The sequence below is a fragment of the Patiria miniata genome, unplaced genomic scaffold (assembly GCF_015706575.1).
Source record: "Patiria miniata isolate m_02_andy unplaced genomic scaffold, ASM1570657v1 HiC_scaffold_9, whole genome shotgun sequence".
Taxonomy (NCBI): domain Eukaryota; kingdom Metazoa; phylum Echinodermata; class Asteroidea; order Valvatida; family Asterinidae; genus Patiria; species Patiria miniata.
In genome coordinates this window covers 11,112,013-11,183,175 of record NW_024037076.1, presented here as the reverse complement: position 1 = coordinate 11,183,175, position 71,163 = coordinate 11,112,013, and the positions used below count along the sequence as shown (strand labels likewise).

The 71,163-nt window shown below is 40.3% G+C and overlaps 4 protein-coding genes and 2 long non-coding RNA genes across 6 annotated transcripts; all 6 read left to right on the top strand.

Moving 5' to 3' along the window:
• Positions 1 to 19,899: 19,899 nt before the first annotated feature.
• Positions 19,900 to 20,397, top strand: LOC119721039. Its single transcript, XR_005270138.1, has 2 exons — positions 19,900 to 20,050; positions 20,327 to 20,397. It is a non-coding gene; the product is annotated as an uncharacterized LOC119721039 (long non-coding RNA).
• Positions 20,398 to 22,295: 1,898 nt separating this feature from the next.
• Positions 22,296 to 23,201, top strand: LOC119720858. Its single transcript, XM_038190723.1, has one exon. The coding sequence runs from the start codon at positions 22,296 to 22,298 to the stop codon at positions 23,199 to 23,201; it is 906 nt and encodes a 301-aa protein (XP_038046651.1).
• A 1,720-nt stretch (positions 23,202 to 24,921) lies between these two features.
• LOC119720475 lies at positions 24,922 to 25,359 on the top strand. The gene has a single exon (XM_038190147.1). The coding sequence runs from the start codon at positions 24,922 to 24,924 to the stop codon at positions 25,357 to 25,359; it is 438 nt and encodes a 145-aa protein (XP_038046075.1).
• A 280-nt stretch (positions 25,360 to 25,639) lies between these two features.
• On the top strand, positions 25,640 to 27,247 carry LOC119720474. Its single transcript, XM_038190146.1, has one exon. It carries the CDS (start codon positions 25,640 to 25,642, stop codon positions 27,245 to 27,247), a length of 1,608 nt encoding a protein of 535 aa, XP_038046074.1.
• A 779-nt stretch (positions 27,248 to 28,026) lies between these two features.
• Positions 28,027 to 28,404, top strand: LOC119719887. Its single transcript, XR_005270012.1, has 2 exons — positions 28,027 to 28,057; positions 28,334 to 28,404. It is a non-coding gene; the product is annotated as an uncharacterized LOC119719887 (long non-coding RNA).
• Positions 28,405 to 43,107: 14,703 nt separating this feature from the next.
• On the top strand, positions 43,108 to 70,877 carry LOC119720473 (mucin-like protein). Its single transcript, XM_038190145.1, has 33 exons — positions 43,108 to 43,174; positions 44,242 to 44,388; positions 45,235 to 45,363; positions 46,357 to 46,632; positions 47,285 to 47,392; positions 47,804 to 47,908; positions 48,795 to 49,037; positions 49,914 to 50,168; positions 51,607 to 51,671; positions 52,119 to 52,205; positions 53,032 to 53,199; positions 53,539 to 53,682; positions 53,901 to 54,345; positions 55,100 to 55,279; positions 56,373 to 56,483; positions 57,088 to 57,308; positions 58,073 to 58,151; positions 58,933 to 59,097; positions 59,701 to 59,817; positions 59,950 to 60,210; positions 60,732 to 60,884; positions 61,600 to 61,778; positions 62,072 to 62,252; positions 62,781 to 62,927; positions 63,578 to 63,691; positions 64,184 to 64,318; positions 64,598 to 64,707; positions 65,397 to 65,613; positions 66,274 to 66,364; positions 66,869 to 66,927; positions 67,134 to 67,339; positions 68,128 to 68,202; positions 70,833 to 70,877. The coding sequence occupies exons 1-33, from the start codon at positions 43,108 to 43,110 to the stop codon at positions 70,875 to 70,877; spliced, it is 5,085 nt and encodes a 1,694-aa protein (XP_038046073.1).
• The last annotated feature ends 286 nt before the right edge of the window (positions 70,878 to 71,163 follow it).

The following is a 71,163-nucleotide window of genomic DNA, read 5'->3' as shown; positions in this document are numbered from 1 at the left end:
AATAATGTGCAATTTAAGTCCATTTCATTTTTTTTCTTTATTGAAATATATTTCAAGTAAGGCCGAGACTCTATCCTCGTACAAAATGCAGAGGAGGCTTTTTTTTTAAAGTTCAAAGTCTAAATACTTTTAATATCTATTCGTGCTTTTATGATTGTTTTTTGTGTGTAATATTGCAAATGTCATGCAATTCAGTTTCTAACTGCTATATGTCATGTTTTTAAATAAACCATAAACCATAAACCGACTCGTGCTATGGAGCTTCCGCAATATCGGCATTTAATTGAAGCTAAAGTCCGAGTTCACAAATACGGCAAAAGCTGTGTCGCGTATCTCACTAAATTACTGAACAAACATACTTAAAAATTGGCCTTTGACAACGTCTGGGTTATTTATCGAGACAAACAAGGTTGTATCTCATTGGCTTGTCCGTTTAAAAGCAGAAAAGTTGTTGTTTTTGTTCTGATTTTCCCCCTTTTTCCCCGCTTCTTTTTGTGCACCCCCAAATCCCATAGATTTTTAGGCTACGCGCCAACACCCCCCCCCCAACCCAAGGGCAACAGAAACAGGAGAATAATGCAGCCTAAGTGGTGAAGGGAAGATTTTTACACGAAAATGTATAGGACTGGTGTTCCTTTTAAGAAAATGTTCCACTAAAAAAAATTGTTAACTGTCGAAAAATTCAAGATGGTAGCCAAAAATCAAGAAGGTGGCTATTTTATAGTTAAGAATTATCAAAATCAAATTTTTAAAGAAATTATAAAGAACAAACAAAGCCAATGGATCTCAATATCCTTATTTGACAATACTGAAAAATCACGTGATTATCACATGTTTGTGTCCAGCAGGATATTAAATTTCTTTAACTTGACTTATGGATACTGATACACTGGCATGTTAAATTTGCATCCTTTAAACCCCCTTGAAACTGTGAAAATAAAACTTTGTAATGGAACTAACCCCCTCCCGACCCCTCCCCCAGCTTTCACATGTAGTGTATGCAGGTTGTGTGAAACGAGGGTAATTTGTTTAATACGAGCGTGTTAAATGCAGAGGAAGACTCCTGTCAGCAATACATGTTAGCACTTTAAGGGCCGGGCTAATTTTGACCATCTCTCAGCCGATAGCTTGAGTGACGAAAAAGTATGAATTTCGGTACATGCCTAGAACAACTATTTATACCCACGACATTTCATGACTAGAGGTCCAAGGTTTTTGGAATTATGGCAAATTAATTATTCATATGTACGAATATGCTCTGTGTACGTCTGCTGAAAAAAGTGAAACCGGAAGTACTAGCTCCAAGGTCACGATGGGGAAGGGCGCCTCGCGCGGTATAGGTAGTAGGTAAAAAGCAGACTTGCCCCATGCACTCAACGTAATAACCGAGTTATGCAAAGCCGCTAAACTAATTTTTTTTTTTGGGGGGGGGGGTTAAAATCATGCAGATATGTACCAGTTTATTCTCTGATAAGTATCACCAATCAGTTGCTTCATGGGGAAATGCCTAAAAGTGATTTTTGTTTTGTCAGTATCATGCTAATGAGCTAATTGTACACGAACATCTGAGAGGTAAAAAAAAAGGGGTCGGCATTGTGAACAATATTGACCCCTATTATTTGCATGCACTTTGCATCATGTAAATGGCTCAGTAGGATTGTTAAGTAAGCAACACATGTTTACCGAATAAGCCGCAGTTTATGACGGTAGCGTTTCATGACGGCGAAAATTTAGACCAACTGCCTTCATCACAGCATATATTACGTTTGCATTTTCTGAGGAAACTATGTGTTGTAAACTAAAGCATTGTTTATTCAGAATCCAACTAAAGCATTATTTATACAGATCCCAAAAACTCCTTTTAACCCTAAAAGGGCCGAGGGGCGGAATCCGCCCCCTCGACTCTTTCCACGATAGCCATGAATTTGTTTTTCGCGACCTGAGCTGTCATGACTTTTTTTCCGGCGCTACGCATCATGAAAACTGAATATTCCCATATAGGCCTACGTCGTGTACACAGAGTAGCATTACCATTCATACATAGGAATAGATAATTTACTTTAGTTCCAAAACCCTTTCCCCTATAGATCATAAAAGTTCTTGGGTATGTTTATGATGAGTTGCTCTATGCATGTACCGAGTTTCAAATGTTTTCGTCGCTCAATGGCCGAGATCTTGGGATCGGGGCATCCCCCCCCCCCCCGGCTGAGAGATGGTCAAAATATCCCGGCCCTTTTAGTGTTAAGCATGACACACCTCAAAAACATAGCTTTATTACTTGCAAGTGGTATTCAAAGTTTAAAGCCTGCAAACAGAAACAAGTGGAATGACACAATATTGTTTAAAAACAACAATAAATTGGTCCAAAACCACCTGGGGTTATTGTGAGCCAAAATAAACTAAAGAACACTTGTAATTGGCCGTACATCCATTTGTGGCATTGATCCAACACTTGGGGTGAGGTTCTATTTCTTTTGCAGTGGTCCAAATAAGAAAAGAGGTAGGATTATTTACTATGAATTAATGTAGATGGTTCAGAAATATTATTTAATTTCGTTTCAGGTGATTACCTAGGTACACTTATACCTTAAAAAAATATGGAATGAAAAACTAAATAACACTGGCCTCACTCGTGTCACTGGTATTGCATCTTGCTGATTAGTTAGTTGTGGAGCATGTGCAAGCATTTACAATTCCTTTCAATTTCGCTACATAAGCTGATCTTTTGCGCTTATCTTACAGATCTTGTGTACCAATGTTAAGGTCATGGCAAACTGTTTTCAACATTTTTATGCTGAGATTGTGTAGTTTGCCTGATCTGAAGAGTTCACAAATATTATATCTGTTCGACGTGATTGCATGTTCTAGCCCAACTGTCTCAACAACCAAAAACAGAAGTTGCTTATGATCTCTCTCTCTCTCTGTCTTCCTCTACTGTTGGTACCAACTTCCCGAACCTTTGAAGTGAGTCGACTGAAGTAACGTGAGATCTGTTGTGCTGTCTAAAGCTCTGAAGCACTGATCTGTAATGTTGCAAATGTCATGCAATTCAGTTTCTGACTGCTATATGTCATGTTTTTAAATAAACCATAAACCATAAACCAACTCGTGCTGTGGAGCTTCCGCCAAATCGGCATTTAATTGAAGCTAAAGTCCGAGTTGACAGATACGGCAAAAGCTGTGTCGCGTATCTCACTAAATTACTGAACAAACATACTTAATAATTGGCCTTTGGCAACGTTTGGTTATTCATCGAGACAAACAAGGTTGTATCTCATTGGCTTGTCCGTTTAAAAGCAGAAAAGTCGTTGTTTTGTTCTGATTTTCCCCTTTTTCCCCGCCTGTTTTTGTGCAATCCCAAATCCCATAGATTTTTAGGCTACGCGCCAACACCCCCCCCCCCCCAAGGGCAACAGAAACAGGAGAATAATGCAGCCTAAGTGGTAAAGGGAAGATCTTTACACGAAAATGTATAGGATTGGTGTTCCTTTTAAGAAAATGTTCCACTAAAAAAAATCGTTAACTGTCGAAAAATCCAAGATGGTAGCCAAAAATCAAGATGATGGCTATTTTATAGTTTAGAATTATCAAAATCAAATTTATTAAGAAATTATATAGTACAAACAAACCCAATGGATCTCAATATCCTTATTTGACAATACTGAGAAATAACGTGATTATCACATGTTTGTGTCCAACAGGATATTAAATTTCTTTAACTTGACTTATGGAGACTGATACACTGGCATGTTAAATTTGCATCCTTAAAACCCCCTTGAAACTGTGAATATAAAACTCTGTAATGGAACTAACCCCCTCCCGACCCCTCCCCCAGCTTTCACATGTAGTGTATGCAAATTGTGTGAAACGAGGGTAATTTGTTTAATACGAGTGTGTTAAATGCAGAGGAAGACTCCTGTCAGTAATACATGTTAGCAGTTTAAGGGCCGGGCTATTTTGACCATCTCTCAGCCGAGAGCTTGAGTGACGAAAAAGTATGAATTTCGGTACATGCATAGAACAACTATTTATACCCACGAAATTTCATGACTAGAGGTCCAAGGGTTTTGGAATTATGGCAAATTTATTATTCATATGTACGAATATGCTCTGTGTACGTCCGCTGAAAAAAAGTGAAACCGGAAGTACTAGCTCCCAGGTCACGATGGGGAAGGGCGCCTCGCGCGGTATAGGTAGTAGGTAAAAAGCAGACTTGCCCCATGCTCTCAACGTAATAACCGAGTTATGCAAAGCCGCTAAACTAATTTTTTTTGTTGGGGGGGGGGGGGGGCATTAAAATCATATGCACCATTTTTAAGTAGTTTATTCTCTGATAAGTATCACCAATCAGTTGCTTCATGGGGAAATGCCTAAAATTGATTTTTGTTTTGTCAGTATCATGCTAATGAGCTAATTGTACACGACCATCTGAGAAGTCAGAGATAGGGGAGGCATTGTGAACATTATTTACCCCTATTATCTACATGCACTTTGCATCATGTTTATGGCTCAGCAGGATTGTTTTTAAGTAAACAATGCATGTTTACCGAATAAGCCGCAGCTTATAACGGCGGCATTTCATGACTGTGAAAATCCAGACTAACCGCCTCCACACCTTATATTACATTGTATTTTCTGATAACACTTTATTAGTGGCATAAAAAAGAGGAAACAGTACGTGTTGTAAACTAAAGCATTGTTTATTCAGAATCCAACTAAAGTATTATTTACACAGAACCCCCAAACACCCTTCAACCCTAGGTAGGAGATAGGAGTATTTACTATGAATTACATGTAGATAATTCAGAAATATTACTTAATTTGTTTAGGTGATAACTTAGGTACACTTACACCTTAGTAAAATATGGTATGAAAAACTAAAACAAAACAAGCCTCACTCTTGTCAATGTATTGCATTTTGCTGATTTGTTAGCTACTGAGCAGGTGCAAGCATTCACAACTTCTTTCAATTTCGCTACGTCAGCTGTTCTTTTGCGCTTATCTAACAGATCTTGTGTACCAATGTTAAGGTCATGGCAAACTGTTTTCAACATTTTTATGCTGAGATTGTGTAGTTTGCCTGATCTGAAGAGTTCACAAATATTATATCTGTTCGACGTGATTGGATGCTCTAGCCCAACTGTCTCAAGAACAGAAACCAGACGTTGCCTATGATCTCTCTCTCTCTCTCTGGCCTCCTCTTATACTGTTGGTGACAACTTCTCTAACCTTTAAAGCGAGTCGACTAAAGTAACGTGAGATCTGTTGTGCTGTCTTAAGCTCTGAAGCACTGCTCTGAAGACACGGCTGTGCCTGTTTTTGCTTTATTATGATAATTCTATGTTAACGTTGCATTTTGTTTTCTATTTGTACAATGAAAATGTCATTTTTTTGTCTCCGTTTTGAAACTAGAGTACCAGAGCGATTTTTTTTTTGAGTTACTCTTTCCATAAATGGTACAGAGAAGTCTGACACGCACGAGAAATAAAGAAAACCAAGCCCCAAAAAACCCACATAATACACAGGCTTTTGATTTGCCCTTTTTTTTGAATTTTTTTTTCTCCAAAACGACATTCACATATGGGTGTACGCTATGGCGTTTTGGATTAAACGTATTGGACTTTATAAAAAAAAAAATGAGAAGAAAATATAGAATTTGATAAAAAAGTGAATTTGAAAGTTATGAAATTCGGACTTTATTTCCCTTTAAAAACAAATTCTCCAAAGCCTCAGATTAGAAAAGGAAAAAAAAAATATTCGGGTGCAAAACCGAAATTCGAACCTGCAACCTCGCGGTGCAAAACATACCCACTTTCGACTGAGCTGTCGCACTGCTCGCCAAAAAATGCGGAAACAAATAGTCATATATCTGCGTGCGTTTCAGGGCGCTGAACAACCAAGTGTGCGGATGTCGTTTGGGAGAGGAAAAAAAATAGCCACCGTCCCGACATCAAATGCTGAAAAGCAGGTGACTAAGTACATATCGATGGCTGGGGAAATTGAGGAGGTAAGGAGATTTGAACTGCAACAGCAGCAGTTTGCGGAAACGAGTGTTCGTTGAGGTCATCAATGGGGTCATCCTGAGCAAGCTGGTTAACGTGGCGATCTTTGTGATGACCAAAATGCTCGTTACTGCTTCACCCTCTTCTTGCATGACGACCAGCATAGCGTCAAGCCGTGCACGTTCCACCTTCATCTCGATCAGACGTCTGGTTCTTCTTGCGTGTGATCTCCCTAGCTGGGAAAGGTGGCTGTCTTGAGCCAGGTCTTTGCTAGGGGGTGAGATTGTTGAGGGAGTCCGAACCTCCTGTAGTAATGAATCGGCAGTGAATGATGAGGTGGTCAGCTGTCAGACCATTACAAGTCATCTGTTAGATTGATAATCCTTTCAGGATAGCAGTAATGTGTGGTGCAAGAAGCCTGAGGACTAATACAAGTGTACCTCAATTGGTTAAAACTGAATACCCATAAGCCACATAACCAGCTTCAATCCAAATCTAGGAAATGTAACAGAGAACAATATTTCCTCTATAAATTCATAGAAAATTGTCCCACACGTGGATAATGTACATGCAGTTCCCCATTATTCACATCCACTGAACCAGATACAGTGGGAAAGCAATGTCTAAAAGGGGGCCGCAATAGTAGAGACAGGAACTTGTAGTTTCTACCCAAGAAACCATGCAATGATGTGCCCAACAACCAAGTAATAACACTAAACTTGCGTATACAATGCAGGGATGCTTATATGTTAGCATGCAAATGGGGTCAAGAAAAAAAATACATGACGGACACTAATTTTGACAATACTATCCTTCAGGCCAAAAAAAAGAAGTCTCTGGTTTCTGGTATGCGCGCGCGTCGCCGTAGCCATGCGCGTCGGGAAAATGAAAACGTTTTTTTTTCAATAAATGTCTCAAAACCGCCAAACTCCCTGGTTTGACTGGAATTCTGCTGCTGCACAATTTTAACGTGTTTTTAGATGGGGTTATGATCGAGAATAAGCTTTATATGGCCTCTCTGGACTCTTATATAATTTGCACTAAGTTTAGTCGGGCACCATTTGCAGTCATCAGCCGACATTTGAAGCAAAAAAAAAAAAAAAAAAAAAAAAGGTAAACAAAAAAAGCCGCGTCGCCGCATGTAGTAAAAGAGTTAGTGAATGCTTCATATTATAAAATGCAGTACAATGAGAGGAAACGTACGGATCGTATTTAGTAAAGGGCATAATACAAATGATATATAAGCTGCGAACTACACTACTCGAGCAAGGCTTTCTCATGTGAATCACATGGATTGCAAAAACGTTGGGTACGTATACAAATCAATAACATCAGAGGGCGCTAAACAAGTGGCCCGACAGTCTCGAGGTCAGAGCAGCTTGTTAATATATTAAAACAAATTTTTTTTTATCATTTCGATTTTCACTATTTGTGGAAATAGCAGCTTAACTTTTATCTTTACATATCAGTGTGTGGAATTTCAAGCTCATGTTAGTGATATTCTCGATATTAAAGTTCAAACGGAGTCAAACTAGCACACTTTATGGTGTTATCATCTACAATGAATGCCGAGCAGGTTATATTGTACTTGTGAAAACGACCTGCCTAACACAATCGTAGACCCCTGGATCAAAAAGTCACCATTTTTTGATAGGTCACCAGTAATTTGACTTGTACGGACGTTTTGGTTCTCTACTAGGCCTATATTGTATTCGGCACGGGTGGCTAGCGGTAAAATGCTTGCCTCTCACTAATGTGCTCCTGGTTCGATTACGGCTGGGACCAAATGTGAGTAGTGGTGTCGTTGATTCTCTCCTGCGCCACGAGGTTTTCTCCAATTTCCCTCCTTCCGCCGTAACTCAACTTGTTCGATCATTGGTCAGACCTCATGTTCAGTGGTCAGCTATGAATCATATGAAATATCAGCTCGACCACGTTTTTAGCCACCCTTCCCTAATAATGACCTATAATTATGTACGTAAATGAAAATCAATTGAGTTTTCAACGTCTTTTCAACAATATGGCAATGCGAGGTGAAACGTGTTGTTATTCTTTTTGTGTACTACATGCATCCTTTTTTAGTCGGGCAGTTAATTTGTGAAATCTATCGGCTCATTTGCCATTTTCATCACACAACAAATGAAACTGCATCACGTGAAAATTGCTTTCTTACTGCAAAGGCATGTGTATAACTCGCTGTATTTTACTTCTATTTGCAGAAATCCAAAATGTAACCATCGCAGGAAATGCATCAACCCGAATTATTTCACCCAACTTCCCGTTCGCCTATCCAAACAATGCCGACAAGACGTGGATCATCAGCACTGAGGAGAATTACAAGATTGCCATCACCTTCTTCGAATTCAGGGTCGAAACGCGGTATGACGGCGACTTCCTCCAGATTGGCGACGGTACGAACGTCACTGAGAACCAGTTCTTCGAGGAGAATGGGTTTACGCTCCCGCCCAACCCGCTGTCCAATGGGAATGAGATGTGGCTGCGATTCATTACCGATCACCGGTACACTAGCAATGGGTTTGTGCTGGGGGCTGCCAGTGTTCCCTCGACAGGTATGCAATGTAACAGACACTTTCTGTTGATCACGCTACTCCTCTTTGTGTGGAGTACATTGATGTTGAAGTTTAATTGTGTTCCGGGGCTTAAATGCATTTCTAAACACTTGTACTAACTATTACCCCACGTTAGAGCCGAACAATGTTTTTAGATTTGCGGATGATTGTGGCATGTTGAGCATGTTACAAAGCATATAAATTATAATTTGGACACATTTAAACGTCATTAAGATGAAAAAAAAAGTGGTTACAAAAAGTGTTTAAAGGGACACTACGTCCTGGAATGAGCGCAATTGGGCTACAAAACGCGCTTTGAAAGAAATGCTGATAATCGGAAAGAACATTTAAAAGTAGGATATAACCACCCACACAACTATCCTTAAAAAAAACCCCGGGCGTTTTTGTTGTATTCTTGTGTTATGCGTGCGAGAACGTCTTTCGGGGTCCACTTAGGCGACCCCAAAAAGTCGGGCTGCTTATGCTAGTTGTGATTCCAGCTATGAAGTGACCGCCTTTTGCGGACTTGCAAGAAACCACATTTGTGCATTGGTGCTGTGTGTAATTTGAAGTGACATACACAACGTGTTGACTGAAACGACAGAAAGAACGTATTTGTACTCCGATGTAAACAAGCGGTTTTTCGTCCTTTTTCGGGAACGGTTAGGATGGTTTCCTTTCAACCAAATGTTGGAAAAAGGATAATTAAACAATCCAAAACATGAACATTTCGTGGATTTCAGGACGCAATGCCCCTTTAAAATAAAAAGCATATAATTGATAATCATTGTTATAGCGAAATTGTGCTAAAAACATGTCTGTGGAAACAACAATTCGGAGGAAAATTCAATTTGTTAACACAAGTTTTCCAAGCAACATTATTCATATTGTATGATGCATCTTTTTTTTTTTTATCCCCGTTTGGTCTGTGCACTCTTTTTGACAAGAGTCCATTTCTAATTGTAACCTAATCGCACAAACTCAAACTATAAATTTGCAATACAGAAATACTTGAAATGATTTATTAATGATTTTTTGTATTGTATTTGCAGGTTTACTACTTTTTCAAAAGTCATAAAGCCAAATTATTATGTTAGGCAACTTCCACCTGTGAAGAAAAAAATGTCTGGCAACTTTATTGGTGTTCTAAAACTGTAAAAAAAAAAAAATAATATGCTTCTGTGAAAACCCGGCTGTGCTTTTCAAAATAGTTTTATGAATGCAGCTGCCCCTGTCATTGACCTTCCCACGTTTTCAGGTTTTCTTTCTCGCTCTGTTTTTCAGAAATGTTGACCTGTTCTCGTACTGAAATTGACTGTGGACATTACTGCATCCGTGGCACCCTGCAGTGTGACCGTGTAAATGACTGCTTTGTAGGAACGGATGAACTAAATTGCGGTAATCAAGAGTCAGATAATGTTAACGTAAAGAGTTCATGACATCAATTTTCCACTTAAACAATAGTTTGTGCAAATTTATCATTCCTGTGATATGAAAACTGTTTTGAAATCACTTCTTGTTCAACTTTTTGCTCTTTAAAATGTTCCATACGTTTCTTTTGTACCGAGAACGCTACTGATGTGACGTCATTTCCGGCACATACTCTTCGGTTTAGGGGTTTTCTGTTCAAATTGTGAACCCAAAAATACTCATTGCAAACATTGTGTGCGTACATTTTTCTCATTGACTTAGTGAAACAAAATAAATTCACCTTTTACAGCAAATTTACAACGGTAACCAATTTAAACTTTGTGCACCAAAATCGCACAACAAGCAATAGCATAAAGATTAAATATTTCGTTATCCAAATGTGACTTTATAATGTACAGGGTGAATGAACAAAATCCGAAATTACTTGATAACATGGGCGTCGCGGGGGGACAAGGGGCGCTGCCCCTCCCCCCCCCCCCGACAAGCAAAAAAAAGGGGGACAGGGAAAAATACAAAAAAAAAGAGGCGCAAAGTCAAATGGTTTATTTAATGGGTGGAGGGAGGGGGGGGGCAAATGTCCCTGCCCACCATCAAAAACATGATCAATCGGGGAAATGCATGCGGGAAAATGAAGGGATTTTGGGGAAACAAATCTGCTTTGCCCTCCTCTAGAAAAATATCCTGGCGACACCCACGCTGGATAACAGACTATGCATACAAATATTATTTGGACGTTGTCATTGTACTGACATCTAAAAGATTGATTTATCGGTTTTCTATGAATAGCTTACCTGCATCCTTCAGTCAAAGGTGATTTAAAACATTGAGGTGAAACAAACTTTCTCCTAGTTGGGCTGACTTATAGTGGTGGCTTTCATAATTGAGCTCACACTGTAAACACTCTGACAATATTTAAGTTAAGAAGTTTTACTGGCTAAAATGCATTACTTTTGGATTAACTGTTTTGTTGTCCTGTAGGTTTTGTATATTGTTTACAAAAGAAGAGGTTTGCTATAAATAATTGGGGAAAAAAGAGATTTTTCTGTGCAATATTTTGACTTTTTCTTGTCTGCCAAAAGGAGAAAAGCGAAAATTGCGCTCAAACAAATGTGCACCCAAGATCTTATAAGCGAGCTACTACTCATATTTTTGAATTTTGATACACAGACGAGGACCGTCTCGTTTACATTCGAGCATCGGAAACAGCTGAGCTTGCCTCGACTAGATACCCGGACCATTACGTCAACGACATCCAGATAACTTGGATCATCCAAACCGAAGAAGCTCGCAAGATCCGCATTTCCTTTACCTTGTTTTATACCGAGTATTGGTATGACGTCTTCCAGGCCGGTGATGGCAACAGTAGCGCCCACAATGTGTTCTTCCAGTGGAGTTGGAGTGGGTGGTACAGAAACCCGCCCGATCTGCTGTCAGCTGGAAATACCATGTGGCTTCGGTTCACTGCTGACGAAAGTTACCAATATCCAGGGTTTCTGCTTACAGCACGCAGCGTACCTGCCTCTGGTAAACCATAATGCACTCTTTTTTGTAAAACAAATCAATAAAGATGTATGATCTGACCTTTTTCAGGCAGATCTTTGCATGGTATTGCTCGTTGGAAAAAAATAGAGTTGTGCAAATGAAATGCTTTTTCGTAGGAACACATTTTGTTCAACTTGTTGGTATGCAAAAGTGCACTTCTTAAACATTTAATATTGTCCTTGCTTTTCCGGACAACTGAGGGCGCTGTTGCTGTGATGTTATTTCAGGAAGAATCTGTTCTAGACGTTTTCTGATAAAATGTGAACCAAAACATTTGCTCATTGGCCAATTGCCGTGTACTAATACCGAATCACCAAAAAAAACACCATTAATTTTACAACAGCAAAATATCTAAAATCCTGGTAACCTTTTGTGAAGGAGAAGCTGGAAACATGGAGGTTTCTGAAATAACATCTGTTTATGCTCATACATATAGCAATTTACATTAGCAAAAATTAAAGGCACCAAAATTAAGGTTCAATGGGACACAAAGGTGCATGGGTTGAATTTTCCTTTTTAAAGCCTAGGTACAAGGGGAGGGGGGGGGGTTGGTTGGTATGTGAACCGAGTGTATATGATGGCCTGTGTGCCCACAATTATGTGCACAGTCCCACAATTCAGCCAGATCTAACGTGATTTGGTCAAGTGAATTGTTTTCTGTCGGTGGTGGGCATTCATCCAATAATAGACTGCCCAAAGGAGATTAAAACTTGAGATAGAGAGAGAGAGAGAGAGAGGGGGGGGGGGGAGGAGAGAGCTAAAAGCAGCACGTTTGAAGGCAACGATAAGAGTCCTCTTAAGTGCAGTAAAACCAGACGGTGGGGGCATTTTGCAAAGTTTCATATGAGCCCAGCATTTTGAAATGTGTACACGACAATTCTGTCACTAAATTGTATCCTTTCATTTAACCCATTTGTCCTAGACAATTTGACATGTTCCCCTAACCAGATTGACTGTGGCCATTCTGTGTGTATCGCCACTTCCTGGCAGTGTGATGATGTACCGGACTGTTTTGATGGACGCGATGAACTAGGCTGTGGTAAAACCCATCAATATTTTAATGGAATTCATCAATTAGCAGGATTGGTATAAACTGGTTAACTAGAAGCCTCATCAGTGTGGCTAAAAACCGAGCCTTTTCCTTATCGAGCTATACAGTGGTGACAGTAACATGTGAGGGAAAAGTTCTGCGGAAATCAAATTCGAGACCGTTTTTCAAGTTTCACTTGATTTGTACTCTGTATTCTGGGAGATATATACTAATGACCAGGACAAATCAACAGATTAATGTAAATGACGCCGAGAAAAATACTGCAATCATATTTGGACGAACCTCTGTAAATTGTGTCTGAACTGAAAATTCACAGGGATAACTAGACATGCATCAGGAACAGAATTAAATTGGTGCTGGTTATTAAAAGGTTACTATCTTCCGTAGTAAAAATCAAGTGAAAAAAAAACAGTCCCGATTTCGATTCCTTAAACCAACTTGTTTTCACATGTTGCTGTCTCCACTGTGTGCGTCACAATACGGAGGAAGTCCAGTATTTGAGCCACTTTAAAAGTTTTTTTTTCTAACGTCACAAACCTAATTCGCCGGTAGTTGCTCAGACAGGAGTACACCTATACTTAGACCTAATTACTTGGTGAAGAATGGTCTATTTGTAATGGGAGCGCAAACGTAAAGGAAATTTGTGACAGAAACTACAAATGGCAAAAGTTGACTGTAATTCAACTACCTTGAATTTTCATTGCACGATTTGTGACACCAACTTCACTTTCCCTATTTTACACGAGGTATGGATGGGCATTCACGTTAATCGGACTAGGGGATCATACGTCAGCTGCAACAATGTTCAATTTATACAAAGCCATTCGGAAATTGTTCACCTATTTATATTCCTCATTTTTTGTTCTGACAGGTACTCATGAAATATTCCTCAGTGCCAATGAAAGAGCCACCATACAAATTTCATCCGTTCACATTAACTCCGTGTGGCTCATTCAGACTCTGGAAGACCGGAAAATTCTCATCACTTATCCCACCGGTTATTTCTATTGGGATGGATCCTTCGTATTGCGAGTCGGTGATGGTGACGATAGTACCAACAACACAAATGTCTTTTTTGAATGGAGAAGGTCTAGCTATGAACATATGCCCCCAGACCTGCTGTCAGACGGGAATGAGTTGTGGATAACCTTTGAGCGCGGAAAGTCGTTTGACTCATACAACTTCGGCATACAGGCTACGAGCGTTCCGTTATCAGGTAGGCATATAATTTTTATGTGTGGATCATTCTCTGAAATTCTCTGGTGTCCACATTTTCCCGTTTCTGTTGCATCTGGCATCTATAATCTTGTAATTCCAGGTGCGCTCTTGAATGTAGCGGTACTGTTCCTCCAAAACTGGTTAAGTGAAGAAACAAAATCATCCTCAACGATTAAAAATAAATCTAGTCAACATGAACTTGACACTTGAATGGCAAATTACACATTGGACTCCAAATTCATAGAATGGCCCACATGCACGAATTTTGTATTGAAAACACATGACTTGTAAGAAAAGAAAAAAACATCTTTTTGCGTGGATTACTTGAAAATAAGTATTGAAATCCTTTCCAGTGTAAAACTTTAGTATTTTTTGTGTGAAAACTTGTTTGTTTCCCGCATGGTTATGATGATACCATAATGCATACATTCATTTTCCATATTTCACTTGGAAATCATCAGTTATTAGTTTACACGAATACAGCATGGTTTGAGGGAAGTAGTGGGAACTACTGGTCCCGAGGTGTAGGTCAGCTTGACTACCTCCCGACGCGCATCGGAGAGAGGTAGTCAAGCTGAGCTACACCGATGGACCAGTTATTCCTTCCATTTTCCAGAAATATACCATGCTGTTTTTGTGTTTTACTATACCTCATCAATATTAAGTAGCCTCACTGCCTTTTTAGTAGCTTTATACTGCCTTGTCGATAACGGCCGTCGTAGATTTGGCATCTTTATTCAGCACTAGATATTCAAGTTCTTCGTCAGTCAATGAAATCGTCTGGTGCCAACATTCTTTAACGTGTTTTTATTGTAGTAGTTACAAGGCCCACAACAACATACTGGTTCCGTAAAGATTACATGCCACAGACTAGGCCTACATGTCTTCGAGGCGGGTTCCAGAGGGAACTTTTTGGTGCTATCATTTTTACTTCCCAGACGCGCGGCTGAATCGGCAAATGACGTGCTCCAATTTGTCCATGAATATTTATGAGGTGTAGTACACTCTGAGTGTTCAGTCTCAGGCCATAAGGCTGTAGCGGAAAATGGGGACGATATATGTGAAGAATTACAAATTCTTCTTCTTGATTTTCTTCGCTTTGACTTTCAGAAGCTCTGACCTGTTCCTTGGGTGACGTGGACTGCGAGCATTCGGTCTGCCTTAGCAACGCCTTGCAGTGTGATACCATCTCAGACTGTCTAGATGGCACTGATGAGCTGGACTGCGGTAATGATAAAATTATAAACGTTGTTTTGGTGAATCACCTTCTTTTTTCTAAGAGAAAAAAAATTATCAGGAGGTTCCAGTACTCCTGTGACAGCTGATACTACACAGGTATACTCTAGATCCATACCTTTGGCAGTCTGTCCGATTACCAGACCTGACAGTTGAGTAAACAAGTTCAAACTTGCTCATCAAAGGTTCTTTTTACCACCTACGACCCGGGTATGGAACTCTCTTCCTGCCCACATACCCACTATCAGAAAACAAACCAGCTTCAGTAGGCAGGTAAATCGCTGGGCGACAAGCCGTCAGTAGTCTCTTTTAGTCAATAATGTTTCTTGCTGTTAAGGCCCAGATATGCGTTTCATAAAAAAATAATAATAAATCAGATTTATTCATGATGTTCTCTACAAAGGAGAGAAAGTCAGTTTTTGTTTCGGCTTTCTTTTCAGATAAAGACCGTTTGCTGTTTATTCCGGCCAATGAGACAGCACACATTAGCTCGACGTCATATCCAGACAACTACCCCAGCAACCTCAATATCACTTGGATCGTCCAAACCGAAGTGGGTTGGAAGATTCGCATTAAATTCTCCAGCTTTTCAATCTCTACTTACATGTACTACGGTGGTGATGTTCTCCATGCAGGAGATGGTAGCATTGCAGCCAACACTCAGTTTTTTAAGTGGCATGGGTACAGAACGCCTCCCGATCTTCTATCCACTGGCAGTGACATGTGGCTTCGATTTATCTCTGACAATTATTACAGCGGCTCTGGATTTTCTTTAGTGGCTTCTTCTGTACCTTCTTCAGGTAAGCAAATCTACCAAGGGTACATGTTTTTGATGTAAATTCCTATAGCAAGGTGTCGAAGACAACCTCTTGGGTAATATTAAAAATAAAAACAACTCTGTGAATTAACTGTTAGCCTTTTCGGTCCGTCAGTGCATGAAAAAAAAATCTGCGTGACTTGTAATTATTCACGTTGGTTTGTAAATCAACGCTGATACACACAACAAATATTCTGAGTAAAGAGACGCATGAATTCTGAGTAAAGTTGACTCACAGATGACACACTTAACCAATGCGTTATTAATTGTTATATAACCGACATACAGATCCTTGTCATTTGATTGGTGGAACTCACATCACGTGGCATTCGTTATTGCTCCCATTCATGCCGCGGCTCAAAAAGTACTATCCACCCATGGGGAATGGGAAATACTATTCAACAGTTAGGATAATTTGTGTGCAAATGCATGCTGGTGTGCGCGTTCAGCGTTACGTGTAGCGCGTATTGTTCCAAGAGCCAGCGCTACAGCGTTGGGTTCAAACATTTTCGTGAAAGGGTGGTTTGGAAGAGAGAATCACGTTTTCCTCCAGTTTTGTATTGAAAAAAAAAAAATTCAAATATATCAAATGACAAGGATCTATATGTCAGTTATATAAAACACATATTGAGTGGCTTTAAATTGTGAAATGGGAGAAATCTTATCGCTCGGTAAAATCTGGACTTTTCCAGTTCACTCGGCTTCGCCTCGTGAAATGGAAAAGTCCAGATTTTACCTTGCTATAATATTCCTACCATTCCACGCTAAGCCACTCAATATTTGTATGCTATACTCATTAAAACTCTTAAAATTACTCGCGTCTAATGATGCACCAAATAGGTATTATGTTGGAACACCCATAGTGACTAGTACAACGATTTGACTTCAGAACGCCACACCAAATGAGTAATCTGCAGAGATACTCGCTGGAAATTTACTCATCCAGCGAATCAAAATATTTGGGACGCACTTGGTGAGTAATTTAAAAATGACACACAGATGAGTAATTAGCATTAAATTAAAAAAAAACTTAAAGAAAACGTGTAAACCTGACACCAGAATGACACACAAATGAGTCAAGGTCATTTTACATCAGCCAAGCTTGACACACTTCTAGTGTGTCCATTTATTCGGCCTTTCAAATGCATAACAGACTTAAGATGTATCCTTGCCAACTGCAAGAAAGTAAGAGTGTGTCTGATACATTTGGATATGACATGTCATAAATGAAGTAGCTAGCCAACAACAGTGCATCATTTGTCCCCATTACTTGGAAGCGGTCCTGTTGTTCTGCATGAAACATGTAGTACTCCTCATTTGAAAGAAGGTCCTTCTCTTCCCCTAAGTACAGGACATTTGGCTGCACAGTAGGCTCATTCTATAAAAGAAATGGAAAGGAAAAACAGAATTCTGTCAACATAAATCAAACGACTATATTTGTCACCGTCACAATCATAAACACAATATCAAATTCCTGGTGCATTTGAAAACAGAAATTTTGCTGTCAATGAGAAAAAGGAAGGTGGGGACAATTTTTTTCAAAGTACAGTTTTATGGGGTGCATTCTCAGTTTTTGAAACTGTCATGAATTTATTCATCAGTCTTACATCAGCTCTTAGGGCCTATTTGAGGGTAAGCAAAAAAAAAAAAAAAAAAAAAAAAAAAAAAAAAACCCTACCTTCTGGTCAATAATAGGCCTTCAGAGACTTCTGGATTCTCCTACGAAGAACAAAAGCAAATCAATGTTGCACCATGAAGCAATCTTAAAATCTGCAGGGAAAACAATTATAATTGGTTCCTTAGTATAATTTATGATAAACAATTTCAAGTTTGGGGAATCACATTGATTATACATGGTGCAAAATTGTTGGACCACTCTCCACAACACATTCAAGTATTACGAACACCCAAAGAGTAGATTGCAAATCACCAGCTGCTTCGAACATAATAATAGTGCACTTTGGATTGAACTCTAAAGCACGAGTTACATGAGTAGCCAACTGAATCAGTAAAGGTCATTACAACGACCAACGTCATACTTCATCATGAGATCAAAACAAACCTACGTACTGTGGTGGTGGTGGTGGGGGGGGGGGGGGGGGTCAGAGGTCACAGCTCCCAAATGGCATGGGGATTGCATGCACAAAGGAAAACTGGCCCACGACACTCTTGGGTTCGGCTTGACTGAGTATTTTATTCTCTGTGAAGTGGCGGTCGAAGAGCACCGACCGATGACGGAGGCGGGAGATTAGCATCATGAGAAAGGAAGGAATAAAAATAAAGGGATCATAAGTACAATGTAAGGTGATCTAATGCTGGCACCGGAAAACAATACATCTAATTAAAGGGAGCAATGGACAGGTTATGACGAAAACCCAGCGATGAATTGGAAAATAGTTGGAGCTAAAAGAAACAGTTTTTTCTTCAAAGTCACCCATGTTAACCTACATAATTTCTCTAGTACGAGGGGAGTTCAATAAAGTGCATGTCGAGCGAGAAAATACATGTGTTACTAGTGTCATATTCATAGCACACCAGAAAGGGGCAGATAAAAACACATTACTGACAGAACAAAATCAATATATTTTGTACATTTTTGTAATTAGCACAAAGGACAATTTGGTCACACAATGCAAATTCAGAAAGTACAAAATTCTCTAAGGCAAAAATAAGAAAGGCACAAATATACTTGAGTCTCATATTCATCACAAATAAGGGTGTCTCAGTGCTACACTTCATCTCTTCAGGCATAATTACATGCATAAAGTACATCCAACTCATGGTTAGCGACTTCACTTAATAATGGGGGCGCTATTTAGTAAACACGACCGAGCAATGAATTACAAAAAATCTCGGAAGAGGGCGCTTTTTACCGAGCAAAACCGAGCGATGAATTATCATAAAAACCTCGGAATTTGCTTTAAAAGACTCCAATGTTCCGGTCTGACATATCACCACAATACAGGCCCATCAAAGAATAAATGCAAGACTATCATGTCAGCTTTAGATTCCTGACAAAAATAATAACTAGGAAAGTTACGGCACTTTTTATCACCGAGAGGTCTATATAGCAAGACTACTGGGTCGCCATCTTGGCCAAAGTTCGTAAAATGAAAACTCCCCAATGGCAGGGAAAATGCAACAGTTCGCCCCATCTGCAATATCACAAATATTCCCTGGTCTTTCCGGTTTAAGGACATATGACATATTTAATTCAAAAGAAAAGAAAACTGCAAAAAATGTTACCTGTGAAGTGGCGGTCGAAGAGCACCGACCGATGACGGAGGCGGGAGATTAGCATGACCCGCCTCCGCCCTGCGGTGGCGCCCTTCAAACTCACCGTAAAAGTTCAGGCTATACCTCGGGCGATGCCACCAACGGCTGAGCAACGGTCTACATAGAGGTGACGTTTCTTTATACACAGAAAAAATGGAGAACTAATGCAAGATTGATAATGATGAGGGATCGTCCATGCAATAATTTCAAATCTCAAATATCAGCTCCTTACAGTATGGTAACGTTTCCAATTGAGCAGCAGCAAAACATGGGCGCAAAATTACAAAACAAGTTTAAATTGGAGCTAGTGCTAAAAAGGAGTGAGATAAACAAATAAACCCTTACCTCCAACTGTAACAGAATCTGACAAAAGTTCCCATTTTTATTGACGCTTTTCCCCTCTAATTACTTGCATTTACTTGTTATAGAGCCTAGAATCATGCTACTACAATATACTGTTGAAGGAAGTTTCATTCCATTGTACATGTAGATAAGACATTGTATGTGTTTGGTGAACTGGCCTAGGTACTTGCTGCACACACTGGGTTGTTTATGTGCACAGCCATCTTTGTTATTGTTCAGTACATGTGCATTCTCAAGGAGGCAGCCATGTTTGTTTGGTCATGTGATCAAAGTTACTACATGTAAAACAGTCCAAACATTAAGTGAGAGGTCCTTTTTGATATTGTGATACTTTAGTTTGATTGTAATTTAGTTTTGTTGTTGACTATAGCGACTTTGAGGAAAATTGTGCAACTTTTACTTTTTTCCATAATGCATTGCTTCTTGCACATGGCCTGATTCTCCAACAATGTGCTCAGCAGTTTGCTGCGCTGAGGATGATTTAATCCGCTTTTTTCTGCAACCATCCTAAGATTATTTAGCACACCCACTACTGGCCCACGAGGTAAATATCCTACTTAGTAATATTGGATCAGTTTTACTCTCTTAAATGTAGGATTAAGTTAGAAAATAATGGTTTATTAAGTCATTAAGTAATTGTGTCTTTCATGCATGCATGCTATTTACTAGTATAGTAATGTAAATGTCCATTGTCATTTCTTTAGGTCATATGATATTATGAGTCTCATTGAATAATTCCTTGTGAAGACTAAATTTACCACATTAACCTTCAAATTGTTGGGATCTATACTTATAATTATCATTGTTATTTGCTTGTCAGATCTCACGGTGTTCATCTTTGGAGACAGTTCATTGTCAACATTAAAGTCAGACATGACAGAGACATCAGTACAGATCGTGTCTGCCTTCATTTTGCTTTGGTAGTTGGGTGCAGCTGCAGTGAGATCTCCACGCCACCTAGTCTAGATGTAGAGATTTCTCTAGTGAAGCGTGGAACGGAATCCAGAGAGCTGTCGGCTTGCTTACAGCTAGCCCATGACGAACAGAACGAGGCTAGGCGAGGGACGAGTAGCACAGACGGAATGCAGCAGATTCGAAATTCGAGCACGGGAACAGCATGCAGTACGTGAACCACCGGATCAGCGGATACCCGGTAAGACAGCGACGGAACCAGTCAAGGAGACGAGAGAGCTGATCCACATCGTCATGATTGTCCACAAGAAATGTCAGCCATGTCACCAGGACTAAACGCTAAACGAACTGTACAAGGAACTGTGAGCGGAATCCTTTAAAGAACAGTTGGTCATTGACGATTTCATAACCAAATAATGTTGTGAATGTATTTTATCTGGAACAAACGAATGTAAAGAGTGTACTTTATATTGTTTGGATCAGAGTTTCTAGATAATCTACCCTTGTTCAGCCTTGCATGAAGTCAGCTGTGTAAACATTAATTTCTGCTCTGTGTGATATATTGCTATAGTGTGCGAAAATCATTTGCATTTTGTTGTTCACTGTTGGACATCATTGTTTGCTAATCGATTTCTCCTCATTGCTCAATTTCACCCAATGGTGTAGTGTTGAATGCGTGTGTTGACAAGCTATTATTTTGTATGCATTGCAATTCACTTGAAGCTTGTTACACACAAAACCAATGCCATGTCATTTCATGAAATTGTTGTATGTTCATTTTGCATCAATCATGTGGCATTTGTAATGTAAGCCACATGCTCTTGTCATTTGCGAATTCTATTTCTGCCAAGTACTATTCCTAAGGTCCCAACATGTCGAGTAATGAAGTGGAGGATCAAGCTAAGGAGTTAGAAGAAGGAATAGAAGAATATTCTGCAGCTCTAGAGTCAGTAGATGATCCTGTAGAAAGAGAGAAAATTTTGAAAGATGTCAGCAGCAAGCAGGAAGAACTCTTCAAACTAAGCAAGCCTTCCGAGAGTGAAACCCGGAAAAGCAGCAGAACGAGACACCAAGATGGTGGAGCTTCAAGAAGCAGATAAAGTCAAAAGAGAAGGAAAACTAAAGAAAGTCTTCGCCCAAAATTACGAGTCGTGGAAGGAATGCTGTAAAAATGCAAGACAGAAGTTGAAGGGTTACTGCACAGGCTTTACACTGAATGACATGTCTTCATCGTTACACATCGCACGAGATGAGCTGATCGATGCATATGATGCTTGTCGACAACTTGGGCCCCCTGAACAGGAAATGCGACGCCGGGTCGACACATGCTCGGCTATAACACAACAGCTACTGACGGTTGTCGTCGCCAAAGAAGATGCAGCCACAACTCACATTTTCAGTGAGTTGAGACGGCTTCTGCACACTGATGACAACGCATTAATTTCTCCTCGAAAGCGTCAAGCCAAGTGTCATCTCACTGGTCTGAAAGTTCATCTGCCAGGCGGGCTAAGGCTGCTGCCGAATAAGCAGCCAGAAAGGCAGAAATCAAAGTGCTGGAAGTCAAACAGCAAAAGCAAGCAGAGCTAGATGAACTACAACGGCAACAAGAAGAAATGCAACGACTGCATGACAAGAAAAGGAGAGAAATAGAACGATTGGAAAAGGAAAAGGAGTTGGAGACGGCCCGTGCCCAATTTGAAGTATATGACCAGGAGTGCAAAGGCAGTCGAGAGAAGAGTCACAGCGGTGACTCTCCTGATGAGCCATCCCCTTGGCCAACCGAAGTGAAACACGAAACTCAAAAGAAACAACCAAGTCCAGTCCAAGCATCAGAAGGCGGTGAAGTAGCAGCTCTAGCCCGCAGTCTCTGAGATTGTATGACAATCCATAAGTTGCCTCCCCCAGAACCCAGCGTTTTTACGGGAGATCCCATCCGCTATGTTGAGTGGAAGGCGAGCTTCAAGACACTTATCGAGTCAAAGGCGATCTCCACACCAGAAAGAGTGTATTACCTTAAACGATACCTGGGTGGAGATGCACAGAAGGCTGTGGAAGGTTTCTTCTACAGCACATCAGACGAGAGCTATGAAGGTGCATGGCGTCTACTTGAGGAACGTTACGGACATCCTTTCAAAGTTCAGAAGGCCTTCCGTGATAAATTATCAAGGTGGCAAAAGATTGGCACAAAGGATGCCAACAGTTTGCAGCAGTTTGCAGACTTTCTTAAAGCATGCAAGGACGCCATCCCCCATGTCCCTGCTTTGAAGATACTTGATGATTATGAGGAGAACAGGCGTCTGCTCTCCAAATTGCCAGACTGGGCTGCAGCTCGATGGAATAGACAAGTTACAAAGAAACTTGATGAAACACTCAACTACCCTGGTTTCGAAGAGTTTGTCGAGTTTGTACGCAAGGAGGCCCGGGTAGCATGCAATCTAATCTCATCATTGCATGCAATGAAGGCAACAGACCAATCAGAGACAGAGCAGACACAAGGCAGCAGTAGAAGAGCCAACCGAAGCGGGGGTACAGCACTAACAGTTGGATCAAATGAGGTCAACAAGATGCCCAAGGAAGGCCAGACATCAACCAAGAGCAAGTTCCAATCAAAACCATGCCAGAATTGCAGGAAGACAGATCACCACATCGATAAATGCCCTGGCTTTGGCACTAAATCTTTTACTGAAAGAAGAAAATTCATCCAAGAAAACAGATTGTGCTTTGTGCTGCCTCAAGAAAGGTCACATGTCCAAGGAATGCCGACGAAAACTGACTTGCGATAAGTGCAAGAGAAGGCACCCTACAATCCTGCATGACGATGCACTGATGCGGAGCGATGACTCCAACCACATGGAGAAGTCGCCAAAGGGAGAGAAACCCAAAGAAGTTGCGGTTGTGTCATGTGGCGTCCAGATGGGAAGTGGATGGGGGACTTTAATGATAGTCCCAGTGTGGGTGTCGTGTGTGGATTCTCCTTCAATGGAAGTCTTGACGTATGCCCTACTAGACACTCAGAGCTACTACACATTCATTTTAGACAACACTGTCAGTTCTATTGCGGCGCGTTGTGAGTCAGTACGACTTAAACTTGCTACGATGACTTCGGCGTCCTCCATGATTGATTGCAGTGCAGTCACCAACCTAATAGTCAGAGGTATGCATTCATCTAACAAAATACGAATTCCACGGGCATACACGAGAGGGTTCATCCCAGTCAACAAGTCCACCATCCCGACGACGGACACAGCAAGAAGATGGCCACACCTTGAAAGAATAACCCATGAGATGGCGCCCCTGCAGAACTGCGAGGTTGGAATGCTCATTGGTTACAATTGTCCACAAGCTTTGGCACCATGAGACACAATAGTTGGACAAGATGATGAACCGTATGCTGTCAAGACTGATCTTGGTTGGACCATCGTCGGTTATGATGATCCAAGCGCCAATAGTAATGCCACAAGTGTCTGCCACCGAGTTTCAGCGACGGAGGCCCCATGTATACCTCCTTCAAATGTAATCAGAGCATTAGAAGCCGACTTTTCAGAGAAATGCCATGCAGAGAAAACTGTATTCCAAGAAGATATTCAGTTTCTTAACATCATGGAAACAAGCATTCACCAGACCAGCAGTGGTCACTACACCATGCCACTTCCATTCAGAGATGGCAAGCCAACGCTGCCAAACAACAAGAAGACGGCCATAGTTCGTCTCAATCATCTAAACAGGAAGTTTAGCACCAACCAGAAGTACCATGCTGACTACACAAAGTTCATGGAAGATGTAATAGAGAAAGGTGATGCTGAGAAGGTTGAGAGCCATGGAGAGGAAGGAAGGGTTTGGTACATCCCACATCACGGCGTGTATCACCCTCGGAAGCCTGGGAAGATCAGAGTTGTATTTGACTGTTCAGCGCGACATGCCGGAACTTCTCTGAATGGTCATCTTCTCCCCGGACCTGACCTGATCAACAACTTGACTGGGGTTCTACTTCGATTTAGAGAGCATCCCATAGCCGTCATGTGTGACATTGAGAGGATGTTCCATCAATTCCTTGTGAATGAAGAAGACCGTGACTACTTGCGGTTTCTATGGTGGGAAAATAGCGACCCCAAGCAATGGTCCAGCAGAGTATCGCATGAAAGTGCACCTGTTTGGTGCAGCTTCTTCGCCGGGATGTGCCAACTATGGCTTGAAACATTTGGCCAGTCAGCATGAGAATGAGTTCCCATTAGCAGCAACCTTTGTCAAGAGGAACTTCTACGTCGATGATGGTCTCCAAAGTACTGAAACGGAAGACGAAGCAAAGAGATTGGTGGCGGAGGCCCAAGAGTTATGTGCCAAAGGAGGGCTACGACTACATAAATTCATCTCAACCAGTAGAGAAGTCATGGAGGCCATTCCAGTGGATGAACGTGCCGCTGGAGTGAAGGATGTGGATCTCATAGTCGAGATGATCTCCCCACAGAGAGGGCTCTCGGCATTCAATGGTGTGTAGAGGCAGACATGTTCAACTTCCACATCGAAGCTAAGGATCAGTCACTAACACGTCGGGGAATCCTGTCGACGGTTGCCTCCATCTATGACCCTCTTGGGTTCCTTGCCCCATTTGTACTCATTGGCAAGGGAATTCTTCAGGAAATGTGCCACAGCGGATCGGATTGGGATGATCCACTTCCTGATAAGCTGCACCCACGGTGGGAGAAGTTGAAGGATGACCTTGTAAATCTGAAGCAAATCCAGATACCCAGGTGCTACAAGCCAAATGACTTTGGGAAGGTCATCGCCATGGAGCTCCATCATTTCTGTGATGCCAGTACAAGTGGATATGGCCAGTGTTCATATTTGCGATTCATCGGAGAAGATAAGGTGCATTGCACACTGGTGTCGGGAAAGGCCAGAGTTGCTCCAATCAAAGTTGTCACCATCCCCGCCTCGAGTTGACAGCTGCAGAAGTGTCGGTACAGATAAGCCACATGCTAAAGGAGGAATTAGAGCTAGTCATCGACAGGGAATACTTCTGGACAGACTCTCAAGTCGTCCTTGGATATATATGTAATGAGGCAAGACGGTCCAGAAAATCAGGCAGTACTCAGAGCCCAGTCAGTGGCACTATGTGCCGACGGAAGTGAACCCTGCTGATCATGCCTCAAGAGGAGTCCTTGCCAAAGAATTGGTGGCCTCAAACTGGTCCAGAGGCCCAGAATTCCTGTGGAACAAAGGGATGGTGATTGCAGAAGAGCCAGTCCGTGAATTAAGCGTCGGTGATCCAGAAGTAAAGAGTGTGACGTCCCTGCAAAGTGCTGTTACACCAGAGGTATTTGACTGGGAGGATCGCCTGTCTCGCTTCTCAGATTGGTCAAAGGTATTGGGAGCTGTGGCACGCATAAGACGACTGAATCGTAAAGAAAAAGATAACAGCCTCTCTACCCTGCAAGAACAAAAAGAGGCAGAAAAGCACATCGTAAGATCAGTACAGAGGCAGGCCTTCCCACAGGAAATCCAGTCATTGAGGTACTCAAGCAGAGTGAAGGCAATAAGTAAAATCTGCAGCCTGAATCCATTCCTGGACAATGAAGGCATTCTTAGAGTCGGTGGACGTCTGAGAAATGCAGAAGTTCCAGACAGCATCAAACATCCAGCCATTCAGCCAAAAGATGGGCATTTAACGAGGTTGCTCATCTCGTACGTCCACAACAAAGTTCAACACCAAGGAAGAGGAATGACCTTTAATGAAGTAAGAGCTGGTGGATACTGGATAATCGGAGGAATTAAAGTAGTTGCCACCCACATCCACAGATGCACAACTTGTCGTCGTCTGCGGCGCCCAGTGGAAGAACAGAAGATGGCCGACCTTCCAAAGGATAGAGTAGAGCCTTCCCCACCATTCACATTTTGTGGCATGGACTGCTTTGGACCATTCACCGTCAGGGAAGGCAGGAAGGAGATCAAGAAGTATGGAGTCATATTCACATGCATGTCCTCACGGGCTGTACACATTGAAATGGTAGATGACATGACCACAGATAGCTTCATCAATGCACTTCGATGCTTCATTGCCTTGAGAGGTCCTGTACAGCTGTTGCGTTCTGACCAGGGATCCAATTTTGTCGGAGCAAAGAATGAATTTCGAGAAGCATTGAAGGAACTGGATATGGAGAGAGTTCAAGTTTTCTTGGCAAAGCAGCAATGTCAGTTTGTCATGAACGCTCCACACTCGAGTCATGTTGGTGGCGTGTGGGAGCGTCAAATCAAGACGGTCAGAAGCGTTTTATCATCCATTATCCAGCAGTCTTCAGGTAGAGTTGACGCTGCAACCTTGCGTACATTTCTCTACGAAGTCATGGCTATTGTGAACAGTCGTCCACTCACAACAGTCAATCTTCATGATCCACTCAGCCCTGAACCACTTACACCTAATCACCTTCTCACCATGAAATGTACAGCTGCCTTACCACCTCCTGGAAAATTCGTGAAGGAAGACCTGTACATCAGGAAACGCTGGAGGAGGGTTCAGTATCTGGCTGAACAGTTTTGGGGAAGATGGAGGAAGGAATACCTCTCTTCTTTCACTTCACGTCAAAAGTGGCACACACCAAGACGAAACATCAAGGTGGGAGATGTGGTGCTGCTGAAAGATGAAGAGGCCCCTCGAATGGAATGGCCATTGGCTATTGTGATCGAAACAATAGAAAATGATGACGGCCTTGTCAGGAGAGCCAGAATACGGGTTGGCACTAAGCATCTGGACAAAGAAGGGAGACGAACAGGCAAACCGTCCATTCTTGAGCGACCAATCCAGAAGCTAAATCTCCTGCTTGAGACGAAGTAGATGGATTACCCTTCTGGCGATATCCATCCACTCATCCTGTTCAAGGCGCTTCTAGCGTAAATGCTTAAGGCATATTTTCATCTTTGACAGTTTAATATAAGGACTTTGTATGTCAACCAAAATTGTTCTGTTAGTTTGTAGACGAAAGTAGTTTAGAAATTACCATGATATACTACAGTTGTTGTTTCCAATTGCTAATTTATGTAGTTATAGTATCTTGCCATGTAGTTATATACTTGTAGATCATTGGTAATTTGGTGGGAGTGTGACAGAATCAGACAAAAGTTCCCATTTTTATTGACGCTTTTTCCCTCTAATTACTTGCATTTACTTGTTATAGAGCCTAGAATCATGCTACTACAATATACTGTTGAAGGAAGTTTCATTCCATTGTACATGTAGATAAGACATTGTATGTGTTTGGTGAACTGGCCTAGGTACTTGCTGCACACACTGGGTTGTTTATGTGCACAGCCATCTTTGTTATTGTTCAGTACATGTGCATTCTCAAGGAGGCAGCCATGTTTGTTTGGTCATGTGATCAAAGTAACTACATGTAAAACAGTCCAAACATTAAGTGAGAGGTCCTTTTTGATATTGTGATACTTTAGTTTGATTGTAATTTAGTTTTGTTGTAGACTATAGCGACTTTGAGGAAATTTTTACTTTTCCCATAATGCATTGCTTCTTGCACATGGCCTTATTTCCCCTTCAATGTGCTCAGCAGTTTGCTGCGCTGAGGATGATTTAATCCGCTTTTTTCTGCAACCATCCTAAAGTTATTTAGCACACCCACTACAGGCCCACGAGGTAAATATCCTACTTAGTAATATTTGATCAATTTTTCTCTCTTAAATGTAGGATTAAGTTAGAAAATAATGGTTTATTAAGTCATTAAGTAATTGTGTCTTTTATGCATGCATGTTATTTACTAGTATAGAAATGTAAATGTCCATTGTCATTTCTTTAGGTCATATGATATTGTGAGTCTCATTGAATAATTCCTTGTGAAGACTAAATTTACCACATTAACCTTCAAATTGTTAAAATCTATACTTATGATTATCATTGTTATTTGCTTGTCAGATCTCACGGTGTTCATCTTTGGAGACAGTTCATTGTCAACATTAAAGTCAGACATGACAGAGACATCAGTACAGATCGTGTCCGCCTTCATTTTGCTTTGGTAGTTGGGTGCAGCTACACCAAATGATGGCATCATGGCAGACGCAGGCTATAGGCAGTGCTTGCTGTTCGGCCGATGGCAGCGGGCTGCTGTCTGAAAGTGTAGTGTAGAAGCATCACAAGACTGGTGCATGCGACGCAACATGCATGGGCAGAACGACAACGTGACCACACAACGAAGCGCCTTCGTCTCCTTTCAAGGAAACGTCATGCATATTGAGACATTATACCTTGCACTTGCACACAGCACCCGAGTCTGTACGGTTTTGGTTCGAACGTTGTTACGTCTTCATGTGAGACTATCATAACCGTTAAATTTAGGCGGGAATAGTCGACGCACTTGAATTGTCTGTCCACGCTAAACCTAGGCGTGAGTTATTTGACAACGCAAGTGCATAAGTCTGACACACATTTCAGTCAACCAACGTTGAGTCAACCTACGCTAAACCTAGGCGTGAGTCATTTGACAACTAAAGTGCATAAGACTGACACACTTGCTAGATAAAGAAAATGAGTGAAGTTACACACACTACCAGGTTAGTAGATATTTTTCCATACAAATGTAGGTTTTTTTGACGCACTTATCAAATAACACTGACGCAATTGACAAACTAGAACTATGTGGTTGTGAGTGAACAACCACAGAGCTGTTTCTAACATGTTTTTGATTGTCTATTGCATAGTACAAAAATAATTCAATGATTTTTTTTTTCAAAAATCTGTGACTTTCAAAAGCAATCTGTGACTTTAAAAGCATTTTTAATGATAATTAGGGTCTAAACTTAACACTTCTGGTAACACCATAAGTAAGGGTTACATGACCTTGACATACCAATTTTCATTGATAACACTTCCCTGTCTATATACCTACAATGTTTGAGATTAATCAGTCAAATGGTTCTTCAGTTATAAGACTGTAAACATGCATCATTAAATATTCAGGACGTCATAACGTGAATACAATATACTGCTAATTAATAATAATGCAACATATTTATCCTTTAAGGTTGCTTAATGCTAGGTGTCAACCCCATCGAATTTATAATTCATTAGATATGCTAATAAGGGTCTAAAATTAACACTTCCGGTAATACCGGAGGTAGGGGTGACATGACCTTGACATATCAATGTTCTATCTATAACGCTTCCCTGTCTATCCACCTACCAGGTTTGAGATCAATCGGCCAAATGGTTTTATAGTGATAGGAATGTAAAAAAATTCCTCATTAAATATTCATGACGTCATAACATGACAATAATTAAGGGCACAATAATAATAATGCAACATAATTATCTGTCGATATAGCTTTGTATTAATGTGAAGTTTCAACCCAATCAGAATAATAATTCATGAGATATGATATAGGGGTCTAAAATTACCACTTCCGGGAAAACTGGAAGTGAAGGTCACGTGACCTTGACATATTAATTTTTTTTTATTAATTTTTTTTATCTGTGTAAATATGTTTGTAGTTCTCCATTGAAAATGTATTTTTGTTTTCCTGGAAAATGCATTTTTTTTTAAAGAGGGGGTGAATTGTCACAGTAAAACCACCCTTCTCTTGTATATGTGACTATTTAATAGGTAGTGTGAATAATTCTGGTTTTTTTTAACCCTTGTATAAATATGCATGAGTGGATCAGAGCCCAAACCTAGCCAGCCGTGGTTGACTGATCAAGATAACAATAAGAACACATTCCACACACAATACCTCTAGGAGCATCTTCCATGTACCCACACGCACACAATACACATCCCTGGTATCTCCACTCTGGTAAGGTAGATATTGTGCATATTCATGAGCTTTGGTTTAAATAAGAATGGGGATGAAGTTAAGTTTGAATGAGTGTGAGGAAATGAGACGGTAATTTAGTGGAAGGTTGCTGGAATTTGAAGGGAAAGTGAGGTAGTTGTCTCCATGATTCTGAGCTGTGTACATGTACATGTATTTGCGCCATCACTCTGCTCTGCTGCAGTGATTTTTGATACTTTAGGGTAATTCAGGCTCTAAGATCTTTACATCCAAGCAATCTGGCTTTTGACAATCGCAGTGCAGCCAACATTTAAGATCTTCAGAGTGCTTTTCAAGCAAATTTGTGCTTGAATGTGTTTTTAACTTTGGCGTGAGGGAGACAAGTCAGCAACATCGACCAGCAACCGTAAGTTGAAGATTTAATTGTTTTCATGATTAATTAAAAGAAAAGAAGATATTGTATTCCCTTCATTATAGTTATTGTTGTGAGATTCACCAGGATTGAGGATTGAATCTAGAATTTTGAATTGTTTGAGATAAAGTTGATTGGCTATATATTATGAGGATTGTTGCATACCGGATGTATATATTAGAAGTTGATTTAATTGTGTTAATTTAAGAATTAAAAAAGTCTAAGTAACATGAGATCGAAGTATAGAGTAGTACAGTTGATATCATTTTAGGATTAGCTTTGAAGAACATTTGATTGGTGATTCGGCCTGTATTTTGTATAGTGACTCAAAATTATTGTGAGAGTTTATTAAAATTATAAATTTACAGACGGCCTAATCTGATCCTCTAACTGACGAGGCTAGACGCACGAAGGCGACGCCATAGGCACTGAAGTCAAGCCAGAGGGTTGAAGACAGCTTACAGCAGCAGCATTTCCAGTGTCTATAACCGTGGAGTGGGCGGCGAAAACTACCAGGAAGAAGTCAGTTGTTTTCATGCCTGCATTTATGTAAATGTCTTTTGATAGTAATGTATTAGTGTATTTCGAATTTGTAGTAACGTGAGGACGTGAAACGTCACCAAAAGTTGGATAAAATATTCAATTTAAATTTGTGACTTCGTTCATACAGACCCTGCGGGGAGTGGAGTTACAGAGAACTTAATAATTTGTTATTCAGTGAAGATTAAGGAGTTTGTCTTCATAAATTGTGGAGAAGTTTAATTTAATAGTGTGCAGAAGGTTGTGAATCTTGGGTAGATTCAACCGTTCGTAATAGTGTAATATTGTTTTGTGTTGGATATTTGACCAGTGTGATTGAATCCCGTATTCATTTGTACTTTGGATGTGATAGTCCAACACAGCTGTGATATTTTCTGTTTATATATTTGATTACAATTTACAAGTGGTGCATGTGAGAGTAATTAACTCAAGCTTGAGGTATTGTTGTAAGTAGGAGTGATTTTTAAATTAATACATTAATTCGGAGAACAGAATAATATATGGACATTGTTTTATTTACCATTGTCTTTGAACATTTTAAGAGGAAGGTTAACTGGATCTGACAATCTATAACACTGCCCTGTCTGTATAACTACCAAATTTAAGATCAATCAGTCAAATATTTCTATAGTTATAAGGCTGTATAAATATATGTCACGTGATCCCTGATGAAGTCACGATGACCAAAAGTTTCGGCATACATCTTCAGATGATTGTTAAAAACTATGCCAAGTTTAAAGTTGATCGGATTTAAATTAATTGCCGAAGTGGCTTGTAGAATAAATACGTGTACAAAACCTATAGGACAAGTGGAAAAAGAAACTAGATATGCTGATTGTCAACGGACAATGCAAGCGGCTTTTCCGCCTTTATATATTTTCAAAGGTAATGTTTTTTTTTTTACCATTATGCAAGTTTGAACCATATCAGCCTTCTGGCTCTCTGGATATTCCAGCATAAAATTAACATATTTGTGATGACGTCATCAAACCCATGATGACGTCTTCATGACATTTTGCACAGGACACCTTTTCTTGTAAGTTACTTTATATCTGTAAAGTTTCAATCTAATTTGACTTTCAGTAGTGCCAAAAAACTGCCAAGAAGATTAGCAAAAATTAAATTTTAAAAAATTCATAAAAATCAAAGGATGACGTCATCATGACGTCATTTCATATTTTTGGTACGGATGTCATACTGCACCTTTCCACTAAGTTTCAACATAATCAGAAACTGCCTAATGTATTTTTCAAAAAATCTCAGTTTTACACAAATTTGGCCCAAACAGGAATATTTAGTGCTAACACGTAACCTGCTGCAAAAAGAATTTCAAAAATATCTTGTTTGGCTCAAAAGTTACATGCAAATAAATGTTAAAATCGTAAAAATTGAATTATTCATAAAAATTCAAATGATGACGTCATGATAACGTCATTTAAATTTTCATCTACAACACATCCCAGTCTACCTATGTACCAAGTTAATACCCAATCGAACTTACCGTTCTGAAGATATAGGGCTTTGAAATATGCAACTTTGCAATGACGTAACATGACAAATGATTACGTCATCATGAAGTCACTCATCGGCATACATCTATGCGATACGGACTATGCCTATGCCAACTCCGCATTATGATTTGTTTTTATCAATAATACTCCCTGACTATGCATGAACATATTATTCGTCAAAGTTAGCCGGAAATCGGCTAAAACGGTCACTGTGGACAGGATTTGACCTCGGCAACAAGTTCGCTGCAGGCTGACTGACATACGATATGTACAACGTACGTGCATGTACATGTACATTGTGGACGTCCTGTGCATGTTTTAAAGCAGAGGTAACTGCTTTAATGTCAACCTGAAGTTTTAAGCGTGCGCAGGGCACGTCCGAGTTTGCTTATTGCCTCTAAGCTTTGAAATCTTTTAGACCTACCCTTCAATCGACAATTAAAGTAAAATCTAATATAACAACTGCCATGGTTGATTTTTCAGAAATTTTCAAAGGAAAAAGGGTCTTTTCATTATAAATTCCGGTCTGATGACGTCATACACCTAAAACTTCGCACACGTCCTAAGTGGGTCAAGGTCATCATATACACCAATATTTAGGCGATTCCGACAAACTTCGCCACAGACATCTAATTAAAATACATTTATGAAAATTTTCAACCTGTCGCTAGAGGGCGCTCGAAGATTGCATGACGTCATTGGTAGATGATTTGAAGAATACAATGTACTTTCAGCCAAGAGACTAACACCGTTGAAACCAAGTTCATATCTATTACCACTTTTAAATAATAGGCCACTTCCGTTTTTGGCCTTTTTCGACCGGAAGCAAGGGTCACGTGATTGCACGCACACTGAATGAAATAAAAAACTCACCCTACTCTACCACTTACCGGTGTGGCAGGTAATTCTGTCCCCCCTGGTAAATGTGTCCCCCCGGACACATTTACCGGCTCTTGACCCGGTAAATGTGTCCGGGGGGACACATTTACCTAGATAGATCTGTCCCCCTCCCTGGTAAATATGTCCCCCTGCCCAACGTTGAAAGTGTCCCCCTGGTAAATGTGTCCCCGTGCATGCGTGCGGTGATACGAGTCGTGTTCGTGAGCGCGCATCGCCGCAAACATGCTGCAAGATTTGTGGCAGCGTTTATCGCATGTGTAAAATGTGTATCCCGCTACACGAAGGAAATTCATCCAATGAGAAATTTCGTTACGCGCTACGGTGGGAACGCAGACCAATCCAAGTAGGCGTTATGTCAATGAGGCGTCCACCCGGCGTAGAATAGGGCTACTGTAGTGCACGACCTTGCTGTAATTTCACCGTACTCGAGTCCGAGTCGATCGAAACATAATTGTTCACATTTCACAAAGAGACAAAGTTAATTTGATTCATCTTTATGAAGGGCAGACTAAAAAGTAAAAAATGTATAGCTTGTATGAATTCATTAAAACAATATAGGGAATTACTTGCCTTCTGCGTTGGAAAACTAGGGGGAAAAAAACCTGAAGGGGGACAGAATTACCTGAAGGGGGACAGAATTAACGGGCCGGGGAGGACACTTTTACCTAGGTAATTCTGTCACCCCGGACACTTTTAACGGGGGACAGAATTACCGTCTACACCGGCAACAGAATGCCTCGGAAGCGTACGGTTGATTTCTTATGCATTTTTCAATATTAAAAAGTGTCACAATTTAATTGCCTATAAAAAAACACCGGATGACGTCATCATGACGTCATCATTACACAATGTTTTTTGAATTAGGGTCTTTGCTTGGACAAAAAGTGGTGTAAATGAATTACTGGCAAAGAGTCGAAAATGCCCTTTGAAAATCGACAATTTGTTTAAATTTCTGTGAACAAAGTCTATGGGAAAAATTAAATATTTAAAATTCTATAATAAATCGCGTGATGACGTCAGCATGACGTTATGATTCGGCATACATCTGCAGGTGATGTTCTAAGTATGTGCCAGGTTTGAAGGAAATCGGAATTGTTTTAAGGCCAAAAGTGTCGTGTAGAAAAACTTGTACAAAGTCTATGGGATTTTGTGCAAAAAAGAAGTGGAAGAAGAGGAAGAAAGAAAAACTAGAAATCTATGTCTGTTTGCAACAGAACATAGGGCTTTTCCGCATTATGATTTGTTTTTATCAGTTATAATTATGTCCCTGACTATGCATGAACATAAAATCTGTCAAAGTTAGCCGAAAATCGGCTAAAACGGTCACTGTGGACAGAATTTAACCTCGGCAACACGTGCGCCGCGGGCTGACTGACATACGATATGTACATGTGCATGTACGTGTACATTGTGGACGTCCTGTGCATGTTTTAAAGCAGAGGTGTTGTCAACCTGAAGTTTTAAGCGTGCGCAGGGCATGTCTGAGTTCGCTTATTGCCTCGAAGGTTTGAAATGTTTTAGACCTACCCGTAAATGGACAATTAAAGTAAAAACTAATATAAAAACTGCCATGGTTGATTTTTCAGGAATTTTCAAAGGAAAACGGGTATTTTCATTATAACTTCCGGTCTGATGACGTCATACGCCTACAACTTCGCACACGTCTTAAATGGGTCAAGGTTATTATATACACCAATATTTAGGCGATTCCGCACAGACATCTATTCAAAATACATTTTTAAATATTTTCAACCTGTCGCTAGAGGGCGCTCGAAGAATGCACGACGTCATCGGTAGATGATTTGAAGAAAACTATCAGCCAATAGACTAAAACCGTTAAAAGCAAGTTCATATCTATTACCACTTTTAAATAATAAGCCACTTCCGGTTTTGGCCTTTTTCGACCGGAAACAAGGGTCACGTGATTTCACGCACACTGAATAAAATAAAGAGCTCAACCTACTCTACCACTTGCCGGCAACAGAATGCTACGGACGCGTACGGTGTACTTCTTATGCATTTTTAAATATTAAACGTGTCACAATTTAATTGCCCATAAATAAACACCGGATGACGTCATCAGACGTCATCATTACACAATGTTGTTTGAATTAGGGTCTTTGCTTGGACAAAGATTTGTGTAAATGAATTACTGACAAAGAGTCAAAATGCCCTTTGAAAATCGACAATTTTTTTTAAATTTCTGTGTACAAAGTCTATGGGAAAAATTAAATATTCAAAAATCTGTAATAAATTAGTCTATGACGTCATCATGACTTCGCTCGTCCGCATACATATATGCTGTATGGACTATGCCTATGCAAATTTTGAATGATATGCAACAAAGTTTAATGGCAAAAGTGGCGTGTAGAATAAACGTGTACAAAGTCAATGGGCTTTTGGGGGAAAAAAAAAGGAAGAAGAAAGAAAAAAAATCTGAACAAAAAGAAAGGCTTTTTCCGCAACTATGCGGAAAAGCCAAAAACAGAACAAAAGGAAAGGCTTTTCCGCAAAAGTTGCGAAAAAGCCAAAAAAATGTGAACACAAAGAAAGTAAGGCTTTTTCGCAAATTGCGAAAAAGCCAAAAAAAGGAAAAAAAAAACTTTAACGAAAACAAAAGCTGTTCCCAATTGAAATTGGGAACAGCTAATAACACTGACGCACTCGCTTCTTGAACGATACTTCTTTACCACCAAGAAATCAAAATACACACAAGGGCGAGTCAGATGATCAACATATGATGCGTATTAACCTGATAGACACACCTCTTTCTGCTAAAATACACACTTTAAGCCTGCCACCGTTTTGTGTGTGTAATGTCTTGGTCAGACTTTAGATTACAGGCTTTTGTTACCACGATTCGTGTGAAGAAAGACTAACATTAATTAATTACGTAATTTTGCATTTTCTTGTATTTTTTGGAGTAGGATTTAACCCAGAACGGTGAATTATTAACTCACCTGATATTGTTGCAGAAATCTTGACGTCGTGCTCCCCAAGTGACTTTGACTGTGGTCATCACTCTGTCTGCATCCCTGACATTTGGAAATGTGACGGCCGAGTTGATTGCTTGTTAGTTGCAGAGGGTGACGAGCATAACTGTGGTAAATAATTCATTTGATATTGATCATGTCTTGAGCAAAATTTTATTAATGTTTGTCAAACATAAGAATATGTGTTATCTAGTTAGCTGGTTCTTGGTTAGCACTTAACTTGGTGGTATTTTGGTTAATGTATATTGTGTTATGAAAAGAAATTCTTATGTAGGCAAATTTAGTCAATCAATTGGAATTCTTTTAAATGACCTGTGTGTGAATATTTTGTCAAAAGCCTCTGTATTGAATAAAAGAATGCGATATGCCCCATTAATTTTCAAAATAATATATTCTAATAATTAAAAAATGTAAATATACCAACGGAGTCTTTCAAACTACTTAAAGACCTGTATTTCGATTTCTATAGATAACGATCGTGTTCTGTTCCTTGGGGCAATGGAAACAGCCGAGCTTGGGTCTACAGGCTATCCCTCCTCGTATCCATATAACATTGAGATTACATGGATCATCCACACCGAAGAAGACCGCAAGATTCGCGTCCGTTTCTCCGAATTCCAAACCGAGCATCTGACTGACTTTGTCCAGGCAGGAGACGGCAACAGGAGCACAGACAACGCCTTCTTCCGATGGAGTTGGCACAAGCTTCCGCCTGATCTACTGTCCAGTGGTTCGGTGATGTGGCTTACTTTCAAATCAGATGGCAGTAACAATGCACGCGGTTTTTTGTTGTCTGTTGACAGCGTGCCAGCTACAGGTATTGCAAGCATCTACCTGGCATTATTTCATGGCTCATTTCCACAATTCTATGCAGAAAGGTGCCTGTGCTGTTGTGCAAGGCGTTTTGTCACTCATTGCATCTCTCCACCCAACAAGTAAATCGGTACATGTGAGGGCAGAGATGGTTATTGTGATTGAATTAGCTCCCTTACGTCAAGGGAATGTACAACATTTGTTTTTGCTGCAATTTTAAGAAATTATTGGATTTGGAGGATGAGTATGTTATAGCAAATATTGTTACACTGACTTGTTTCACGTTTTGGGTTCGTAGATGCTGCAAAAACCTAGAAAACCAATCATGTTCTTTTAGTCTGGTTCCCTCACCCCACTTAAGATGAAACGGTGCAATTTATAGACTTTGGGGAATTATAAGGTCAGAGAATCAGTCTAGCTGGCTTGTACCTTTCACAGGTGGGTAATCATTTGCAAAGAAAATGCATATGAACTAAATATGAAAAAATAGGAGCACTTTTTGAAAAAAACAAAATTAGTTTTTTTCAACGCTGGTCGGCCGACTAGCATTGGAAAAATTCAGTTTTTCTTGAAAATGTCAGCACACCAAGAGCCACAACTTTACAGAATGATTTAGACAGTCATTCCCTAACAATCCAGTATACGGTATTTTGTGATAATTTGATCATTTTGTGTTTTGATGTTTGCAAAATTATTGTATCTTCCCTTTAAGTCCCAAGTACCAGAGACTGGATTATGAGTGAATGACTTGAGAATACTGTTTCAATTACGACTTTGTTTACAAGAACAGAATCAAGTTGAAATATTGATCAGGTTACTCCTGGACAACAATGTCATACTAATACCAATAATTTTAGAAGCAACATGTGAAAGAAAATCTCTCCACACGAGCAAGCCACATACAGGCTGCATCAAGCTATGTACTCCCAGGAAGCTCATATGGTATTTAGAATGTTCCATTGGCACAATGAGCAGGGGTAATTATGATGTAGCGTCTTGAGCACCACTCCGGGTGGATACATGCGCTTTGTAAATACGCACTATTATTATTATTCGATTGACTGATTTTTTTTTGTCTTCTCTGGTCGTACAGAGGAATTGACGTGTTCTCCTGACGAGTTTGACTGTGGGCATTCAGTCTGCATAAGTAATTCTTCGAAGTGTGACGCAGTAACTGATTGTTTGGATGGAAGTGATGAATTCGATTGTGACAGTAAGAACATAATTACCATGCTGTTAAGGAAAAATATTAATAGTTATCCCGCGAGCACGAGTGGAACACGGAATTATGTAGTGCGTCTGTGTCCCACATACCTCGAGGCCGAAGACCGAGTGGTATGTGGAACAAAGACGCACTACATTGTCCGTGTTCCACGAGTGCGAGCATGTTAACGAATTTATCTTCAAGCAAACTTGACGCACTCAAAAGATTTTCAGCGGTTATCCTATTACACGTGCGTGTAATGGCGTGCGCAACTTGGAATGGCGCAATACACAGAGTGCGGTATGAACCGTGGCCGTGCGGAATGATTATATGTAGCACGGTTTGTTGACATGGATCGACCAATCAGGATCGAGGATTCAAGTTTACTTGAAGGCAATACTGCATATCATTGTTACACAACTTACCAATTACATTTTTAACGCATTTTTGGGTCAACACAATTGTGCGAACAAAATATATGATAACAAAGATGAAAGTAAGAAAGTGTGAAAGTTTAATGAACTAGCCAGTTTGTTTGTCCATTTAATCTGGCACTTTGCTAATATGGTGTTTTGTGTGGTGGCTTTAAAGGGACATCGCGCATATAAATTTAATTTAATCTGGCACTTTGCTAATATGGTGTTTTGTATGGTGGCTTTAAAGGGACATCGCACATATAAATTGACGCAAATATTGACGCCAATATTCACGACATGGACCCAAGTCGAAAATATTGACGCCAATATTCACGACATGGCCTCCATGTCTCAAATATTGACGCCAATATTGACGCCAGTATATACGATAATTATGGTCTCCATGTCGCAAACATTGACGCCAATATTGACTCAAATATTCACGACAGGCCCAAGTTGTAAGCCCACTCATGCGTGACTTTTTTTCACAGCAACTTAGGTGTCGTGAATATTGGTGTCAATATTGGCGTCAATATTTGCGACTTGAAGACAATGTCCTGAATATTTGCGTCAATATTGGCGTCAATATTTGAGACTTGGAGACCATGTCGTGAATATTGGCGTCAATATTGGCGTCAATATTTGCGACTTGGGTCAATGTCGTGAATATTGGCGTCAATTTAGGGGTCAATATTTGTGACTTGGGTCCATGTCATTAATATTGGCGTAAATAGTTGCGACATGGAGGCAATGTCGTGAATATTGGCGTCAATATTGGCATCAATATTTGCAATTTGGATACCATGTCGTGAATATTGGCGTCAATATTGGCGTTAATATATGCGACTTGGGTCCATGTCGTGAATATCGGCGTCAATATTTGCATCAATATTTGCGACCTTGGTCCATGTCGTGAATATTGGCGTGAATATTGGCGTCAATATCTGCGACATGGATGCCATGTCGTGAATATTGGCGTCAATATTGGCGTCAATATCTGCGACGTGGAGGCCAAGTCGTGAATATTGGTGTCAATATTGGCGTCAATATTTGCGACTTGGAGACCATGTCGTGAACATTGGCGCCAATATTTGCAACTTGGGTCCATGCCCTCAATATTGGCATCAATATTGGCGCAAATATTTGCGACATGGAGGCCATGTCGTGAATATTGGCGTCAATATATGCGACTTGAAGACCATGTCATGAATATTGGCGTCAATATTGGCGTCAATATTTGCAATATGGGTCCATGTTGTGAATATTGGCGTCAATATTGGCGCATATATTTGCGACATGGAGGCCATGTCGTGAATATTGGCGTCAATATTAGCGTCAATATAGATATGTGCGATGTCCCTTTAAAGCCACCATGGTTTTGTCAGCAAACATAAGAATATATTAGGTTTTTTTCAGTGTAATCATAAGATTAACCAGGAATGCTTTGTGTGGATTTTTCATAATGCTGACCCAGTCAACACAGATAACTCTCATTTTCGAATTATGATCCAAACGCTGGAAATCGTAATATTTAAAGAACATTAAGTAGGAGGTATCGTAACGACTATCGTTTACTAAATATCATCAATCCATTTCTTTTCCCCATCAGGTTAATGTTGGTTGGTTCTAAACGGAAGGGGGGGGGGGGGAGGGTAAGGATCATTTTAAAATGAATTATCGGTTTCATTAGGTGTCACCACAGCGTGAGCATGGATTGCACAAGATATAACGAAAACTTGAAGGAATACAGTTTTTCTTTCTTTGTCTTCAGATCGCAATATATTTCTCGGTGCGAACGAAAACGCCCGGATTACTTCTCCGTTTTATCCAAGCTACCCGACAAACCTTAATACAACCTGGACCATACAGACAGAGGCGAATCGAAGGGTTCTAGTCACTTTCCACGATTTCTCAGGTTCTTCTCAGCGCGGCACATTCAAGGCAGGGGACAGCGGCGCTAACGACACGTTCTTTGTTTCCCACCGGTGGAGGTCTCCACCAAATCTACTCTCCGATAACCGGACGATGTGGCTTAGTTTGGAATCTGGCAAGAATTGGGTTCGGGGATTTGTCTTGACTGCTTCTAGTGTACCATCAACTTGTAAGCACCATTACTTTCTGTTTTTTATTGTGTGTTTGTGGATTTTCTGTATTCTTGAAGAGATGAAGCATACCTTTCTTGCAGAGTACCCTCAACATTTTAAATAAGTAACGGATCGAAACCGCACATTAGCAATACAGAGTTTGGAGAATATCACGTTAAAAGACAACTTTGTGTAATCCAGTTCGTTGGTGTGACGTCACTGCAGTTTAAACCACGTCTCCTGCACATATCCTCTATTGATGGTTTAAAATACATGCATAGGAAACTTCATTTTTAAAAGTACTTCTTTTACGTTCATAGTTGCTTATGTTACCATTTTACCATTGCAATTTTCACAGAACAACTTACCTTCCTAGGTCAACATTGAATCATAAACGGTTTTATAAACGTAAAGGGTAGGTGAAGGGGGTTGAAGAAAACTTTTCTTTAATGTACAGTTTTACCAGTTTAATACATAATAATTGTTATGGTTATTATCTTAATTGTTCATTTTAACGAACCTGATAACATACATTATCATGTTCATTTTACTATTTTATCATTTTAATGGCTGTTTTTTCTCTCACTTTTTTAATGTTTTGAGCTGATATTTTGTATCCTGTATAGAGATTTTTAAATAAATAATTAAAAAAATAAAACATTAACTAGCATTGGAACAACTGAAATTGGAAGTTAAGGCAACTTAATCTAATGGGCGTTATTAATCAGTGGTGGGCGAGCTTGTAAAACTAACGAAGTCACTAACGAACCGGATAATTTCACCAAATGTAACGGAAAATAAATATCTGATGCGGCTCGTCCAGTTGTTGAATAACCCTATAAACCTAGCTTAAGGAGGATGGAATTTAACCGACTACTTTTGCCGAATAGAACACAGATTTGTAAAAATGAAACTGAAATAAACAAATCAGGATTCGTCACTTCGTTAAGTTCGTCAAACAAAACCACATAGTATTATACATTATGTACTTATTGTAAATAACAAAGTGTGCAGAGAACATAATACAATCTTGAGAAATCAAAAAATTCCCCAATTGCAGTTTTAACAAGAACCGTTTCAAAAATACTGGAAGCCCCCGGAGTGATTTGATTAAGTAGACTTTGATTTGAAAAAGAATTTTTTTCCAAGAAATGTACCAAATTTTGTTTAATAACGAATTAAGAACAATGTTAGAGGTAGGGCTTAGCTCTTGCTATCCAACCTCAAATTGCAGTATACCACAGAACTACAACACTGTTGAGGACACCATTTCAAGCTTCAAACTGTTGCCGTATTGACACTTTCAACATAATTATTTGAATGTCCGCTTATTTTATTGCAGGACATCAAATTAAAGATGTTTGCCCAAGGATGTTTGTATTTTACGAAACTCTTCTGCAACCTCTGGAAAAAAGGCTTTCATTTTGTGCACAATTGAACCCGCCCTGCGAGGCCGAGTTATTGTTGGGCACCAATAATTCGAATTGTGTAAAGTTATTAAATGCAATGTTTTTCCTTTGATGATTCATTCAAAAGCGCGCTTTTTGGGGGGGGGGGGGGGTAGGAAAAATCAATTATAAACACAAATCCTTCTTCGGGGTGAAATTCGAAATCAAATGGGGTTTGCATATGTTAAAATGACTAATACATGTAATCAATATCTTGATGTCGCATGCATTCCTGTATATCGACCCAAGTTTTAACTGTTTTTTACATCAGAAATAAGCAACAATTCTTCATTGTACCTATAACAGTGTCCATTTTATGTGCATTTTTCTTAAAATTTAGACACCATACCATGTTCGTGGCGCAACTTTGATTGCGGTCACTCTGTCTGCATTGATGGGAGTTGGCGATGTGACGGTGAACTGGACTGTTTTGACGACAATGATGAAGAAAATTGCGGTAGGCCTATGTTTGGTAGAAATTATGTGGGTGCTGTTTTTAATTTAAAAGGTAATTAAAATTTAGATCAATGTAGTTAACAGGGTTAAAGTAAACTAAAACCCCCCAAAACAAAAGAGAAGGAATGTTTCCGTTTCCCTTGGATGAGATGCTTGTCCAGCGCAGGCTACTCCCCAGCTAACGCTGTTACCAACTCCTTGGTTGTAAGAGGCAAGTGGGGGTTAAGTGGCTCGTCCAAGGACACAATATATGGCCAATAGCGTGCTTCTATCCCCCTGATAATGATGTGCAAACCCGACCCGAAACCGACCCGACCCGAAACCGACTTCGGGTCGGGTCGGGTCGGTTTGTCCATCATTTCAGTTGGGTCGGGTCGGTTTCGGTTTTGCATTTTCATTTTCGGGTCGGGTCGGGTCGGTTTAGCCATCTTTTGAAAAACCGAAATAAACCGAAATAAACCGAAACAGTTGAGAAAGTCAGGTGATGCAATTTAATTGACAGTAACTGTGACCGCAGCCCATTGTGTGATTTGGCCGCCGAAGGCACTATCAAGTTCCCACGGAATTCTCCAGTCGGATTGGACTGACAGTAAAATAGATACATTGTAACAGTTTTTGATGATACCTTGCGTTTGTTCAATAAGAGCAGTTACTCTCGATCAACCAACTGAGTATGACAGAGAGAGACGTTGGTTTTGCAAAAAAAATCATGCCAGGTGGGTAACATTTTTATGCGTAAGGGCAGGCAAAAAAAGTAATTACTTTGTCCTACCTTATTTTTAGTCGTGTCGGGTCGGGTCGGGTTTGTTTGAGGGAGTGAAGATCGGTTTCGGTTCGGATTCAGTTTATGTCTCTATGTTTCGGTTCGGTTTGGCCTGGTCAACCCGAGCCGATGCACATCATTAGCCCGGACCCTCTGATCGTGAGTCACGAACCCCGACCACTAAGCACAGGCGTAGATCCGGGGGGGGGGGGAGTTCAAAAACCCCGCCAGCTGTGTCTATTTTTTTCATAGAAAATCTCCAAAATTACGGACAGAGCCACCATTGTTAAGGGGTACTTGTACACTATATTCTGTAAACAATCGTCCGATTTGAACAGCGCCCCCATTGAAAGTAAGGTACGAGCCCCTCTATTTTCCAATTTAGGTCTTCTTGTGTTTCATCCATGAATAAAACTTTTTTTCGAAAATTGATTTTGCTGGTTACATTATGTTTCCTCAGATGGTCATTTCTGCCTCACACTACGACCTTCATAGTTGTCTTTTTTTCTCCATAGATAGCTGTGTCGGTCGATGCTTTTTAGACGGTCCTCGGTTCGGAGATTGTTGGTGCGACGCTGCTTGCGAATTGACTGGAGACTGTTGTTCAGACTACATTGAACATTGCCAGGGGGCACATATGCCAACTACTACTGCACAACCAGGTCAGAGGCAATTGTATCGGAGACACTCAGCATTTGAATTACACAATCAGTACAGATATTGATAAATAATTACATATGTACGCAAATATGAATGCAAAAGTGTGAACAATACAACTTCGCACTTGTTTAACGTTAAATCCGGCCAAGAAAACGGTTGAGGGTTTCATGGGGTTGAAAAATGCCGAATGGAAGTGTCAACCACGTCCGCATAGAGTGCGTTGATTTACATAGAAATTGATATAAATACATAGATTTGGGGAAGTTTTGAAACGATTTCTTCCAGACTTGAAGGTCAGCTTTACCAGTAACTAGTAATGACATTTCGGTATCGATGACGGCGATTTTTTTCACTGACATGAAGTTAGAATTTCTTGTTCCGTTATTGTTTAACATTACAATTATGCTGAGCATAACTTTTGAGAAACACAACGTTCAAAATGCCATGTTTTTGGGGGTGCATGAATTTCACTGCTCCGTTATAGCATCTAAGTACGTAATCGGATTAGCTTTGCTCAACAACGGCAGACGCTTTGCATTAGCAACCATAGGGCTATACTAGCCAAGCACCTGGTTAATTAGCAAACCCACTGTGCTGTCTGTCATACAGACCACTTGTGCGGGGTGCATGTGGACGTGGTTGGGAACCAATCAACAAGGCCTTCCATCCAATTTACACTTCAGCCACTTTTTTGTTTGGTATAACCACGTATGAAACACTTCTCACTACTTTGAGGCCTGTACTTTGAACCATTTTTTTTGCCCATACTTCTTTGTGTAACAGTTACAGTATAGAGTAACTAAATACATGGTTTGTTAATATTGTCTTGTGTTTCATACATCCTGTAGCTGTCGATGAATGTAACCCGGATGCACCGTTGCACAACTGCGATGACAATGCAATCTGCAATGATACCTTCGAGGGTTTCTCATGCACCTGTAGACCAGGGTATGCAGGAAACGGCGTGTATTGCACGGGTAACGTAAAACACACATAGTTTGTTATCCCAATTGCATGGTTTCATTTTGAATGGAACACAATGCATTATAATTGTTAACAGTACTTGCAGTCTGAAGATGGGATGGGAGATAACAACCTCCAGAAACATGTTGTCATGCAGGCATTGATAATAACAGTCACTGATAACATCAGATAATAAATCAATGTTCTTGTACAGAAATGAGATCAATTCATTCACCTCCAACCGACTATAGTTTAAATTGTAGAGGGTAGAAATCTAACCTTTCAAAAATCGTAAAAATTTGCACAGTACAATGTACGTTCAAAACACTGCAGACATTGTTACTTCTTTTAGTTATCTAAGTTTAACCCTAAAGGGGCCGGGTTATTTTGACCATCTCTCAGCCGGGGGAGGGGGGGGGGGGCGGATTGCGCCCACCCCAAGATCTCGGCCATCGAGTGACGAACAATTTTGACACTCGGTACATACATAGAGCAACTCTTCATAAACATACCAAAGAGGAAATTTCATGACCAAAGGTCAAAGGATTTTGGAATGATGGCTAATTAATTATTCATATGTATGAATAGCAATTCTGGTCCGTGTACACGACGTATATGGGAAAATTCAGTTTTCACGGCGCCTAGCGCCGGAAAAAGTTTTCGCTGCGCGACAACCCCTGTTCCGATTTTTATGTTTTTGGTGTCAAAAGATGCGCAAGGCTCAAAGCTAAAAAGTCATAAGAGCTCAGGTTGCGAAACATTTTTTTAAAGGCTATCGCGGAAAAAGTCTAGGGAGGCGGATTCCGCCCCGGCCCTTTTTTTGGTTAAACTATATGTTATCTTTTAAAACTGTTATGAACTACCAACTAACGGAATTCACCGAAAGTTAGAATCTGAAAAAACCCCAGTCCCCTAGAGCGACAAATGTTTCCAATCTAGCTGGATTTTCGTCAAATGCAATGATGATACAATTTTCAGTGATTTTCTATTTGTACGGTCATTTCCAGATGTGGAACCGCCCAGCATCACTTGCCCTGCCGACTTCACAGTCTACACGGACTGCAGGAAGAGCTACTCAACGGTTTCCTTGCCAGACGTCCAGTCTGCATCCGACAACTCCGGCCAGTATACCATCAGCATAAACATTGGCGGCTCGATGTACGAGGTTGGCGACACCACGACTCTCAGTCTGGGAGCATCTCCTCACATGGTCCGCTACACCGCTACTGACAATTCCAACACTGCAGACTGTGATACAAACGTGACGGTGGCAGAAGTTTCCGGTAGGTGCAGCTTGACGTGTGCGATAATTTATATTTAGTAACGGTTGGTATAGCGGTAGGGCACAGGATTCATGATCGTGAGATTGTTGGTTCGAGCCTCGCCGTGGCCATGCGTGTTGTGCCCTTATGTAAGGCACTTTTAATACCTAAATTACTCCTCTCAACCCAGGTGTTAAATGGGTACCGGCATTATTCACTGCTGGGTAGGTAACAGACTCGCTGTGGAGGAGGTGTGGCGATTCCCCAGTAGCATTTCATGGACTCGAGTCTGGCCCAATCGCTTCGTAAGAGAGATGGGCACTCCGTTCCTGTGAACACAGGTTCTTCGCCTTTAAAAAAATAAAGAACCCCAATGTATGCAATGAGTAAAAAGGCCCGAGAGCAGTGCTACAGTTACCTCATCATAAGGGCTTGTAAGAAAAGTGCGTTAACCCAGGAAATGCCTATTCAATGAATAGAGACCTGAAAACGAGACCTGAAAAGCAAGTAGCAACATTGGTAATTATACCGAAAAAACTTGTCAATATAATGGGCAAAACCTAGCTCCAAGTAAAGTTAGAGTTTGTTCCAGGTACTCTGGGAAAATCTTACACATGTCGCCATCAAATATTACATTACATTAAAAGAGTGTACATGGATATCATTACAACAGATGGAACATTCTGTGAAGAAACCGGATCCCCACCAAACTGCATCTGTAAGTCAAACGAAGGGCTCGACTGCACTTGTTTCTACAAAAACTGTGGTCATGACTGTTCTCGTAAGTAAACAAACAAAATTTGAAATTCATAAAACCAATAAGATGAATATTATACAAAATATGCAGGAAAGATCACACATACAAAAATAGTTTTGTGGAGAGCTCGTCAAGTCAGGGTGCTCCACTGCGAAAGTCTTGGAGAACATTTGTGTGTGTGTGTGTCAAATAACGTCCGTACTGTCATGGTAGTACAGTGCTTCTGAACTTGAAACGTGAAGTTAGCATAAAATAAAGCATAATACTTTAAAAGGGACACGTGAACGTGACTATAATATGACATTTAGTGTAATACATAGGCCTAGGTCATATTTAATTAATATGATTTTCATTGTGGAAGCTATATGTCACATATCCTTCCCCCAAATTATTTGTCCGCACTGCCATTATGTACTGTATATGTTATGTAAACAGAATCCGCTGAAGGAGTGGAATGTACAGGACCAGGCAAACCATATCCAAAGTGCACAGATGTTGATCTATGCGATCCTGGTTACTCAGGACCACGCTGTGATAGCGGTAAGTTTATTTCGTCCAAGGGTACAATGAGTTACATGCAATCAACCTCAATTAAGACAATCCTTGCCTGCAGTCTTACATTTCTTCCACTTCCATTTCATGCATTGGCTGGTACAAGAAGTGGGCTATGCCAAAAATGATGACGTCACTAAAATATTTATCTGTAACACATCCTTGTCTATTTGCATACCAAGTTTCAAACCAATCGAACTGAGACTTCCGAAGTTATAGTGATTCGAAAAATACACACTAAATATGACGTGACATACGATGTCGTTATCGTAGCGAAAATCCTTGGGGTCCATTTTCGGGTAGTGGTCAAAAGTCTATCATACATATGAAAGTGCTATAGAGCACAGTTTGAAGAAAAACGTGTACAAAGCATGTGGAGAAAATATGCGCATTTAATGTGAAGTAACAAGACACCTGATGACGTCATCGTGACGAACATATTCAGCATACATCTTCAGGTAGTGGTCTAAGTAGTACCAAATCTGCAGTTGATCAGATTGAGGAAAGTGCCAAAATTTATGTGAAGAAGAAAGAGGTGTACAAAACCTTTTAAGAGTCGGAAAAAAAGGAAACACAATTTTAACGAAAACAAGAGCTGTTTCGGCTGAAATGCCCAAACAGCTAAAAAAAAAAGTCAGACCACATTCGTGTTAACACTGCGGTCAAATTCCACAAACCGACCAAAAAATGTGGTAAATTGTAGATACAGATGGCATATCAATCACATCCGGTCAAAGCATGGCCATATCAAATTCACCAGCAAATTTGTAGCTGTTAAAAGCAGTCATTAATCGAGTTTGACTGTTGTGATGGCGTAGATAAACTTGTCAGCCAGAGAGGAACGTTCATCAGTTTGTCGATGTTTATTCTTCAGACAGTAACACTCTGCAGTGTCCAGAAGTTGACAACCGCTGTATTTCTGACAGACTGTCGTCCGTAGAGATTAGTTGGACGCTTGGCCCCCCGGGTTCTAGCTCCGACGTAACTTGCACAGATTCCTTTGATGGAGCCACTGTGGAGACTACTGGGGGTGTGTTTGGTGTTGGCATGCACCACGTAGTCTGCTCCTCGGCAACTAATGCCTTCCCACACTGCCTAATTTCTTTCAGTGTTTCATGTAAGTATTATGTTTTGTTTTTAAATAGAGCTCATCTGCAAACAATACTGGAGATACCATGTGATGTATGTTTCACCATCATTAATAAGGAGAGGGTAGTTCTCCTTTTTTAACCCAAATACAGCGGTACTACGATAAGGATGTAAAAGCCATCTCAAATTTCTTGTGGAAAGTGTGCATCATATTATTCTTCATCAACTTGTAATCATCAGTATTTTTTGTTAACATCATCAAATCACCGACATGATGCATTATCTTTTCAATCAGCGTGCACACCTTTGTCATTATGATCATCATCATTGCCATCATCATTGTGGTCGGAGGTAGGATGGAATACAGTCTACTAACATTTCTATGCTTTATATTGTCCAAGCCACGTGGTAGCCATGCCCGACTTCATCTTTGCTTAGATCCTAGTATGTACCAAGGTACATCCACCAGAGGGGGTTTCACTTGGGTGACCCTAGTCAATGCGTTAAAATTGGCGGGGAAGACGTAATGTACTGGTGCACATTAACATAGGTTTGTATACAATTGCGCTGTTTGCATAGGAATTGCCTGGATAACCCCTGAGACAAAAATGGAACAGTGGAATGAAATTACCAGGCAAGTCGGTGGTTGTAATGGTTGTTTTGAGGTCGTAAGGATACCAGAGGTGCATGGTGTGGGTTTGAGGGCCAGGTGGCTCAAATTACATAGTGGATACAAAGATGAGTTGCTCCGGTATGTTTCAAACATCATTTTGTGATGGTTTACATTCCAAACGTTGAAACAAATGCACAAGTCTGAAAAAGGGTAAAAGGAAGGTTTGGAGATGTTTATTAGAAGAGCGGTGTTATTGTTGTGCAGCTAAGTTAAATTGTTCTTGCCTTACAGACTTCCCCTCTCTGACAGTACCTAAAGTCGGTGGGCAGTGCACGGATCCAGGCATGAACACATCTACAGTGACATGGACCGAGGTTCATGCCACGGACGCCGGTGAAGTCACCATCGATTGCACAGATTCTGGTGATGGCGTCGGTGTCGGTGTTGCCGGGGGTGTATTTGGAGTCGGGCCGCATATCATCACATGCCGTGCTGTCAATGATGTTGGGTGTTCAAGGTCAAAGCTCTTCACGTTCAACGTCGTTGGTAAGACAGTGTTCTCCCCGAGGTTTTTTGGGATGGCCAGGCAGCCTGCTAAATGTCTATACCACCATGCTAAAGGTCTGCTTCCCGGCTGATATTTTCAATATGTTTTTTTTAAACATACTCTACATTACGTTTTCACAATTGAACAACAAAGACTAATGACTCTTTGGATTCTTAATTGTTAACTAAGGACAAACTATACGATTTTAAATACATCAAATACCAACAGTGTATGTATAGGCAAGTGATGTCTTGAGAGAATACCCTCTAGCCCTCTTTACAGTTAATCAGGACATTTATCTGCTATGCTGCTCTGCTAAAGTTTCACTTCCTAGCAAACACTGAGAATAAATACACTTAATGAAAAGGCAAGTTTTACTCACACTCAAATAAAAGTAGATATAGAATGTGTGAGCGTGTGCGTGTACAAACACTGCCTAGTGGGGGTACCGGAACAATGGGAGGTACCCCACAAGGAATACCCACCGACTTGCGGGGTACCGTTTTGGTACCCCACAAGTTTTTCACGAAATCTCAAAATCTAGGAATTTCCAAGGTGGGTTGATAAGTCGCAAATGGAAGAGTTTTAGAAAAGGGATATTAAGTCCGAATTTCAGCCCAGGAAATTAACTATGGTTAAAATAAGAGCATTTTTACGTGAGTGTCCGACGTTGCAAAGTTTTAGTACACGAGAACAAAGGAAGTACCCCACTTCTATGCCTATGTAAGCGTGTGTGTGGTTGTGGGGGGGGGGGGACGTCTTTATGGTCCGACGTCATTGGTCGACTTCCCATTGGTCCGACGTTCCAGTGGTTCGACGTCCCATTGGTCTGACGTCCCATTGGTCTGACGTCCCATTGGTCAGACGTCTCATTGGTCAGACTTCCCATAATCCTATGGGGCGTCGGACCAATGTGACTTCGGACCAATGGGACGTCGGACCAATGGGACGTCGGTCCAATGTGACTTCGGACCAATGGGACGTCGGACCAATGGGACGTCGGCCCAATGTGACTTCGGACCAATAGTACTTCGGACTATCGAGACGTAGCCGTGTATGTGCCGCAGCTTCAAGTTTAATGCAAGCAATTTTACCGGAATACCAAAACAGCAGGGCAAGCCGGAAGCATAAGACGGTACTCATGACTACCGTGAATCGTTAAAGAGTAGGCCTACAACAGGTATTCAGAAGCTTAGCGGAATACCAAAAAAGTAGGGCAAACCGGAACCAAAAGGCGGTACCCATGACCAACATTATAACTCAACTGATTGTTACCAATGACTTCTTTTCACAAAAAAACATCAACGAAGAACATATCTATACGCAAATAAAACAATTCAGTAAAACCATAGACCGTAATGGTGAACAAATTCCTGAATATTAAAATACAATCAATTGGTAGTTTATTATTTGCAAGTTTTCGGGTTTTTTTTATAGAGGGCAATCTCGTCCCATTTGGAGAAGAAATCGGAGACTCCCTGTTGTTAAAGGAACCACAGAGGGTAAGTTTTTGCGACGCATGTTTAAAAAAGCCTACGCAAAATTATCCTGCCATTAACCTGGAAAAATAAAAACACGAAAGTAAAAGAAGATAAAATGCTGTCAGTTTTTCACGTTTAAATGTGTTAGATTTGTTTTAAAAGTATTATTTTGGCTGAGTATTATGCGATTCATGCAGAAAATAACATGCAATGGCACATGTCAGTTCATAAGAATGTTATCCAACCATCTCAGATGAGATCAAGTCAATCACTGGTCAACAGAAAGTCAGTCAGGTCACAGCTAGATAATAAGCAGAGGAATTTCTTTATCACATTTCACAAACTCGATGACAGCTCAACCATACATATTAATTATTTTTTGTACATATTGGGGCCTAACCACCTGCGTGCACATCAACGTGGCTTAATTGTGATTTGGCACCTGTTATTTGTGTATTACGCTTGCAGCCACACTTAGCAAAGGATCTGATATCACCTACCATCTATCCACCAAACTTCTTTCCCTTCGGCAGCAAGCTTTATGAAAAGATATACGTAAGTATTGGCAGCCCCTTGGCAATCGTGTTTTGCTCGCTAACTGTTTACCTAAATATTTGATGTAATATCTAATGTAATCTCATTTAAACCTTAATTGCGGGTTTCCAAGCTTTGTCGTCTTGCGAACTCTTTCAGTTTCAGTGTAGAAATTTCAAGAAAATGTTCTTTTAAGATTTCATACGAGTCAAAATTCCATGTGACACAAGAAAAGTGTTCAAGACCACCCAGCAGGTCTTTATTATCCGTTTAGGACCGGCCACGTGATGGGCTCTCGACCAATAGGAATGGGTAAACTGTATAAGGTATTTGTGAATAACTCTTTAATCTTTTAAGAAAGACTTTCTACTTGGTGGGCCCTTGAAAGTCATTTGTTTTAATGCTGACCATGAACAAGGACCTTTTTGTCCCCTTAAACCTTATTTTCAATTTTTTGGTCTATTTATAGGGGCATTTTGTTGCCTTTTGGGTTTTTGTGCTAATGATATTTGAATATTCATGAGTGAAAGTGTGATGTCATTTCAAGCAGAAACCTCAATGTAACATCTATTTTAGCACAAACATATACTAGAATTTTGAATATTTTGCAGTCGTAAATGTTCTTCTCTTTGACGTTTAGTTGTTGTTTCAGTGCATAACCGTGGACCAGAGACAAAATGTTTCTAATGACTAAATGTGGATTCACAATTTGAACAGAAAATCCCTAAACTGATCTATGTCTTCCTGAATTGCCATCTCAGCAACGAAATCTCATGACATTAGCCCTTTAACACTTCTTCTCATTTTTGTGCATCAATGTGATTCAATTCATCCTCTCTTTTTGTAGTTTACCGACAATGGTGTGATTGTCCTGTCCAACGACCAAAGCCTTGATAAACGAGCGTTCCCCAGTCCGCGGGGTAAAACTTTCCTCGGTGACAGGACGATGATAGCGCCGTTTTGGGCGGATGTCAAAGCTAACGCCTTCACTGCCACAGATAATGTGTTTTGGCAGGTACGTCTCCCACTATCGATGGGAATATTAGCTAAAGTGGTTTGTTAAATGGTTTAGTAAATAACGGAAGTTTTTAAGGGAGCTGTATTTAAAAATCACCGCACTCTTAAATTGGGAGATTGCCTGAAAGTCATGCTTAATAAATTGCGTACTGTTTGAGTTTCAAAACTCTGGGTAAAAAGAAATCCACGTGATATTTGACATTAGCAAAGACAAAATTGAAAAGCCAGTTTGAACTCATCTGATCTTGGAGACATTTTGTTTGCCTCGCCTAGATGCAAATAACCCCTTAAACTATTCATCAGGTACCAATGTCTATTTTTGCTTGTTGTTGGTCAGGTGCACGATCAGTATGATCCAAATGTCAACCAGAACATGCTGGATGTTGCTAGTCTCATAGTTTCAGCCTACTACAGTGGTTTTTCAGCAAACTGGGCTCTGTCTATTACCTGGAGAAATGTAAAGGCCATATCACCCTTAGAAGTAAGTCTTCCAACATATAAGACGTTTTATTTTGGGATAGTGTTTTAAAGGCAAAGACGTCATCGCCGTCAGGATCATCAGCATCCAGTTGCAGGATGAAGTTCTTGACCACAATAACTTCGATGGAATCCACAAGGGTTATGTTCGATGGGAAATTCTGTTTTGGTTATAATAAGACTAACATTTAATGAGTGCGATGTATGTTTTTTGTTCGATAGGACACAAATACCTTCCAAGCTTTGCTTGTGACTGACGGGGTCCGCGCTTTCGTCGTTTTCAATTACGATCCCTGCGGCATGAACTGGGATACCAGTTTTTTGCCCAACAAAAACGTCATCCAGGGCTACACCTCCGGAGTCTTTGGCGAAACTGTGTATGTAGACATACCCGAAGAATCACAGTTTCGTCCCGGTGGCATAGTGGGCAACACAGGGAAGGCAGGACGCTGGGTCTACCAACTCGACAGCCTCCCAGACGGTTTTGTCAATCCACGTTTGTCCTGCCACAATTGGTACCACCGCCAGGAACCGTACCCACTGTTTGCCATCCACTATCCTCCGCTCGCAGACACGTGCCCATGCAGTCTGTGGAACGCCAGATTTGATTGGAGATACACCGAGGCCTCGCAATCAGTTGTCTTGCCAGATGATGGAAATTCATATCGTAAGTTGCCATTCTTTTATTTCATCTTATTTGTGAAGTCATGTTGGAAGAAAGCGAGAATTGTGTTGCTCAAATGGAAGAAACAACTGTAGAGAAGAAACATCTGAAGAGTTTGTACTGCTCTTAGCCATAGTGTGAACCTAAGACAGGCGCCACATAAAAAAAATCTCATCTGAGTGACATTTCACTGTGCATTCATCAAGTGGCGTTTGCATTTGAATGACAAGTGCTAAAACATTTTGATTTTGAGGACTAATCATTTGTACCCAGACATGCATTTGCCCAATAATTATACAGAAACCGTACGTTTTTACGGGTAAATTTGTGTGAAGATAAAAACGGTCCTTCAGTGCCGCTTCCTGGCTTGTTCTGCTTCCATATCTTTATTGGATGTGCACAGGAGAAAAGGACGTTATTTAAAATCCAGGTTCTTGAATCCTACATGTATATTTACTCTACCAGTCTATGCAGCTACTTTCGACTTGGGACGGGCTACAGTCGGTTAGGCGATTTGACCTGGGGACTCTCTCCCTCCCGCTGCCGTCAAGTTGCTGTCGGTACTTCATTTCTTTCCACTGACTCCAAACGTTTGACAGCAAGATTGAATACGTGGATCATTTTTGAGATATCACCTGTTGCGGTCCTCATTTCGTGTTAAATGCGTACATTAATATTTAAAGTCGCAGAAGTTTAATCTTTTAAAAGTGCTGAATTAATGAAATTTTTCTTTTGTAAAACCACACTTGTTCTACAGCCGCTGTTTGCTACGTCAGGCTTTTCCAGGTTTCTTGGATTCCTGGTCCACTGTGCTGCTATAATCTTGTCGGTCGAGATCTTGTGTACGACGTCCGAAGTGCAAGGGTCGCGTCTGTCTTTGAGAGGTATCCGCTTGGGCCTATATTCTACACGGCCGACTCTTTCGACTTATGGAAAAGTAAGTGCTTGAAAAGATTTGTAGTTCCCAGAGATTTTAACGGTACATTTTACATGATTTTGTACATTCAATGAGTGATCATCAATGCTACACTAAAAGTCTGGGTTAAATTTAATATAGGCCTATATGTAATTACTCCGTCATTTTCTTTCATAAAAAAATATATCATACTCCACGAGTTCCCAAGTGAGACATTGCAAAAAGACCCTTTAACCCTGGTTGAACTTTTGACCCAAAATTTCTGAGTCAAAGATCAGACCCAGGACAATTCCTGAGGGATTTTTTGTCACGTTGCATCTCACCGCATTGCATCGCATCGCATCGCATCGCATCGCATTCCATCGCATCGCATTGCATCGCATTGCATCGCATTGTCTTGCATTGAATTGCATCGCATTGCATTGCATTGCCTTGCATTGCCTTGCATTGCATTGCATTGCATAGCATTGCATTGCATTGCATTGCATTGCATTCCATTGCATTCCATCGCATTGCATTGCATTGCATTGCATCGCATTGCATCGCATTGCATCGCATTGCATCGCATTGCATCGCAATGCATCGCATTGCATCGCATCGCATCGCATTGCATTGCATTGCATTCCATTGCATTGCATTCCATTGCATTGCATTGCATTGCATTCCATTGCATTCCATTGCATTCCATTGCATTCCATTGCATTCCATTGCATTGCATTGCATTGCATTGCATTTCTTTCCATTGCATTCCATTCCATTCCTTTGCAAGTGTAGCTGCCGCTATTACAAGGCCATCAATCACCCAGTCTTGAAACTGGAAAACACGTGGTCATCATCCTTTTTAGCTTTATATATATGTAGCCACAGGCTGCTGATTTGTGTGAGTTTGTTTCTGCATTCAATATGGGACGTTGAACAATAGAGTACAATCCCGAATTCCCGAGAGGTCCCCAATTTGGATTCGTGTAAAAAACATATGGGAGTACAAACAAAAGATGGACAATATGGAGTCCCCACCCCACAAACTTTTAGCCTGTATTGTTTTAATCCAACTGCTATAATAAAGGTCTTGAAAAAATAGGCGTTTTTAACCTTTTTAATTATTATTTTACAGGTGAAGAAGTTCTTCCACGTTATTATTGTTGTCAGAAGTCTACTCTTTGCCACCTGTACAGAACATGGCGACCTCTAATGACTTGCGGGTGGTACAGGCCCCCGGCTTGGAGTGAGTTATGAACTTAAAGGCTTTTTTTATGAAAGTCAAAAGCATTCGCATGGATATGATTCTTCCAAAATGCCCTTCAAACTGTTTGTTTAAATGTCACTTGTGTTCGATAAGCATGAAGGTTCAATTTCAGTGGCTTAGCCTAGTCTCTAGCTACGGCGAGATCAAGCGTATACAACATTATCCTGTTTTTTTAATAGGTTAAATAATGAAAATTTTCGATCTCAGATAGAATGGAATCTGGGGCGTAATATAAAACATATTAAAATGTAACTGGCAATAGAAAAATAGCTAGGAAGAGTCACATTCCTGCAATGAAAGCGAATTATTTCCAGAAAACTGCAAATGTTAGTTCTTTCTTTTTATAAAACATACATGTACATCAGTGACGGGCAAAACCTTCTTCTGATGCAGTTTCCTGCATAAAAGTTATTGGTTGTATAGCACTGGCTGCTGAAAGCAGATTTGAGCTGACCAGCGGACCTTGAGCGAGTAATTAAAGTTCCCATCATTAAGTTGTGAATTGCAGTGATTAGACTACTTTGGTGAAGACCAAACACAAAATTGTATTTAATTTGTGAAGTTCTCATTCTGTTTTAAATAGTGTGGGGCTGGGGAGACCCCCATGTCGTAACTCTTGATGAACTGGAGTACTCCTTCAATGGTCTGGGTGAATACACACTTTCACTCATCGAAGATGACGATGGACAACGAGTCTTTGAACTGCAAGGTCGCACACGACAGGCCGTGGATACGGAGACAGGGGAACTTAGTAAGGCCACTGTCTACTCTGGTTTCGCTGCGGTGTACACAGGAGAAGCAAAGGTCTTGTTGTAAACACAGATTAAGTATTTTAAAAAATTACCTTTTCAAAAATGCTTTGACTTGACTCCACAATTTGTTTCCATATTTTTATCAGGTGTTGGACTCTGCGTTCTCAAACAAATATTGTGTAATAAGTGACAAGCTTCTTTATATTTCCAAGTAATAGTTTCTGTCGTTTTGGTTCTAGACTCGATGTCTTATATACTAGTCTTTTTGTTTTGTCCTACCAAGTGCCCACAATGTGCATATATTTTATTAATCATTTAAACTAAAAAGTTTTATATTACATCTGTTTGTTTTCTCTCTTGAGTTTTTTTCTCTTTCTCCTTTCGTAAACACTTATCATTCCATTGTACTCTATAATTCATCATCTTACGACTACCTTTCTTTTCAGAGAATAAAGCTTTAGCTTTGGTACATTTAGTCCTTGATGAGTTTGATATTTTTATTTCATATTCTGTCAGTTTTATCCTTATATTTAAATGTGTAAACAAATCACTTGAGTGGATATTCTTAAAGGTATATGAATAGATTCCTTTCATCTTGATTTTCTTTACCTTGAATATGTGTAGTGTACTGGTGATTGTCTTTTTTTTCGATCATCTTTTTGCTTTTACTGGAAATACTGAATGGGCCATAATGAATGTGTAGGTTTGCTACTCATCATCAGGCGATAAAATGAAAGTCTTAAAAATTCCGATGATTTGCAGGACTTTCAAACCCCTCAACAGCAGTTTGCCGGTTTTGTTTGCCATTCAATACAGATTGAGATCAAGTTGAGTGAGGATGCCATTGATTTGATAACGACTGTCAATGGGACAGTTGTCACACCCACTGCTGAAGGTAAGACCCGTCGCCAATTTCACATTGCCTTAAAGGTACAGTCCATCATTTGCTGCTATCCAAAAAGTAACTGACAAAATTAGCGTTGAAAAGCATACTTGGTTTAAACGTAGTAATGGGAATAAACTCCCTTTGAAATTACTATTTCTGTCAAGCTGTCCTTTTGAAGAGAAAACAATGAAAAGGGCATATGCAACGATGCGTCTAAAAAGGCATTTTTGGACAATTCGTTATTAATTTGGCAATGCGCCTAAGCGTTGACATAACGCACACACGCGCGCGGTTGCTTTTATTCATCATAGATATCAAAATAATATATATTTGTTCTTCTAAAATTTATGTAATTCGTTGGTTCAGTTAGCGTCTTCTGAATCAGATTGGCTGAATGAGAACGTGTCCCGGACGCTGAATTCGGGCGCAATTCAAAACATGACTTTCAAATTGAAATCGAGATCCTAAAATATTTTTTTTTTTTCGGAATATACAACATTTTCTGAGCTGAAACTTCATCCAGTCAGTTTTTCAGCACCCTTGTAAAGATTTTGAGCACTTGTTGTTTCAAACGAACATATTGCATGAAACAAACACGATGTCCTTTACCTAAAACGGCGATTTCAGATTATGAGTGGTTTATCTGATGGTCTATTTTGTAACCTTTTCCATCTGTTATACATACATTTGAACTCAGCTGAGGGCTATGACTTTGTGACGGTGCTGTTTTCATCAACATCTTTCTCAAAATGGATGCGAAATGTATGTCCATTGTATTTTTTTCTCGTAGGATTGCAGTTTGATAATCTTCAGGTAACGAGGGCGGAGAACCCAATCAAAGTGAGCGTCATGTATTCTGAGTACGTCTCCTTTACTGTCGGGGTGAATAACAGCATGGCCGATATCACAGTCCTTTTCAACGAGGACTTCAAAGGCAAAACGAAGGGAATTCTAGGTATGGTTCTGTATACTACCACGACAATTTTTTTTTCATCCTATTTTTGTTACAATGCCACTTGGTTTGGCAAATCTGATGAAGAAAAATAAAGTTAGTAAATTGTAGGTTAAATCAATTCGGGCGATTCACACTGCATTGGCCACCAATAATTTGCCATGGAGAGTCCATTTTTTTTAGTTTACGGTCGACAAAACATGCTCCATTTGAATGAGTGTCAGTAGCCAACTTGAGCTAATTTGTTTTAGATAGGGGCATATAGCGTTCTGCCGCCTCACTAAATACACCATATACACCATGACAGACAGAAAAGAAAAGTGCAAACAGATACTCCAATCATGCGCTTACGAAAATACTGACCGGAAAAAACAATTTGTCGACCTCTCTTAGTCTCCCACAATGCACTGGGAAAAATGAACTCTCTGTGGCAAACTCTTGGTGGCGCACTGTATTGTGAAACGCCCGAATTTAGATGACAATATTTGTACTGTATAAAGTGACAGTCCCAAATTCTTTTAATTTGAATTTTAAACGCATCCCAGGGAGTTGGGTTTCAGGTGTAAACCCATTACTTGATTTCATCGATTTGTTAAATTTGCTCAGGTGTCTGGGATGACGACCCAAGCAATGATGTGTTGACGCGTAATGGCACTCTGCAAACGGGCTCTGGAGACAATGGAGAGCTGGTGGAGAGGGACTACTTCGAATTTGGCGAAACATGTAAAAAAAACATCCAAACCTCTCATAAATAATGTGATTTTAATGTGGACGGCTTGTCATTGTATGATTGGTTTGGAATTGGATTGTTTTGCAGAGAAATGAGTATAATTATTTTGGCTCGATAAATTTCAGGGCGAGTTGTGGAGGAAGACTCTCTGTTCTTCTATCAGTCTCCTGATGAAAGCTACGACTCCTTGAACGACCCCAACTTCACTCCAGACTTCCTGCAAGATTTGATCGACAAGGCACCGCCGGGAAAATACGACGAGGCCAAAGCGGTCTGCGGATCTAGCAACGAGTGTCTGTACGACTCCTTGGCTCTGAATGATACCAGCATCGGTATGGCTACATCAACACTCAATGAGATGAACATGGAAAACATGGCAATCGCAAGTAAGTGGATACACAACGTTTGATTGAAGGAGAAGCCAGTTTAGTTTGTGTTGCACCTGTTGGCAGGTGCCAGAGGGCCAGCCCAGAGCCCTCGTCGCACCTGTTTCACTGACGCACTGACTGACTCGTGACACTTGTGAATCAGATCTGCTTGAGTCTTCACTTACTAGGCCCAAACATTTAACTCGGGTGGCAACGAATACCCTCAGACAAAATTGGTCTAGTACAAGGTTTATCAGGGCGTGCTTAGTGCTGTTTTTTTTCTGACATAGTCCTGGGCATGATTACGTCATATATTGGTTGCTACGAGTGTGGTACAATTTTGCCTTCCAGACGCAAGAACCATTGAGTTTCTGGAATATGGGTCTGGGAGCTAGATAAGCCAATATAAAACATCCCGGATGTCGGCGCCCGCATATTTGGTGTAACGTAAACGTTTTCTGTATTAAAGGAAAGAGCTGGGAGAGCCGCTGTAGCATTTTTAGGAAATCAATTTTCTGCAAATCCCCTTTACGTTCCAGCCAATTTCCCACCAAACATAACACTTGTGGACACCATTGAAGTTATTGTGGGCAAGAACTTCATCCTACAACTAGAAGCAGTTGATCCTGACGGGGATGACGTCACTTTTGACTTACTTGAGATGGTAGCAGAGGCAGCCATTTCAGCCTCAGGTTTGTTAAAAAGCAACGTAGTTTAAAGTCTGTATGTAGCTGTAAACATTCTGTATTAATGTCATAAATTCCCAGTGTTGTAGTACTTGTACTCGGTACTCGTACTCGAGTACTTTTTTTTTGAATTACTCGTACTCGTACTCGTACTCGTACTCGAATGTCAAAGTACTTGTACTCAAAATGACGGTACTCGTACTCGGGCAGCAAAGTACTCGTACTCGACATGTCGAAATAGTACTCGATCATTTATAAAGTACTCGTACTCGAATAGCAGTACTCGGCCGGGGAAAATGTTGTAGCTTCACTTACCTTGGCCTTATTGTATCAATACTCTCAGTTTGTAATGGTTGATTGGCTTGTGGAGAAGTCGAGATTTCCTGATTTTCCTCTGTGCAAGTCCGTACAAACACATTCAACAGCTAGCTGTGAGTGGGTCTGTATATCGGTCTGACTGAGCTTGGGCCAATTACGCACAATGAACCATTTGCCGTTTGGCCGTATTCGGAAGTACTCGTACTCGTACTCGTACTCGGAAGTACTCGTACTCGTACTCGGAAGTACTCGTACTCGTACTTGGAAGTACTCGTACTCGTACTCGGAAGTACAAGTACTCGTACTCGATAGTGATTGTGATTGGTTGTGCTGCCCTCCTCAATATAAGATTCCAACTTGGTAACAGACCCTAGAAAGCAAATTTACTTTTTTATTTCGGAAGGTCGATTTTCCTGGACACCACAGGACAAGAGTAAGGTGAAGATCGGTTTCTTAGCAACAGATGGAAAAGCGAATGCCACGCTGGAACCAATCGTGAAGCTCTGTGACTGTCAGAATTACGGCACCTGCCTGTTTGATCAGTACGCTAGTGGAGTGGACATAGTTAGGGACCGATTCGGGGTAGGTTTCTATTAAAGGTACATCCTGGATATTTTGCAAAGTGCACCACTGTCCAAAACAGAATGACTCATTAAGACCCGCTCACTTCCGTGGGCAACAACATGTGCGCCAAACTGCATGCTCCAGCTTGCTTTACGCACACTAATAGACGCATGTCCAACATTAAACAACAAATATATGTTTAGTATAGACACGCAGTGCAATGTTTTGAAATCAACAAATACCTAGTTAATTGCAACTGTAGGTTGGTTTATGAGGTAAACGTTTTATGGGGTTTGTTTCATTGCTTGTAGGTGGTGTTATGCCAATGTGAGCCCGGCTGGTCGGGAGAGTTCTGTGAAGAGAACTACGACGCATGCGCAGACAACCCGTGTTTCCTGAATGTTGATTGCGTGGATGAGGATCCACCCTCGTTGAACAGCACCTGCGGACCTTGTCAAGCGGGACTTGAGGGGGACGGGAAATCGTGTCAAGGTCAGTCAGGAATGCCTACAGTTGTCCAGAGTCACGGACATTGCTCGGCGGGGTGGGGTTGGGGAGTCACACCATTGGTCGCTGTCTCGCCCAAATCATTGTCTGATCAGCAAAATCTTGAGCAATGTGCCGCGATGAAGAGCACCTTCTATTTCCAGATTGTGGTTACAATTGTCTGTTCTGAAAAACCTCCAATTTGTCATATGGTGTGCATCACCCCCCCTTTCCCATTTGTTTTAAATTTGACTTGCAGCATAACCTAAAAAAAATGCGAGAATCGCAAGCATATGCACAGAAAATAAGTCCAGGTTGCAGTAGGCCCTTGGTCCGCCATCTTTGTTTTTGAGGTTCTATTCCACTCCCCACTAAAAAGTGTCTGGTCATCAGTAACCCCGTTCTCTTGATAATTCAACACGAGAACGGGGTTGCTTGCCTGCGTGTCAGGCTCTGTCAGCAGTGCGTTCGAATGTCCCATTAAGTTGTTTTTCCCCTTTACTCAACACATTTTTTTTCTGCATCTGTCTGCAGATATAGATGAGTGTGAGCTGTACAAAGACCAGCCAGCAAGCGGTGGTGGACTGGGCTGCGACCAGAACTGTCACAACATCCTCATGAACTTCACGTGTAGCTGCAATGCTGGATACTTACTGCATGAAGATGGGAAGCGATGCATTTGTAAGATTAATTCAGAAAACAAAATCAACGTCGTTGTAAATCTGCGTGGTGATTTGTTTGTGTTATTAAAGATGGCACTAATTGTAGGGTTCTCTTACAGAATGGAAGCCAAGTAATCCAAGACGTCAGATTTTGATTGGGTTTTGACATGGTACATTCCAAATAAGAGGGTTTTAGAGGGATCCTTTCATTCCCCTTAATACCCAAATAAAACGTGTTATGTAATTCCAATTGTAACGGTACGCCCTTAAGGAGGTCTGCGTTCAAATAATTTTATTGAAGGGCGCCAAGGCAGCGAAGACAAACCGAATGAAACCAAAAGTGAACAGGTACTTTACAAAAAAAATGTGTGGCTTTTGACATCCATCTCAATTTAAGCTTACAAAACTGATTTCAAATCAATTTATACTTAAAGTTACTTGTAATTCTTAATTCGAATTGCAATTACCAAATTCTTAGTTGTCTAATAGTTAAAGTTCCTTGAACATTTTTAAATACTCAAAGTTCAAGGTTTATAAGGTCCAAGTGGTCCAAGAGTTGCAATCGCTATAATAAAGTTCTAAGTGTTAAGTTCCAATAAATGTTCAAATGTTATGCAGTAAAGATGTTATAAAGTTAAAGTTCCCCGAACATGGACGGCTTTTTTTCAGACGTTACAGACGAATGTCACTTGTCTGCGTTGAGCTGTTTGAATGGAGGGACCTTTGATGCGGAGTTTTGCGAGTGCGTCTGTCCACTTACGCACTCGGGAATGACGTGTGCCGGTAAAACATATCTGTGTTTTTTTTTTCCTAGTTCGTTTTCCTAGTGTAGTTTGAAAAAAAAACAGCTGTATTCCCTCGGATTGGTCAGGAACTTCATTTTGGAATAATCAGAGACCGGGAGATTTGTGGACAAAGTTGATTGTATGTGCCATTGAACATTAAACAATTCACAGAATGCTTTCCTTGTGGATGTTTTTTTTAAACCTGTGTTATTTGCCATCTTAGTAAGAGCATAATAGAGTTATGTGTGCAGACTCCTTGACCACCTAAAGCGTATTATTGTTGAGTGTAAACAAACGAAATGCTCTGGTAATGTTCCAATGCAAAACGTCTTTCACAGTGGTTTTCTGAAACATTCGTGCACTAAATACCAGTATGCTTATTATGCCTCTGTATTGCAGTTCCCGAGGCCAAATACTACCTACATTTTAGGGGAATAATATAAGTTATAAGCTAATGTAATAACTACACTGATATTTCTTTTCTTGGCAGATGAGAATCGCTGTCTTTCCAGCAACAGATGTGGAAATGACCAATACTGTTTACCAAGCAATGATCCGTCGGGATTCACTTGCCACTGCAATATCATCCAAGGGTTTGTCGAGGGTGATTCTGGTCAGTGCCAACGTAAGTAATTCACTCGTAATTTGTGTTGCCCTGTATATTGATATTGTAATATATTGTACCGTAATATCAATGTAATGTTACTAGAAATGTAACTTTTCTTATGGTATGTGTTATAGCTATGCCAGTTATTGTAATTTTGCATTATCATATAAATAACAGGGAATGGGTCATTAGGGAATTAGTCATTAGGGAGACTTTCCCATAGACTTGTGCACAACATTTCAAACGTAAAATTGCACCCATTGGCACTCATCAACGTTGGATTTTCATGTTTCCCAGATTACCCATCCAAGAATGCTGTGATCACTGCCCTTATGGACTTCAACGATGCCTTCAAAAACCCAACGTCGAAAGCATTCAATAAAACTGCAACTGTGTTTGAGAATGCAGTAAGTAAATTTTTTCTTTCTTGTTTCCTCAGCCAAAAAACCTTACTCTCAAAGGTCCTACCAGAGAGGTGCTGCCAGGATCCAAAACATTAAGCCCTCACTTTTTTATCGTATATTGAAGGTCAAGTGTTCAGGAAGCAGCAGTTGTATTCATTTAAAATAAATACTTTAAACGTTTATCACACTTACAGCAACGTAAGTCATGAACCAGCTGAATATTTAGACATTACACAAAATTCAAAGCGATCATTTTGTTTTTGATTTTCACAAGATTTAGATACAGAATAGGTTTCTCATGAACAGTTTTTGGTAGAATTTTACAGGACAGATTTTGTTCAATCCGACGTTAAATTGTTGTGGTTAAGATTGACTGTTTTTGGATTCTCATCTGACTGTCGTTTCAAGATGAAACAGGCACTGGTCTCGGTATTGCGATCTCAATGTAAAATTAGCGATAAGTAATACCATCAATGTTTAAAGTATATAACAAGGGCATTATTTTCCAGGTTGTCCTAAGTTCTTGTCTCACTGATTATAATGAAAGTAATAACTCATTAGCACCTGTACTAATTGTACTCTAACGTATTAAATAACTGAAGAGCGCTTGGGCAGTTATGAGCAGTATAGGGAGTAATGGTTAAAAAGTTAAACCTCCTTTCACAGCTCATGTTTGATATTTTTAATCCTAGATTTTGAAGACCCTTAAAGATCACCCATCAACCAATGACGTTTTGTCGGTGGTAGTTCCTTTACTGGAGGAGGGCAGCGTTGTCATCAGATCTGTAGCACTGTTTGGAACTGCTGCACCGTCCAACGCCATTCTACGTGAAGTGCTGTCAAGCAGTGATACACTGACTGATGGCAGTACAGTCATTAACATCGATCAAAACTCGATCCTTGTGGATGGTGAGTTGATGGTAAAACTACTGTCGTATAAAACGATGACTTTAGAATCGTTTAAGCAAATTGAGCAGCATGAAAACCGACACACATTATATTAGATTACAAACAATTAAATACAGTTTATGGTATTATATGTAGTTTATGTAGTTTATTAACGTTTTGTGGCAATTATGGGGCGATTAATATTAATAAATGCAGCAGTTTTTGCGCAGAAGTAATCGCATTATATTTTCAAGGTTGCCCCTACCCGGCCTTGAAAAATGACCAGTAAATGCTTGAAATCTGAAGCATTTACTCCTTTTTATTCATACGAAATGAAGTAACACTTCTAGTCTAGCGAAAGATAGCAGGTAAAAAGTAAATACTTTTAGCTTTCAGCGAATGCTTTCCAGTAAAAACATCTGCTTCATTTTTATACATACACATTGACATTGTACTTTCGTTCATTTGTTGGCCGAATAAATAATAACAATAATAATAATACATGCAAGTAAATGCTTAAAAATTTGTAGTAAAAGCAAATGCTAGTTTTTATACATACGACCCAATGACCTGTTGCTTGAGGATTTGTTACACACGTTACCCTGGATAGTCAATGATGCGACGCATCAGTGAGACCAGCTTTGCTAGGCTTGACTTGACTTGTGATTGTTTATATGATAGATGAGGCAATAGACTGTGTACCGACTTACTGCATGAACGGTGGGACGTGTGAGACATCGGGCATCTTTCCTTATAAGAACTACGCATGCAGGTAAAAAATGCACGACTTAAGGTCCTCCAATTAAACTTGGTTCCCTCTTGCCTTACTATTAGGACAAAACAATCGAGCTCTTTATGCAAAAGCATCTCTTAAAATATCGGATGCTTCAAACAGAATCACACACATTTGAAAAGCCTCTTCATGTTACCTTGCGATACTACGTACATTTATTTTAAACCCTTTTTAGAAGACACAAACTTGCTCAATTCAATGAATAGGTAATTGTGTGAGCAAAATACATTTCACAATTAAGGCCTTCAAGTACAAGTGCCGTTTAGTTCTGGCATTCGCTGTTATCTGAACAAACTGCAATCAGGTGACGATGAGCTTGGCTTACTAACTTCAAATGATGTCTCGCATTGAGTGTTCTATCTGTAGATTCCAACCAGTTTCCATTTTCTAAAGATATGCCTCTAGTTTTGAGCATGAAGACAATATTAATCAGACTCGAGTAGACAATCTTCAATCAGTTTATTGGAACTGACTTATTTTCAGGTGCCCTGAGGCCTTTAGCGGTAAGCGATGTGAGTCCGAAGTGTTGCCACATCCAGAAGGTAAATGTGTGTTGTATTCCTATCACGTCATACAAGTTGGCCTACTAACAGATAAAGACACGTTTGACGAGAAAGAGACAACACAGTTGCATGTGTCAATTTGGACCATGTGTTGACGAATGAAAGCTTCTTTATACCGTAGGATCACATTATACATGTATTACTAACCTACTCATAGTTTGATAATCCCCTTTATTAATTTCCAGATGGACTATCAACATTGGCCCTAGCTTTCATCATCAGTGGGTCTATCGCTTTGGCTGTCGTGGTGGTAGTCGTGCTAGTCTGCATTGTTCTTCACAAACAAAGCCTGCAGGCAAAGGTTTCTGCCAACCACCGGAATAAGGTTGCCCCGATTATAGTTGAGGAAGCGGTGGTGGACAACATCAGTGACCCGACTGACCTCAAGGAGGTAACTGATAACATTCTTTAACGTCCCTTGGGTCTTTTTACCTTACGCACAGTGTTCAGTTCTGATCAATTACTTCAATTAAGGATTTGTTTTAAAAAAAATGGTTGCCCTGAAATGAACTACAGGCGAGGGACGGAAATCTTCTCAACATTTTCGGATAGTGTATTTGTCCATCCTTTGAGAATGTTGTTTCATAGAATCATGACATGGTGAACCTCAGACCCATTCCTTATTATGCATTTCCACCATGCAAATCATATTTATTTATTTTTTGACCTGGTTCAAGATTTTTGACAACATTGACAAGTGGTGCTGGTTGCTGGAAGCAAGGAGCCCCAATGTTATTCACAATTCCTTGAACTTATGGAACGAAAGGTCCATCGTTTGAAGAATTCATTGATAATTAAGTGTTGCACAAGAAGAGATACATATCAAAGATATTTCAAGGAGAAAACATAATTTTGTCAATGAATCTCAAAAATCAACGTTTTCTTAAAAGTCAATGTTTAAATTTTCGGGTTTTTTTGAAAACGTGAAGGCTTTTAAGTTTTAAAAATTGCATTTTAAGGAGTTTCATCACTTGAGATATTGTTGCAGCATTGGGAAAAAACCATGTATTGAAGAGATGTGACAAATATAAAAACAAACCTAGCTAGCAAGATAGTAATGATCAAATCCGATCATTTAGAAAAAAACCCCAATGAATTAGTTATTTTTCTGGTGAGACTTGGTAAATTGTATTGGTTTAACCCATGGAAATAATAATACATTTATTCTGCATTTCACAGGGTTTGGAAGGCCATGAAGCGTTTGCTATGTCATATATGGCTTCAGGTATGGAGAATCGCAGTGACGATACAGCAGTAAGTAAAGTACATGTACATAACTTTCTATTATACAGGGTGTCCCCCCAAAAAATATTCCACTCTCCTTTTTTTTTTTACAAATTCAAGCAAACCTGAATGCATACATTTTCTTATTATGGATGGTAAGAATGCTTTGTGTCTTGGTTGTGAATCACCAAAAAAAATGGATCATACTATCAATCCACTAGGGACAGAAATGCTTAAATATGAACTCGCCTCCATTTGCCACCACAGGTAACAATTGTGAACAATCAGCCATAGGTGAACAATTGTTACTTGTGGTTGATTGACAAATAGGTATTTTTAGTCAAAGTCCAATAAATAGACAATGCCATGGTTGGTTGGTTTTCTCTAGTACGCTTGATAACGACTGATGACTGGTCTTTCATAATAGATACCAAGTAGAATTGTTGAAAAGCACACTTGACAAAAATCGACATTTTAAAATTGGTGATTTGAGTCCCCAGCGTAGATGGCAAATGGAGGCGAGTTCATATTTAAGCATTTCTGACCCTAGTGGATTGATAGTATGATCAAATGTTTTTGGTAGATAGCAACCAAGACACATAGCATTCTTACCATGCATAATAAGAAAATTTATGCATTCAGGTTTGCTTGAATTTGTAAAAAAGAAGAGTGGACCATTTTTTTGGGACACCCTGTCGTAAACCGATCCATTGGGCCGGGCCCACTTCGCACGTCGGCAACAACACAATTTGGCCTGAGTGGCGCAGTGCGTACAGCGCTCGCCTCTACAGGGTGAGTCAGAATGATCTGGACCGAAATTAAAGAAAATATTAAAACTATGTAGCAATGATCAAAACTAGTGCTTAAAGAGATACAGGTTAGTATTTTGGACATAATTTGGTGAATGTTTCATGCGTATCAGTTTGAAGGAAAGCGCTAGCGAAGAACAAACGCTACAGACACTCTGACCACGGTTTTACGGTTCAACAAATTTAGTGAATCTGCGTAGGCTGATGAGAAGCAGTGTTATAACAAATAAAAAACTAGACATGGTGACTTACTCACCTGAAGATTTTGACGCATGTAGAAAAAAATTCAAAGGCCAATCCCGTGTGGACTTCGGAGACCGCAAAATGAGCCACTTTAGTGAAAATGGCATAGCTCCTCACCACAGCCACCAGTATGACAAGGTAATAACCATTCCTACAAAACACTATATTCTATCTACTAAAAAAAACACCGGTTAAGTTGGGTCCACATCATTCTGATTAACCCTGTACGACTTAACACAAGATCTCACCACATATTATGGCGACGGTTCACTTCCTTCAATATTTTGTGAACAGAGTGGCTGTTCGCTGATTCTGTCCTGTGGCACAATGTTGCTGTTGTTGTTGTTGTTGTTGTTGTTGTTGTTGTTGTTGTTTGTCTGGGTTCACCGGTTTTCCTCCATGTGCCAAATTCAAGCACTTTCGATCTGACTGTGCCCCGTGATAACACATGGGTGGTATGGTGGCTGCCAAAAAGGCACCTTTACAGGCCCTCGGCTCGACCACGTTGTCGCTGCGCCATTTGCAATTCAGCTTCTGCTGCGAGTAAGGACGATTTTCGACCATGTAAACGTGTTATTATTTTATTTTGCATGTTGGATATTATTCACAGCTGTAATCACATGATGGGAAGGTGCTTAATAAATCTGTGGATGAACAGTCTGTGATTTTTTTCTGAAATTAATGGCGTAATGCATTTAAAAGAAATGATAAATGTAAAACTATTTAACCCTACGAGCAGCGAAGCGGTCATAAAATTCTCCACATTTTCCAAATACGGGCATATTTTTTTTTCAATGGGCCAATTAGGCCAAGCTTGCATGTAATCCTCACCCCTACTATACACCACAAGCCTGTGAACTCCCATTGGCCAGACCCTAGCCACTCCGAAGTAAGGAGTGTTGAAAGACAGAAGCCAAGATAGCGGCTCATGCCTTTGTGCAGTAATTGGAGAAAATGGCGGCCAAACCCTTTGTCCCACCGGTCTCTTTGTGTCAACCCCTCGTGCCGCCCAGAGCTCAGACAGGTTGTAAACAATCTCTCACGATGTGAATGACCTATATTTTGTACAGGCATGCGGGGGGGGGGGGGGTATTTCCCTAGAAAAATATCTGGTGATAAAATTTTCCACGTGGCCAGTCCGTGTGATTTTTTTTGTTAAGCTGCTCTCAGGGTTAATAAGACCCCACGAAGTGCTCCTAATGTGTCAATTGCCAACACCTGACTAATGGTGACAGATGCCTTTAAGATACCTAATTTATTGAAAGCTTTATATTGTGTGGAGTAAAATCATTGTCTCCCTCGGTGGTCCATGAAGCATATCAAGTCTATTTTAAAAGGCAGATTTGGAGCTGAGCTTTTTTTGGTTTATCACTCATATACAACAATGTCTTTAAAGGTCCAAATTTGCTTGCTCGAAAACTGCGAACTGATGCATCATTAGAAATATTGAAAGGTATGACTTCTTATATTTTCAGTAGCTTGATCTGGGTTAGTTCAGCCAGAATCTTTGGTTATTTTTACACCACAGTTTAACCGTTTTATTATATCGGGCAAAAACAAAACCTAGTTGAAAGTCGTCATAACCATTTCCATTTGCTTGTCTTACAGGATGACGTCGATGGCTATGTGGATCGCAATCCTCATGTCTGCTAGATTGACATGTACCGTACACTGTTCTGAGAGAAGGATAGTACATTACAATCTATCGGAGTCTTTGTAATCTATCGGTAGAAAAAAAAGCTTTCAGTAGTCTAGTTTCATGCTTTTTTAATTGTTAGTTTTGCTAGTTCCACAGAGTTTCAGCTTACAGTCCGCTTTGTACTTTACGGAGTCACTGACTCACCGTCACTTGTGAGTCGGGCAGTGCCATCATATAGGATTACTCCTAATGTCAATGAATCAGCCAAATCTGCCCCGTTGTGTACAAAAGATGCATAAA

Coding starts and splice junctions, on each gene's coding strand:
- LOC119720858 (XM_038190723.1), top strand. CDS start 22,296: ATGACAATCCATAAGTTGCCTCCCCCAGAACCCAGCGTTTTTACGGGA.
- LOC119720475 (XM_038190147.1), top strand. CDS start 24,922: ATGTTCAACTTCCACATCGAAGCTAAGGATCAGTCACTAACACGTCGG.
- LOC119720474 (XM_038190146.1), top strand. CDS start 25,640: ATGGTGATTGCAGAAGAGCCAGTCCGTGAATTAAGCGTCGGTGATCCA.
- LOC119720473 (XM_038190145.1), top strand. CDS start 43,108: ATGAGATGCTTGTCCAGCGCAGGCTACTCCCCAGCTAACGCTGTTACC. Junction 50,169..51,606: donor CTTCACGTTCAACGTCGTTG/GTAAGACAGTGT, acceptor TTTTTTTTATAG/AGGGCAATCTCGTCCCATTT. Junction 66,928..67,133: donor AGTGTTGCCACATCCAGAAG/GTAAATGTGTGT, acceptor ATTAATTTCCAG/ATGGACTATCAACATTGGCC.